We start from the raw sequence: 68764 nt of genomic DNA, 5'->3' as shown, positions 1-68764 counted from the left end.
TAAAATAAAAAAAAATTTTTTTTAAAGATTTTATTTATTTATTTGACAGACAGAGATCTCAAGTAGGCAGAGAGGCAGGCAGAGAGAGGAGGAAGCAGGCTCCCCGCGGAGCAGAGAGCCCGATGTGGGGCTCGATCCCAGGACCCTGGGATCATGACCTGAGCCGAAGGCAGAGGCTTAACCCACTGAGCCACCCAGGTGCCCCAAAATAAAAAATTTTTAATTTAGAACTTTCTGTATCACACAGATTGATCTGCGAATGTCAAACCAGACTTGCATCCCAGGGATAAACCCACCTGGTCAGGGTAGAGAATCTTTTTTTTTTTTTTAAAGATTTTATTTATTTTACAGAGAGAGAGATCACAAGTAAGCAGAGAGGCAGGCAGAGAGGAGGGGAAGCAGGCTCCCCGCTGAGCAGAGAGCCCGACTCGGGACTCGATCCCAGGACCCCGGGACCATGACCTGAGCCTAAGGCAGAGGCCCCAACCCACCGAGCCACCCAGGCGCCCCGTGGATAATCTTTTTAATGTCCTGTTGGATCCTATCAGCTAAGATCTTGTTAAGAATATTGGCATCCATATTCATCAGGGATATCGGCCTGAAATTCTCCTTTAATTAAAAAAAAAAAGCATCCCCTTCAGGGGGATTAGCTACCTAATTCCTCATCTTGAGCTGATGCCCCGGGGCCCTCACCTGGGCCAACGTGGGGACAGGGAAGGCCCACCCTCTACCCCCCTGCACAGAGGGGCCCCTGGAGAACGATTAGCTGAGGACACGGCACCAGGGGGTGGGGGTCGGGGGCAGGGCCCATGGAGGAGCAGGAAGCAGAAGAGTCCGGTGGATCCCCCCACTGGCACCCCTCAAGGTCGCCCATCCTGGGACCACCCATGGCCTCAGTCTCCAAAGAGAGGAGTCTACACTGAAGTGTGGAGGAGACGGCAAGGTCACTTCCAAGTCAGCGGCTGGTGGCCCGCCGTGGTTTCTGGCCGTGCTGATCCCCATCCACGTGGCCTTGAGGGGTCACGCAGGGTCTCTGGGCCCTGGTGCCACAGAATATAAAGTTACAGGGCCTTTGCCTCCCTCCCTCCCTCCCTGCCCTGCCCCAGGCCGGCTTCCCCCTGCAGGGGACACCCGGGGTCTATGTCACTATGAGATCCAGGGCGACTCGCCATAATGACATGAAGTATTTCTAATGTCCTCACCCCTCTAGCAAAGCCACGAGCAGATGTCACATAGACACTTCAATTCACTGTCTAGAAAATAACTTCACGAAAGCACAGACTTCAGAGCGTCGTTAGCTATGGAGGACGGAGTGTACACGTCAGACAGAGAGTATACGGGACCCCCACTGGGGGGACACGGCCCCTCAGCCCACTGAGCCGGTCTTGGCCGGCACCTGTGGGCACAGCTCTGCTCTGGGCGCTGGGTTACCATGGAGAGTGAGCACTCACCAGAACCCCTGGGCACGGCTTTTGTCGGTTCTGCCTGGCCTGTGTGTGCAGTGGAAAGGGGGCGACGGTCATGTCTGCTGCGTGTGGGGACGACAGTAACAGCGGCATCTCCTGAGCACTCGCTCCCATCAGACCCTGTGCTGAGTACTTTGGCCGCACTGAGTCATGCACCCTCACGGCTCATGACACGACAGTCAGTCTCTGCTCGTAGATGAAGAGCCAGATGTCAGAGTCCTCCGACTTGCCCAAGCCATGCTGGCAGAGGCTTGGAGCCCAAGTAACGATGGGCTGTGGGGCCAGACCAGGCCTCTCACAGAGGTTCTGGACCCGGAGGACGTCACGAGACTACACACTCAGAGGCCGAACCGAGCCCCGCTCCCTCCCTGTGACACCTGTGCCCCCCACAGTGCAGACCCCAGCAGGAGCCCTGGTGGGCATGCTCGGAGACAAAGCCACACACTGACTCCAGGTGGCTCTCAAAGGTTGCCAGGTTCCCGCAGCATCTCTCTGGATTCTCTGCAAGGTCAAACGTCCCCCACCACCAAGGAGGAAACACTCAGGACACCACAGGTGCTGGCAGTGGGGGGAAACTCCACCCCTCACTAACAAGACAGCTGTCAGCCCCCAAGACCCAGACCAGGCTGGGGGCCCACGGGCTGGTCTGGTGCCCAGTACCTGCTGGGCGGTGACTAATGGCAACTTCATGCAGCGATTCTTCTGGGCGGTTCGTCCCCACTGCTCTTCCAGAATCTGGGTTTGGAACTCCAGGGGCTGAGCACCCCCAGGCAAGGCCTGTGAGAGGGGTGGGAACCCGGTGAGGCCAGGATGGGATGGGGGGCCCTCCACACTGCCAAGCACCCAGCCCAAAGCCCCCTGCCACCCCAGAGCCCCTCACCACCCTGTGATATCAGGGTGCCGTTCTCAGTCCGGACAGAGACGATGATGCTGAGAAATGGCTCCCACACAGGGGATGGCCAGATGGCCCGGTCCTGCCTGTGGGTCTCCCAGGGGCTCACTTCCCCTGCACCCACCTCCACAGAGCCTCCTTGACGTCCTTGTTCCTCAGGGTGTAAATGAAGGGGTTCAGCACCGGGGTGACCACAGTGTTGAGCACGGTGACCACCTTGGTCAGGTCCAGGGAGCTCTCCACCGTGGTCCTCACATGCAGGAAGATGGTGGAGCCGTACCAGAGGAGGACCACAGCCAGGTGGGAGGAGCAGGTGGAGAAGGCTCGGCGCCGCCCGGCTGCGGAGGGGATCCCGACGATGGTGACGATGATGCAGGCGTAGGAGACCAGCGTGATGAAGCAGGAGCCCAGGATAACGCAGAAGGCGATCCCGAAGGACACCAGCTCCACGACGCGCGTGTCGCCGCAGGCCAGCACGATCCAGGGCGCGATGTCGCAGAAGAAGTGGTTGATGACGCGGGAGCCGCAGAAGGAGAGGCGCGCGATGAGGGCGGCCGGCACGCCGATGGCGGAGAAGCCGCCCAGCCAGGAGCCCAGGGCCAGGCGCGCGCAGCGGCCGGGCGTCATGAGGCTGCGGTAGCGCAGCGGCCGGCAGATGGCCAGCGCGCGGTCGTAGGCCATGGCGGCCAGCAGGAAGTACTCGGTGCAGCCCAGCGCGAAGACGAAGTACATCTGCGCCGCGCAGCCGCCCAGGGAGATGGCTGAGCCGCGCCGGGCCAGCGTGGCCAGGGTCTTGGGCGCGCAGGCCGTGGTGAACCAGATCTCCAGGAAGGAGAGGTTGCACAGGAAGAAGTACATGGGCGTCTGCAGGCGCCGGTGCGCGCCGACCAGCGCGATGATGGCCAGGTTCCCGGCCACCGTGAGCGCGTAGGCGACCAGGAAGAGCGCAAAGAGCCCCGCGCGCAGGCCCTGCGGCCCCGGGAAGCCCAGCAGGATGAACGGCCCCTGCGCGGAGAGGTTCCGGCCGCCGCCCCAGGCCATGAGCCGCTGTTGGGACACAGGCCGCCACGGGCCAGTGAGAGGGACCTCCCACCCCAGGCCCCCACCCGAGGCCCAGGAACGGAGGGGCCGCCCTGTCCCCCCTCTCTGGGTCTCCTCACCTTGTCTATGTCCCGGGACTCCAGCCAGGCCTAGGGTCCCAGTGGGTGCCAGCGAGTGGACTGGGGACCTCGCCCTCTTGGGGGAAGTGGCTCAGGACACTGGACCCAGGTTATCAGTTGCTGGCCACCTGGGGAGGGGGGGACATCTCCTCATTCTAGACTCCGTCACCTGGGGGTGGGGGTGGTCCTTATTCTAGACTCTGTCATGGGGGGGCACTTCCTCATTCTAGACTCCTTGTCACCTGGGGGGGGCCCTTACTCTAGACTCTGTCATGGGGGGGCACTTCCTCATTCTAGACTCCTTGTCACCTGGGGAGGGGCCCTTACTCTAGACTCTGTCATGGGGGGGCACTTCCTCATTCTAGACTCCTTGTCACCTGGGGAGGGGCCCTTACTCTAGACTCTGTCATGGGGGGGCACTTCCTCATTCTAGACTCCGTCACCTGGGGGGGGGCCCTTACTCTAGACTCTGTCATGGGGGGGCACTTCCTCATTCTAGACTCCGTCACCTGGGGGGGGGCCCTTACTCTAGACTCTGTCATGGGGGGGGCACTTCCTCATTCTAGACTCCTTGTCACCTGGGGAGGGGCCCTTACTCTAGACTCAAGAAGACTGGGAAAGGACAAGGATTGTCAAATTTTCACAAATGAAATCATGTACGGCCCAATTTTTAGCATTTTCTTCCAACAAACCAGATTGACTCCTAGTGAAACACGCTTACCTATCCACCCCTCACCACACACCCAACACAACTGAGGCAGGGAACCCATGGGGGGCCCTGCTCCCCTTGCCTGGGGCTGTCTCCCTGGGTTGTTAGCTGGAAACCAGGCAGCCCGCGGGCCCTGAAGTGTGAAATTGCCAGCAGTCACATGAGCAGTGCCCCCTCCTGGCTGGAAGCTGGGGATGGCACTGTTGCGGGGCGGGGTGGGGGGGGGACCTCCTGGAGGGGAGGGGCGCTGGAGGGTGGCTGTCTATAGAGGAGGGGAGGGGCTGTGGCACCAGTGAGGATGGGGGTTAGTGGGAACTGAGCTCGGTTCCCTAGAGCCCAATCCCTCCCAACCAGGGCTGGACCCTGCCCGCTGGCCACTCTGGGCCAACAGGCACCCGAGGAGGGTCTGAGGGGTAGCTGGACAGAGGCTGGCAGTGACCCCACGAGCGTGGAGCCCAGAGCTCGCAGCAAGGCAGGAGGGGCCCCACCGGTGACAGCTTCTCCCAGACAGTGTCCAGATGCTGGACCCAGTCCAGGAGGGTTGCCCTCAGGATCCGCGGAACCCTGTGCACTTTTCTGCCTGCACCCATCCTCCCCCATGCCAAGCACAGGTGCACACATCACACACAGTCACACGCTGGTCACACACCACACACGGAGTCATACACCGGTGCACACACCACACAGAGTCACATACTGGTACACATGCCACACATGGAGTCACGTGCCAGTCACACACACCACACACAGTCACACGCCAGTCACATGCCACACACATGGAGTCACATGCCAGTGCACACACCACACACAGAGTCACACACCTGTCACACGCCACACATGGAGTCACACACCAGTCACACACCACACACACACACACACATATGCCTGCCACACAACACACACGGAGTCACACACTGGTGCACACACCACATACATACATGGGCACAGCGTGTACACTCATGGGCCTGGACTCACCTATGTGTGCACACTCACTACCTGAATGAGCCCCAGGAACACTCATCCTGGTTCCTGATGGGCTGGGGGTCCCTTGGCTGAGTCCCTTCCCACAGTGCAGTCAGCAAAGCTACCCTTAACAGTGCCGGCCGGTAACAAAATAAGCCACGCTCTAGCCACACCTGCTCTGAGCCCCGGCCTTGTGTGGCCATGCGCCATGAGCATTCAGAAGGAAAGCAAAGCCCCAGCAGGGGAGACAGACCAGTCCCCTGCCTGTCCCAGGTCCTAGGAGTGGGGCCGCTGTGAGCCATGGCTGGCCTGGAAGAAGAAGGCTTTTGAGCAGGGTCCCCATGACTCTGCTTCCGGGGGGCAGAATGCCCTTCAGCTGCAGCCTTCAGATTTACCAGGACACAGACCGCTGCCCGGGCTGCACTGGGACCTGAGTCCACGGCACCGCCCACGAGCACTGGCCCCTGCCAGCCTAGTGCTCTGCCTGGGGTGTTGGGTCCTGACCCAGGGAACTGGGGCTCTTTTTCTTAGCCTTGACTCCAGGATGAGCCTCATTTAGAAAACCATTTCACTGTTGAAGATGACTGTTACAAAGACGAAAAAGAGGCCTCCACAAGCCCTGCCCTGTCCAGCTTTCTCACAGTTCTGCAGTCCTGACTTTCCCCTTCCTCCCATGTGCCTGGAGATGAGGACGGCTGGCCTGCTTCCCCTGTGCCTGGTGTGCAGGAACAGCAGACCCCAGCTATGCAGGGTGAGGACCGCCCAGATCCTACGGAATCCTGCACACCTTGCAAGGGGTCCTGTAATGAGGCCATGTTGAGGCCTCACCAGGTGGTCCGACTCCTCGTGGGGGACAACAGGGGTGGGGGAATCAACCTGTCTCGAGAGAATCCACTTGCCCAGGTCAGCTTGGGGGGACATAGCATGGTTGGGTTCACTCACCAAAGGGGTATGAGCAGGTTCCAGGATGCCCCGCTAAAGCAGCCAGGAGACCAGGAGGGTGAACGTGGGATGAGCCCAAGGACCCTCCAGGTGGGGCTGTGTCACTGGGAGGGGCCACTCCCTGTGGCCAGCTGACCCTGTGACTTGCCAGTGAGGGACTCCTGTGGGCCGAACTGCTTGTTCCCACTGCCTAGCACCTGGAGACACAACAGCAGGAGTGGGGGTCATGAGCCACGGGGGACCTGCTAGAGCACTCATGTGGCTCCAGCACGTCCATGGCACTGGCCAGGAGGCAGGTTTTGGCTGGCCCAGGAAGATGGCTTGGTCATCCACCAGCACGAGACCCGAATGCAATCCCCCAGCCCCAAGTGCACAAGACTGTTCTGCCCAGGTGACCTGGACTCTGGTCATTCAGAGTGGCCAGCACTGGCCAGTCCAGCACAGACCCCAGAGCACAGGCATGGATGCTGCCCCAGCCCCCCTACCATGAGAAGGAGCTCAGCGGCACCTTTGCCGTTGTCCTGCGCCCTTGCCTCCGCCTATGGCCAGGCAGTGCCCTCTACCTCCTCTCTCCCAGGACAGTGTTCCACCAAGCCCTGCTGGCCATGAGCTAGCGTGCAGCCCCTGGCACTCCAGCTCACAACCCAGGCAGCAGGTGCCCCTGGGCAGCGAGGGGGGTCCGGCACCCTTGATAGCTCCCCCTCCCCCACCTGCCCACCCACCAGGGAGGAGAGCAGACGGTGAGCCCTTGGCCCCGCAGGCAGCCCTCTGACACGCAGGTTCCTTCTGCCCTCACACAGTCTCCCTCGGGCTCAGGCCTGCAAGGACCCTCTTGTTAATTATGTAGCTGGCGTGAGACTGGCTCTAGGGGCTGGTGAGGGCCCCCAGGGTGGTCCTGGGCAGCGACCAGCACCCTAAGTGGGTCCTCTTGCCCTTAGGCTGTGCCTGGCAGCTGTTTCTCACCCACAGCTCAAGGGCATCTTCTCCAGGGCCCAGCCCCCCGCCAGCCTGTCTCCTGGGGCCATGCCTGACACAGAGTGCCCGCCCCGCGAGAGCACCTGGGGCAGTGGCGCCCGTGCACCCCAGGGCAGGTTCCGGCGGCGCACTGGGTTTTCTTGGCAGGCGCCCTGTGCCTCAGTTCCCCCTCTGTAAACAGGGGGTTTGCTACAGGTCAATAGGCAAAGTGCAGGCTGCCCCACTCCCCACCCCCACCAAGCTTTCTGGAAATAGCCCAGCTGGGGCCATTTGCTGCCGCTGCTTCCCTAGCTGGGGCCTCCAGCTGGTGAGGACAGGAGGAAGATGTGCCACAGGGGGAAGAGCAGCAGTCGGCAAGGCGGCTTTGAGCAGAACCCCAACCTCCGGACTCTGCCAGCATCAACCTCGGGGACCTCGAGACCTGTGGGGTGCATCCGGGGTTTGTGGAATTGGGCTCCTGGCCACGGGCCGGGCTGCATGCCGGTGGTCCCTCAGGGCCTGGGCCTCCATGGCAGGGACTCAACTGCCCGGGGCTAGCATCCCGGGAGGCGGAGGGAGTGTGCTCCCCACAATCCTCAGCCTGTTTCCCTCATTGGCATTAGCCAGAGCGGATCCTGCCAAGGCCCCAGGGACAAGGGGCACCGTGGCGGGCACACGGCGTGCGGACCCCCGCGGGCCTGCTCCAGCCTCGAGTGCTACCCTGCCCTGAGGCTCCAGCACCACCGTGGGGCCACTGCCACACGGGTGTCTGGGCTGGGCTGCCCCTAATTGGGAGCTCGTTAAAAGTTGGTGGAGGGTCTCCCCTGAGGCAGGACTGTTGCCTCATCAATTAACTCCCCAATCAGGGGCTGCTATGGATCTGGGAAAACACGGGCATCTGTTTGATTCCATAAACACTATTTTTCCAAATACAACTTCCAAACATCGGAATTTGGAAGATATAGAAGAAAGACTGTCAAAGCACGGATCCGCGTAGAGACCTGCTGTGCCCTCCACTCTCTGCGGCTGTGTCTCCCCTGGCACCCTTGTGAGCTCCTGTTTCTGTTTTCATCATCAAGGTGTGGCTGACATACAGCGTACACACACAGGACACACCTTCGTGTGTCTGAAGACGTGCGTACAGCCCTGCCACAGTCACCAGAAATGCCACCGTCACCTCTGAAAGCCGCCCTCCCACAGGAGACCCCCCGGCTGGCACCACACACCAATCTCGTATGGGAGTACGCAGGAGAAGCAGACCCCCCGCTTCTCTTACAAACCTACGCTGACCCAAAGCTTTTTCAAATTTCTGACGATTTCCTCATAGTAGAGGAAAGGGCGGTTCGAACATTACTCCCCAAGGACAAGACCACTCTAGAGGTGACAAGGCCCAGGGGCTTGTGCCCAGAAAGGCAGAACCAGACCGCAAGCTGGGGACCCTCTCTCGGACCCCTTTCTCCATGAAGGCGCGATGGTCTCCTCCAGCTTCCTCTGCCGGGATCAAATGGGATAATGGGTGCCACGGGCTCGTGAGAAGGGGTTGATTCTGGGTTCCTCAGGGGCAGACATGGATGCCCTCACAGACTGAAAACCTGAACATGGCATTAAAACGGGGCTTGTCCTGACTCCATTCCGACTGAGACAATGCAGGGACAGAAATCAGATACCAGACTGAAGGCCCAGAACGAATGCAGATTTCCAGCTGGTGCGGGGAACCCAGTCTGCTAACGGGCCTTCTGCCCAGCTGCAGGGTCAGTAAAGGGGAAGAAAGAGACTCCAGGGCAGAGTTTGTGCAGACATTTCTTTGAAGATGGAGGGGTCAGCCTCTAGTTGCTTCCTTTAAGCCAAGGGCTGCCATGGGCGTCCCGGAGTGGGGGCTTGGGGGACGCTGTGCCTTCTCCTGCGGGCCCCTGAGCAGCCTCTGGGTCAGGAAAGGGAGGGTGGCTGTCCAGGGGTCTGCCGGCCCCAAGTTCACCAGGGAGGGAAGGTGGCAGCCCCACCGGGCAGAGGCAGCAGCGGGAGCGCAAGGACCGTTGGGGCGGATGATGGCTGCAGTGCACTGGGGGCTCCCGCCGCTCCCACAGCCTTCCCCGACACCCCGCCTGAACCCAGAGCTCAAGGGGCCGCAGCAGGTCCTGAGTGGAGCAGGAGGAAGTCAGGCAGTGTAGGAGTCTGCTGCGGCTGCTGGAACAAATCTCCACAAATAGAGTGGGTGACTTAGAATGACACAAATGTATTATCTTCCATGTAGGTTAGAAGCTGGATATAGGGCTCTCTGAACTGAAGGCAAGGTGTGGGCAGGACTGGCTCCTCCCGGAGGCTCCAGGAGATGCTGTTTTCTTGCCTGTCCCAGTCTCTAGAGGCACCTGCCGTCCATGGCCCATGGGCCTTTCCTCCATCTCCAAAGCTAGCCATGCAGCATCTCCAGGACACTGCTCTTGGGTCACATCTCCTTTGAAAGACCCGCCTGCCTTCCCCTCCCACCTCCGAGGACCCTATGATGAACTGGACCCACCTGGGCAGCCTAGCTAGTCCCCCGACCTTGGCAGCCACCGGTGATGTAAATCCCCCTTGCCACGGAACACGGAACTTTTACGGGTCCCGAGGACTATGTCATGGATATATTCTGGGGAGGGGGTGTCCTTTTTTGCATACTACAGACGGGAAGTGGGCGGAGAGCCCCCGCACCACGCCCCACAGGGAGAAGGGCCCACCGGGCGGGGGTCTTCTCCCAACATGTTGATTCCCAAGATGGTCTGTGTTCTGTGGCTCGATTCTCTGAGAGTTGTCAGAAATGCCAACAACTTGAAAATAAGTTTCCTGGCCAAACACATTTTAAAGGAACAGTTAGAGACAAAACAGAGCCATGTTTCAACTATGGCAGGCAGTTGTGATGAAAACAATCTCTATTTTTAAGCAGTCATGCAAAAAATATTCCTCTCACAATCAGGAGCACGTGTCCAGGTCCTGCCCCTGGACTGCCTCGACCCACACCTGCTGCACCAAGACCACACCTGGATCCCACGGCAGAGGTGTGGGCTGCCTCTGACATGTCTGCCTGCAGACAGCGTTGCTCTGAGGATGCTGTACCTACCCCCTCAGGAAGCCACATAAGATGTGGAATTTGGGGGTCAGAATAATGATACCACCTCTTACCCTTTGAAAACTCTGCAACATAGTATTTCCTTCCAATTTTGACCTCTTAATAAGGTAGAGCAGTGAAGACCACACCCTTTTGTTCTCACGGTCAAATCCACAATCTTTCCAGAAGGACTAAGTACTGGGTGCAGGGAGCAGGCCAGGGTGTGCATCCGAAAGGCAAAGTCAGATGCAGCAGAACAGGGAGCGAGGCGAGGGGCTGTGTGTCTGCAAACACTGCAGCCGCCCGTGAGAAGTACAGAGGTTGGCAGAGAGCGCCAAGTCCTCAAAGTACTGGAGAGCGGGCAAATCGGGAATAGCTACCAGTAAGACGCTGGCGACCCCCAGCTCGCGGGCACCACTGACCCACAAGACACACACCCTTCAGGCAAATATAAGTAGATTAACCCTTAAGATCCCTGAAGCAGGCAAAATAGCGGGAGAACACTTAAGACACTTGCTGAAACTCCATCTCTACTGAAATGATGCATAACTTGAGACAGTGTCACCCAGGTTGTCACTCGTGGGTATGCTGATTGCAAGACTATCTAGTATCAATCTTGTTTGGACAAATATAATTTAGGTGAGTTTGCTTGTGTGTGTATGTATTTCAGCTTTAGTTTATTATAGGGAAATTCTTTTTTCTTTTCTTTTTTTTTTTTAAGAGAGAGAGTGTACAAGCAGGGGAGGAGCAGAGGGAGAGACAGACCCCACCCTGAGCACAGAGCCTGACGAGGGCTGGGTTTCATGACCTTGAGATCATGACCTGAGCTGAAAAGTGGGACACTTAAGCCCCTGAGCCACCCAGGTGCCCCAGGTGCCCCAGAAGGAAATTCATTTTAAGTGAAGTGACGTGTAGCTAATGCAGCGCCGTCAGGGCTTGTGAGGTTGCTTCTCCATAACGGTGTCTTGGCCCAGCCCCTCGTGGTTCCGTAGATGGCTGTGTGTCTGTCTCCAAGTCTGTACTTACAGGTCTCGGCATCAGACCCAGGCGTGGTAGCGGGTGACAGAGGGCAGGGCCGTCTTAAAGAATCCGTTCTTGCTGGCCCTGCAGCCCAGCGCCCTGTCAGGACAAGCCATAGCCATAGTGCGGGGTGACACTGACCAGGGTGCTGGGCTGCTACTGACCACACTCCGCAGAGCCCACCTTCAAGACCCACCCCCAAGACACTGAGGACTGGGCTCCTGTGGCCTGGCTCACAGCAGGGACCAGGATCAAGGGTGCCCCAAACCTAGCTTCCTTCTCAGCTTCTGAGCCTGGTCCTGACAGAGCCCCCTTCTGGCCCAGCCCACCTTCTCTGTGAACCTCCTGCCTGAGAACCTCACCCTGTGTCACCCACTGCCTGCACCAAGATGTCCCCCCTGAGAAGCTGCGTGGTTGACAGAGTGACACCGGGAGACCTGGTTCCTTCCAGGCTGGATGGTCCCGGGCCTCCCTCCCCAGCACCCAGCAAAGAAGGACAGGAGTGCCCTGCTGCCAGCACATCTTTGCGAACCATCATATAGTAAAGACAAAATCTGGGATCGGGCAGGGGTCTGACGGATGGAGAAGATGGGGAATCGTATCATTGAGAAGCCTCAACCTGGGAAAACCACAAGTTTTACAAAGAAGTAAAAAGCTGAAGACAAAACCTGACTACAATTTGTGACTAAAAGTGTGCCTGGGAGTAATGAGAGTCCATTCCTCACAAGCACCATCTCTAAAACACAATTCCCAGAAACAGCGAACTCTACGATGGATGACAGAGGGTCGCAGCAGACGCAGAAAGACCAGTGCACGGAGGGAAACATAAGTGTTCACACCTACATTTGTAAAAGAAGGAAAATCTCAAGCCAATAAAGTAAAAACACCTTTAGGAATTTGGAAAATAAGAGCAAACTCAACTCAAAGCCAGTGGAAAAGAGGAAGTATTGAAACTGGATACAGAAAAGAACTCCGTCAACATGATTAAAGGCGATTTTTAAAAACTGACAGTTGCCATCATTCTCCACAGTGAGGCACTGACAGCTTCCCTGCTGGGAACAGAACAAGGATAGTGACTTTCAGGTGTTATTCAACATCACACTGGAAGTTCTAGCCAGAGCAATTAGGGAAGAAAAAAATAATGAAGGCATCCAGATGGAAAGGGTGAAATAAAATTATCTCTATTTCCAAATGGCATGATCCTTTATACAGAAAATCCTGAAGAATCTATACCCAAAAAATAACTAGAATTAATAAGTGCCTTCAGCAAAGTTCCAGAGTACAAGGTCAACACGCGAAATCAGTTGTGTTTCTGAACTGTGCTAGCAATGAACAATTCAAAATGTAAGTTAAGAAAACGATTCCATTTACAAAAGTACCATAAAATAATAAAATATATAGGGATAAATTTAACCAAGGAGGGGAAAGACTTCTACACTAAGAACTACAAAACATTGTGGCAAAAAATTAATAAAGGCCTAAATACAAGGGTGCCTGGGTGAAGCATCGGAGTTTTGGTTTCAGGTCAAGTTGTGCTCTTAGGGTCGTGGGGTCAAGCCCCTCACAGGCTCCATGCTCAGCATGGGGTCTGCTGGGGCTTCTCTAAGCCTCTCCTGCTCCTTCCCCTGCAGGCTCTATCTCTAAAATAAATAAATACATCCTTAAAAATTGCATGGAATACTGGGTGTAGTACATAAACAATGAATTCTGGTACACTGAAAAGAAATTAAAAAAAAAAAAAGACCTAAATACATGGAAGGAAAACCATATTCCTGGATCAGATGAGTTGAGATTGTCAAGTGAGTAATGCCGCCCAATGACCTACTGACTCCGTGCAATCCCCTCAAAAGAACATCTTCACGTTTATCCATTTCGAGTTTATCTTTGTGGACAGTGTAAGAGAATGGTCGAGTTTCATTACCTCACCTCAACGTGAGACAGGAATCCATCAGAATCCTAGAGGAGAACATAGGCAGTAACCTCTTTGATATCAGCCACAGCAACTTCTTTCAAGATATGTCTCCAAAGGCAAAGGAAACAAAAGCAAAAATGAACTTTGGGGACTTCATCAAGATCAAAAGCTTCTGCACAGCAAAGGAAACAGTCAACAAAAAAGAGGCAACCCACGGAATGGGAGAAGATATTCGCAAATGACAGTACAGACAAAAGGTTGATATCCAGGATCTATAAAGAACTCCTCAAACTCAGCACACACAAAACAGACAATCATATCAAAAAATGGGCAGAAGATATGAACAGACACGTCTTCAATGAAGACGTACAAATGGCTATCAGATACATGAAAGAATGTTCATCATCACTAGCCATCAGGGAGATTCAAATCAAAACCACCTTGAGATACCACCTTACACCAGTTAGAATGGCCAAAATTAGCAAGACAGGAAACAACGTGTGTTGGAGAGGATGTGGAGAAAGGGGAACCCTCTTACATTGTTGGTGGGAATGCAAGTTGGTGCAGCCACTTTGGAGAACGGTGTGGAGATTCCTCAAGAAATTAAAAATAGAGCTTCCCTATGACCCTGCAATTGCACTACTGGGTATTTACCCCAAAGATACAGATGTAGTGAAAAGAAGGGCCATCTGTACCCCAATGTTTATAGCAGCAATGGCCATGGTCGCCAAACTGTGGAAAGAACCAAGATGCCCTTCAACAGACGAATGGATAAGGAAGATGTGGTCCATATACACTATGGAGTATTATGCCTCCATCAGAAAGGATGAATACCCAACTTTTGTAGCAACATGGACGGGACTGGAAGAAATGATGCTGAGTGAAATAAGTCAAGCAGAGAGAGTCAGTTATCATATGGTTTCACTTATTTGTGGAGCATAACAAATAACATGGAGGACAAGGGGAGATGGAGAGGAGAAGGGAGTTGAGGGAAATTGGAAGGGGAGGTGAACCATGAGAGACTATGGACTCTGAAAAACAACCTGAGGGTCTTGAAGGGGTGGGGGTGGGAGGTTGGGGGAACAGGTGGTGGGTATTAAGTAGGGCACGTATTGCATGGAGCACTGGGTGTGGTGCAAAAACAATGAATACTGTTACGCTGAAAAGAAATTTTAAAAATTAAAAAAAAAAAAAACATCTTCACTTTTGTTTCCCTTGCCTTTGGAGACGGGTCTAACAAGAAGTTTCTGCAGCCTCGATCAAAAGGGCTGCTGCCTGTGCTCTCCTCTAGGGAAGATGTAAAATAGTAGCCCAAGGGTCACTTGTTTTCTGATTGCTGAGGCCAGGACTTCCAGTGCTATGTTGAACAATGGTGGTGAGAGTGGACATCCCTGTCATGCCTGACCTCAGAGGGAAAGCACTCAGTGCTTCCCCATTTAGGATGATATTGCTATGGGTTTTTTGTATATGACTTCTATGATATTGAGGTATGTTCCCTCTCTCCCTACACTGCAGAGAGTTTTATCAAGAAAGGATGCTGTACTTTGTCAAATGCTTTTCCTGCATCTATTGAGAGTATCATATGGTTCTTGTTCTTTCTTTTATTAATGTGTTGTATCACACTGATTGATTTGTGGATGTTGAACCAACCTTGTAGCCCTGGAGTAAATCCCATTTGGTTGTGGTAAATAATCCTTTTAGTGGACTGTTGGATCCTATTGGCTAGTATCTTGTTGAGTATTTTGTTGTCCATGTTCATCAGGGATATTGATCTATAACATTCTTTTTTAGTGGAGTCTTTGTCTGGTTTTGGAACTTCATCAAGATAAACAGCTTTTAATCAATGAAATAGGAGCTGGTTCTTTGAAAGAACTAATAAGATTGACAAACCCCTGGCCAGACTTATCAAAAAGAAAAGAGAAAGGGCCCAAATAAATAAAATCATGAATGAAAGAGGAGAATTCACAACCAACACCAAAGAAATACAAACAATTATAAGAACATACTATGAGCAACTCTATGCCAACAAATTCGACAATCTGGAAGAAATGAATACATTTCTAGAGACATATAAACTACCACAACTGAACCAGGAAGAAATAGAAAATCTGAACAGACCCATAACCAGTAAGGAGATTGAAACAGTCATCAAAAATCTCCAAACAAACAAAAGCCCAGGGCCAGACAGCTTCCCAGGGGATTTCTACCAAACATTCTTCTTAAAGAAGAACTAATTCCTATTCTCCTGAAACTGTTCCAAAAAAATAGAAACGGAAGGAAAACTTCCAAACTCATTTTATGAGGCCAGCATCACCTTGATCCCAAAACCAGACAAGGATCCCATCAAAAAAGAGAACTACAGACCAATAGCCTTGATGAACACAGATGCGAAAATTCTCACCAAAATACCGGCCAATAGGATCCAACAGTCCACTAAAAGGATTATTCACCACGACCAAATGGGATTTACTCTAGGGCTGCAAGGTTGGTTCAACATCCACAAATCAATCAATGTGATACAACACATTAATAAAAGAAAGAACAAGAACCATATGATACTCTCCATAGATGCTGAAAAAGCATTTGACAAAGTACAGCATCCCTTCCTGATCAAAACTCTTCAAAGTGTAGGGATAGAGGGCACATACTCAATATTATCAAAGCCATCTATGAAAAACCCACCGCAAATATCATTCTCAATGAAGAAAAACTGAAAGCTTTTCCGCTAAGGTCAGGAACACGGCAGGGATGTCCGTTATCACCACTGCTATTCAACATAGTACTAGAAGTCCTAGCCTCAGCAATCAGACAACAAAAGGAAATTAAAGGCATCCAAATCAGCAAAGAAGAAGTCGAACTATCACTCTTTGCAGATGATATGATACTATATGTGGAAAACCCAAAAGACTCCACTCCAAAACTGCTAGAACTTGTACAGGAATTCAGTAAAGTGTCAGGATATAAAATCAATGCACAGAAATCAGTTGCATTTTTTACACTAACAACAAGACAGAAGAAAGAGAAATTAAGGAATCAATCCCATTTACAATTGCACCCAAAACCATAAGATACCTAGGAATAAACCTAACCAAAGAGACAAAGAATCTATACTCAGAAAACTACAAAGTACTCATGAAAGAAATTGAGGAAGACACAAATAAATGGAAAAATGTTCCATGCTCATGGGTTGGAAGAACAAATATTGTGAAAATGTCTATTCTACCTAAAGCAATCTACACATTTAATGCAATCCCTATCAAAATCCCATCCATTTTTTTCAAAGAAATAGAACAAATAATCCTAAAATTTATATGGAACCAGAAAAGACCTTGAATAGCCAAAGGATTATTGAAAAAGAAAGCCAAAGTTGGTGGCATGACAATTCCGGACTTCAAGCTCTATTACAAAGCTGTCATCATCAAGACAGCATGGTACTGGCCCAAAAACAGACACATAGATCAATGGAACAGAATAGAGAGCCCAGAAATGGACTCTCAACTCTATGGTCAACTCATCTTCGACAAAGCAGGAAAGAATGTCCAATGGAACAAAGACAGCCTCTTCAACAAATGGTGTTGGGAAAATTGGGCAGCCACATGCAGAAAAATGAAATTGGACCATTTCCTTACACCACACACAAAAATAGACTCAAATGGATGAAGGACTTCAATGTGAGAAAGAAATCCATTAAAATCCTTGAGGAGAACAGGCCGCAACCTCTTCGACCTCAGTCGCAGCAACATCTTCCTAGGAACATTACCAAAGGCAAGGGAAGCAAGGGCAAAAATGAATTACTGGAATTTCATCAAGATCAAAAGCTTTTGCACAGCAAAGGAAACAGTTAACAAAACCAAAAGACAACGGACAGAATGGGAGAAGATATTTGCAAATGACATATCAGATAAAGGGCTAGTGTCCAAAATCTATAAAGAGCTTAGCAAACTCAACACCCAAAGAACAAATAATCCAATCAAAAAATGGGCAGAAGACATGAACAGATATTTCTGCAAAGAAGACATCCAGATGGCCAACAGACACGTGAAAAAATGCTCCACATCACTCGGCATCAGGGAAATACAAATCAAAACCACAGTGAGATCCCACCTCACACCAGTCAGAATGCCTAAAATTAACAAGTCAAGAAATGACAGATGCTGGCGAGGATGCGGAGAAAGGGGAACCCTCCTACACTGTTGGTGGGAATGCAAGATGGTGCAGCCGCTCTGGAAAAATGTGTGGAGGTTCCTCAAAAAACTGAAAATAGAACTACCCTATGACCCAGCAATTGCACTGCTGGGTATTTACCCTAACGATACAAAGGTAGTGATCTGAAGGGGCACGTGCACCTGAATGTTTATAGCAGCAATGTCCACAATAGCCAAACTATGGAAAGAACCTAGATGTCCATCGACAGATGAATGGATAAAGAAGATGTGGTATATATATACAATAGAATACTATGCAGCCATCAAAAGAAATGAAATCTTGCCATTTGCGACGACGTAGATGGAACTAGAGGGTATTATGCTTAGCAAAATAAGTCAATCAGAGAAAGACAATTATCATATGATCTCATATGAGGAAGTGGAGATGCAATGTGGAGGGTTTAGGGGGTAGGAAAAGAAAAAATGAAAGAAGATGGGATTGGGAGAGAGACAAACCATAAAAGACTCAATCTCAAAAAAACAATTTGAGGATTGCTGGGGGGAGGGGAGATGGGAGAGGGTGGTGGAGATATGGACTTTGGGGAGGGTGTGTGCTATGATAAGTGCTGTGAAGTGTGTAAACCTGGTGATTCACAGACCTGTACCCCTGGGGATAAAAATACATTATATGTTTATTTAAAATTTTTAAAATTAAATTTAAAAAAAAGATAAACAGCTTTTGCAAAGGAAAGGAAACATTCAACAAAACTAAATGGCATCCTATAGAATGGGAGATGATATTTACAAATCTCTTATCAGATGAAGTTAGTATCCAAAATCTATAAAGAACTTATCAAACTCAGCACTCAAATAATCCAGTCAAGGGGCGCCTGAGTGGCTCAGCAGGTTAAGCCTCTCCCTTCAGCTCAGGTCATGATCTCAGGGTCCTGGGATCAAGCCCCACATCGGGCTCTCTGCTCAGCAGGGAGCCTGCTTCCCCCTCTCCACCTGCCTCTCTGCCTACTTGTGATCTCTCTCTCTCTGTCAAATAAATAAATAAAATCTTTAAAAAAAAAAAAAAACCCAAGGGCACCTGGGTGGCTCAGTGGGTTAAAGCCTCTGCCTTCAGCTCAGGTCATGATCTCAGGGTCCTAGGATCAAACCCCACAACGGGCTCCCTGCTCAGCAGGGAGCCTGCTTCCCCCTCTCCATCTGCCTGCCTCTCTGCCTACTTGTGATCTCTGTCAAATAAATAAATAAAATCTTAAAAAAAAAATCCTGTCAAGGAATGGGCAGAAGACATGAACAGATATTTCTCCAAAAAAGACATAGAAATGGCCAAGAAACACATGAAAAAATGCTCTACATCACTCAGTATCAGGGAAATACAAACCAAAACCACAATGAGATCCCACCTCACACTAGTCAGAATGGCTAAAATTGGGTGCCTAGGTAGCTCAACCGGTTAAGCATTTGCCTTCAGCCCTGGTCATGATCTCAGAGTCCTGGCATCGAGCCCCACATTGGGCTCCCTGCTCAGTGCTGAGTCTGCTTCTCCCTCTGCCTCTGTGATCCCTCTCCCTCTCCCTCTGTGATCTCCTTTGCTCTCTCTCTCAAATAGATAAATAAAATCTTAAAGAAAAAAGAATGGCTAAAATTAACAACACAAGAAAACAGGTGAGGATGTGGAGGAAGGGGAGCCCTCTTACACTGTTGGTGAGAACGCAAGCTGGTGCAGCCACTCTGGAAAACAGTATGGAGGTTCCTCTAAAAGTTAAAAGTAGAGCTACCCTACAACCCAGCACTTGCACTACTAAGTATTTACCCGAAGGATACAAACATAATGACTCAAAGGGTCATATTCACCCCAGTGTTTAAAGCAGCAATGTCCACAATAGCCAAACTATGGAAAGAGCCTAGATGCCCATCAACTGATGAATGGATAAAGAAGACGTGGTATGGGGCTCCTGAGTGGCGCAGTAGGTTAAGCCTCTGCCTTCTGCTCAGGTCATGATCTCAGGGTTCTGGGATGGAGCCCCACATCGGGCTCCCTGCTCAGCGGGGAGTCTGCTTCCTCCCCATCTGCCTGCCTCTCTGCCTATGTGTGATCTCTGTCTGTCAATCTCTGTCAAATAAATCAATAAAATCTTTTAAAAAGAAGAAGAAGAAGACATGGTGTGTGTGTGTGTGTGTGTGTGTAATGTATATACATATATATATAATGGAATATTACCCAGGCATCAAAAAGAATGAAATCTTGCCATTTGCAATGAGTTGGGTAGAACTACAGGGTATTATCTAAGCGAAATAAGTCAGAGAAAGACAAATGCCGTACGATTTTATTCATGTGGAATTTAAGAAACAAAACAGATGAATATAGTGGAAAATAAGAAAAAATAAAATAGGATGAAAATAAAGAGGAAGACAAACCACAAGAGACTGAGGGTTGCTGGACAGGAGGGGTAGAGGGACGGGGTACCTGGGTGACGGGCATTAAGGAGGGCACGCGATGGAACGAGCACTGGGTGTTACATGCAACTGATGAATCACTAAATTCTACCCCTGAAACTAATAATACAGTATATTTGAACTAAACTGAATTTAAATAAAGAATTTTTTAAAAGAATAACAATGTGTCTGTTAGCCATTTGTATGTTTTCTTTGGAAAAGCGTCTGTTCATGTCTTCTGTCCATTTTTTGACACAATTATCTGGTTTTGGGGTGTTGAGCTTGAGGAATTCTTTACAGCTCTGAGAAACAAACTGAAGGTTTTGGAGGGGAGGGGATGGGTGGATGGGGGAGCCTGGTGGTGAGTATTAAGTAGGGCATGTATTGCATGGAACACTGGTTGTGGTGCATAAACAATGAATCTTGGAACACTCAAAAAATAAAATAAAATTTTAAAAAATAAATAAAGTAAAAGAATAATAATGACATTTTTCCTTTTCTTGCAAAATTGAGAAAAATGATTCTCAAATCAATATAGATTAGCAATGAGCCCAGAATAACCAAAACAATCTTGAAAAAGAGCAAAATTGTAGGACTCACACCTATTGATTTCAAAACTTACTACAAAGCTATAGTAATCAAAAGAGTGTGGTACTGGCATAAGGATAGACCTACAAACCATTGGAATAGATTCGAGAGTCAACAAATTAGCCCATATCTAGGATGAACTACTTTTTGACCAAAGTACCAAGACCATTCTGTAGGGAAAGAACAGTCTCTCCAACAAATGGGCTGGCATGACTGGACAGCCATCTGCAGAAAATGAGGCTGGGGCTCTACCTCATGCCATATGCCAAAATTAACTCAAAATGGATCAACAGTGAAAATATATTAGTTGAAACTATAAAACTCATTAAAGAAAATATAAGATCAAATCTTTATGACCTTGGATTTGGGAAAGGATCCTTGGATATGACACCAAGAGCTACAAAATGAAGAAGAGATGAATCAGCATTCATAAAAATTTAAAACTTTTGTGCATCAGAGAAATTAAAATGATAACTCACAAAATGGGGTAAAATATTTGCAAATCTTATGTTAATAAGGGTCTAGTATCCAGAACATTTTTTTTAAGATTTTATTTATTTATTTGACAGAGAGAGATCACAAGTAGATGGAGAGGCAGGCAGTGAGAGAGAGAGGGAAGCAGGATCTCTGCTGAGCAGAGAACCCGATGTGGGACTCGATCCCAGGACCCTGAGATCATGACCTTAGCCGAAGGCTGCGGCTCAGAACATATTTTTTTTAAAAACACATCCCAACAACTAAAAGACAAACAATCTAACTTTAAAATGGGCAAAGGACTCGAATAAATATTTCTCCAAAGAAGACATACAAATGGCCAACAAGAACATGAAAAGATGTTCAGTGCCATTAGTCATCAGGGAGATGAGAATCAAAACCATGAGATACCACTTCACACCCACCATAATGCCTACAATTTCTTTAATGGAAAAGGACAAATGTTGGTGAGAATGTACAGAAATTGAAATCCTTGTATACTGCTGGTGGGAATGTAAAATAGTGCAGCCTCTGTGAAAAACTGCAATAACTCCTCAAAAAGTTAAACATAGAATTATTATATGACCCAGAAATTCCACTCATAGATATATATCCAAGAGAAATGAAAACCAATGTGCAAACAAATACTGGTACATAAATGTTCAGAGCAGTACCACTCACCGTGACCCAAAGTAGAAACAACCCTAACGTCCATCAACAGATGAGTGGAGAGGTAAAATGTGGTAAATCCTTACAATGGAATTTATTCAGTCATAAAAAGGAATGACGTCCTGGCCATGCTGCAACATGGATGAACCTTGAAAACGTGGTTAATGGAAAGAAGCTAGACACAAAACACTCCATAGTGTATGATCCCACTACAATAGGTATTTCACAGACAGAAAGCAAACCGGTGACTGCCAGTGCTTGGAGAGGGAGGAATAAAGAATGGGACACAGAGCTTCCTTTTGAAGTGATGAGAACACGCTGAACCCAGACCAAGACCACAAGGGCACAACATCACTAAATCCCGCTGAAAAGCACGCTCTCACTAGTTCGTGTTATGTTGTGTGAATTTCACTTCAGAAAAAAAAAAGGAAAATGAAAATATGCCTAAAAGAAGGAAATCTTAAAACATATCCATGAATATATAGATGAATATTATTCTGACCTCAGAGTAGCCAAGAATTTCCTTTAGAAAATGTGAATCATAAAAGAAAATTTTTAAATTTCTGAAAATTTGTTAAAATTAAGACCTTTAAGGGGCACCTGAGTGGCTCACTTGGCTAAGTGTCTGACTCTTTTTTTTTTTTAAGATTTTATTTATTTATTTGACAGAGAGAAATCACAAGTAGGCAGAGAAGCAGGCAAAGAGAGAGAGAGGGAAGCAGGCTCCCCGCTGAGCAGAGAGCCCGATGCGGGGCTTGATCCCAGGACCCTGAGATCATGACCTGAGCCGAAGGCAGTGGCTTAACCCACTGAGCCACCCAGGCGCCCAAAGTGTCTGACTTTTGATATTGGCTCAGGTCATGATCTCAGGGTCTTGAGATCAAGCCCAGTGTCAGGTTCTGTGCTGGGCATGGAGTCTGCTTAAGATTTTCTCCCTCTCCCTCTCCCTCTCCCTCTGCCCCTCCTCTCCATGCTCTCACTCTCTTCTGTCTACTCCACCAAAAAAAACACCTCTAACATCTGACCAAAGAAGATGTACAGATGGAAAATAAGCATATAAAATGAAAAGTTGTCAACAAAATATGTTACTAGAAAGTTGCAAATTAACACGAGATACTACTACTTGCCTATAAGAATGGCTAAATCTCGAAAACCCGACAATGCAAAATGGTGGTTTGGGTGCGGAGCAACATTGCTAGTCAGAAAGTGAAACGACAACTTCACTCTGGAGGATAGCTTGGTGGCTTCTCATACAGCTAAACATACTCTTGGACGTGATCCAACAATCATACTCTAAGGTATTTACCCAACTGATCTGAACACTTACGACCACACAAGAAAAGTGCACAGGAATGTTGTTAGCAGCTTTACCCAAAGTGACTCAAAACTAGAAGCAACCAATATGTCCTTTAATAGGTGAATGGATAAAGTCTGAAAAGCCTGCATACAGTATGATTCCAATTATATGACATTCTGGGAAAGTCAAAACTACAAAGATAGTAAAATGATCAGTTCAGAGGAAAGGAGAGTGTTTAGAAGTAAATCTCAGAGGACTTTTAGGGCAGGGAAACTATTCTGTATGATCGTGTAATGATGGAGACATGATACTTGTTGAAACCCACTAAACTTTACCACACAAGAAGTGAATTCCAATGTGTGCAAATTTTTAAAAAGTCGCTCAGAACATTTGGGGATCCAGGATGGAATGCAGAAAGTGGCAAACAATCTGACTGTAGGAGTGGGGTGTAAGGGTGCTGATCTGAATAACCTTGGAAATGAGTGGAGTCTGTAAGACCCACAGCAAGAGAAACCACGCGAGCATTGCACCCCAGCTGACAAGTCAACTGTCCTGTTGCCACCAGGCATGTACACTGGAATCAAAGTGTCAAGTAGGCAGATGTTGGATGTACAGACCAGTAAGGGCAAGAGGCTGGAATGACCACACAGTGGTGGATTAGAGGTGGATTAGAGGAGATGTCGGTAAGATCTTGTGCTCAATGTAACATGGGTACAGATGGCTCCGTACAGAAGTGGCTGTAGATGTGTGCAGTGACTGGACAAATATTCACACATAACCCTCTCTTCTCTGTCTGCTGGGAAGGCCTGGAAGACACAACACTCAGGAGCAACAAGCTTGCCTAGTGGGGGCCCAGGTGTCCGTGTCTAATACAAAGCACCGGATATCTTTGGGGAAACAGCTGAATCTACAGCTGGGGAAGGAAGAGTGCAGGATGAGCCTGGCACATCACCTCGTGCCAGAAATGTAATAAGTGTTCGGAAAGACAAAAACACAACGGTGGGGTATGTCAAAGGGGCCCGGGAAACAGCTGAGTGCTCTCACCAGCCAAAGCTAGGCCAACAAAAGAAGCACAGTAGTACTGGAACATAACCCAAGGTATGAGACAGCTATCCATGAGTCTCTAATGATATAAACGGATATAAATGGAAAGAACAGACAAACGTCCCATGAGGAAGAATTCCAAATAATCTGTGTACATGTTCCTCTCTCCAGGAGGGAGAACATGACTTCCCACCCCTTCAATATGGGCTGTGCACAGCGAGCGACCTCCTTCCAAAGAGGGCAGTATGGAGGGGGTGTGGGTAACCTGACAGTGAAGCAACCCAACACACGGCCTCAGCCAGGGACCAGCCATGGCCATCCATGCAGATAACATGTGCCCTTGATGTGGTGTACTGGGAATGGCACTTCTCGTCTATGGTCTTCCTCTGAAGATCCACAATCCCTGTCTAGTCATGTGAAAAACATGAGACACATCTCAGGTGAGGGACATTGTACAAAACAGATGACCAGAATGCCTCAAAATTGTCAAGTTCATAAAAAATAAAAATAAGGGAAGTTTGAGAAACCCACAGCCAAGAGGAGCCTAAGGAGATATGACAACTGAATGTAATGTGGGATCCTCTATTGGATCCTGAGACAAAAAAAAAAAAAAAAAGGACATTGGATAGAAACTAAGGCAATCCAAACAAAAAGGAGGGCATCTGTGATGAGCCCCGGGTGTTGTATGTAAGTAATGAATCACTGAATTCTACTCCTGAAACCAACATTGCACTGTATGTCAAGTAACTAGAGCTTAAATAAAAATTTAAAAAAGTAAAATAAAAATGGGAAATGGAAATTAATACCTAACCCGAAAAGGAAATCCAAATAAAGTATAAATTTTAATTGATAAGAACATATCAATATCAGTTCGTTAATTCAAGAAATGTACCATGCTAATTAATGTAAGTTACTAGCACTGGAGGAAACTGGTTACTGCATGTATGGGAACTGTCTGTAATACCTTTGCAACTTTTTCATAAATCTAAAACTGTCCTAAAGTAATTTTGAAAACTGTTCATCAAAACACATCCTAAAGGAACTGAAAAAGAGTTCCTATAACCTAAAGAAAGATACTTGCAAAAGATGCTAAAACTTACAAACCACTCATGAAAGGAATCAAAGATACCATGATTACATAGAGAAATGTACCATGTTCATGGATTGGAGAATATTGTAAAGACGCTAATGCTCCCAACCTAACCTATAGATTCAAAAAAATTCTCGCAGAATTTTTTTAAGATATTATTTATTTTAATCTCAAATAGGTGGAGGGGCAGGCAGAGAGAAAGAGAGAGAGAGGAGGAAGCAGGCTCCCTACTGAGCAGAGAGCCCGATTCGGGGCTCGATCCCAGGACCCTGAGATCATGACCTGAGCCGAAGGCAGAGGTTTAACCCACTGAGCCACCCAGGTGCACCTCTCGCAGAATTTTTATAGAAAAAACAAGCTGAGTCTAAAATTCATGGAAGAGAAAAGGAGCTAAAAGAGCCAAAGCTATTTGGAAAAAAGAACAAAGTCAGAGAAGCCACAGTACCTCAACCCGGTTGCGAGGCCCATGAAGCTGTAGTGATCAGTGTGGTATTGGGGAAAGATAAACATGTAGAAGTGGAATGGGCTAGAGAATCCAGAAATGACACCCACACAAAGATGAAAGGTAATTCAATTTTCAACACACAGTGCCAGAACAAATCAGCTATCCATATGCAAAAAATGAACTTCTCTCTGTAATCCACACTCAAAATGGACCAATGACCTAAGTATGAAACCTTAGACATATGGAGAAAATGTTCATGCAGCAAAAACTTCTTCACTACAACATTAAAAACACAATCTATAGAAGAAAAAAGTACAACCGGATTTCATCAACTGCAGAACTTCTGATCTTTGAAAGACTATTGGTCAAGTCGAAATACAAACCATGATTGGGGGTGGGGGAGCATTTACAAATCAAATCCCTGATGGAATATCTGTGCTCAGAATTTAAAATTCTCAAACTTGAAAGGTAAAGAAACTACCAACTGAATAAGTGAGTGGGTGTAAGAGTTGAATGGGCATTTCACCGAATGCCGCACCCGCACCAGCGACTGTGCAGCATGGCAAGCAAATCGCTTCAATGGCTGCTAGTCCAGGGGTACGTGCCTGAAGTGGCTAAGCCCTCTGGTATTGGGTCGCAGAAGCTCCCAAGAAGCTGTGTTCCACTCCTGGGGACCTGCTGGGCCGCATTCAGCACCTGGGTGTTTCTTATCACCATTGCTTTAGGCTTATTGTTTCTTGGCAATCGCTCTCAAACAACAGAACTGTTACAAATAAAGACTCTGATCTAGGTCAAGCTTTAATCATTATGCTTAAGAATTCTTCGGGGTCTTTTGGGGAGATTTTAGACGCCTTACAAAAGTTAGAACTAGGAAGACTTACAAGAAATAGGAATAAGAGATCCACACAAAGTGAGACTAAAAGTAAACACGATAAGGATGAAGATTATTATAAACATTTAGGATTAACAGTACGTCGGGGAAATCACACATTGCAAGTAAAGATTGAGGGAAAATGGTGGACGCCTGGCACGTATAAAGGTCCTTATAAATTGCAACCCACTGATGCACTACTTCCTTACACAGGAATATATGATTCAAGCCTCACGCGGTGGGTTACTCATAAGGGAAGGAAAGTAAAATATAGTTCCCTAAATAGATGGGAGCAACTCAGGAGAAGTCGACCCCCATGGTGTGTGTTAAGTGACGAAGAAAGGTGGCAATTGCGTTGGTGGATGTATCAATACCTTGCTGTAGGACCAGTTGACCAAGATTATAAATATCATATACAATGGGAAAAATGGAACAAAGATACAATTAAGCAATATCTGTTAGCAAGGTTCGGCGCACCCACTGAAGGGACTAAATAGACAATAGGAAACTAGTCAGAACCGCATGTCTAGCAAGTATAACCTCAGGCTAAAAGGTCATTACGCAGTTCTGTTGAATGGCTATTGTTTAGGCTAACTTTAAGCTAATACGTAACCAAATGTTAGGCTATTCTGAGTAAGATACACATCATATTTGATCCTGTACCAATGTTCCATGTACAATGCATATAAAAACTGATACTCACCGCAATAAAACACAGCAGCTGATACACACCTTGAGTGTGCCTCTCTGTCTGTCGCGCCGAATCCACCCCATACCTGCTTATCCAAGGACCCCCCCGCAGACTCACCGCTGACAGTCCGTGGCAACCGAAGACTGGGTAGTGAGCACACAGTCAACATCAGCGGTCAGTGGGAAATGCTGGTAAAAACCGTTAGGAGGGGCACCTGGCTGGCTCAGTCCATAGCTCGTGCAATCCTTGATCTCTGGGTTGTGAGTTCGAGCTCCACGCTGTTTTAAAAGATTTTTTTAAATCTTTTTTAAAAACCCAACACCACAAGGAGATACCCCTACAAACTTTTTAGAATGACAGTTTTTCAAACTCTATACCAAAGGCAAAGTGGCATAGCCACTCTGGACAACAGGTCAGCAGCTCCCTCCACAGTGATACTGTATGTGTTTAACAGCTGTTTCTGGATGTTGGACAAGAGGCAGTGCAGGACCGTGTCCCTACAGGGCAGGTAAAGGGACAGGAGTTCTGGGTGTCATGCCTGGTTTGGGAGCCAAAGGGAGGAGACACACACCAGAGCTCGGGGACACTGAGGCAGGTGTGAGTGTGAGGGAGGACTGGACTTGGACTCCCACTTCTAGCCAAGATGGAATACAGAAATTGGATTTACCGTCCTACCTGGAAGGAAACAGACAAAATTGTGAAAGAAAAAAAAAGTGGTTTTCAAGACCCTGAAGTGAGGCAATGAAAAGACAGTGACCGTGAGAGAAGGGAAGCAAAGAGACGGTTTCAGCTTTCCTGGCTCACTGCGAGGTTTTCAAGCCAGCAGACAGGGAGGGGGACCAGGCAGAAGGAGCCAGAGCCCCCAGCTGCCCCGACCGGTGGACCTCAAGCAAATGCAGCTGCCCAGAAGAGCAAGGATCTCAGTGACAGGAAGAGGCAAGACCTGAAGGACAACATAGAGCAGGACACCCTTCCGTACAGTCTGAACACAGGAGGCACTAAAAGATCTTGTCCTAATTAGAACACTTGAAGCAGCAGGGGAACCCCAGAGAGTGGGCCCTGGGAGAGGGGAGCCCAGGGTCGGGGAGGAAAGGAGCTGAGGTTTACGGTGGTCGGTTAGCTGAGTTACTTTGTAACCAGATGAGTAAAGGGCGCGCCTGGAGAAGAAGAAACTGAACGTCCGTCCGCGGAAGGGCCCTGAGACTGGGGGCGGGTCTGCGGACTGGCCTCCCCCGCGCCTGGCCGCCTGGTGGGCAGGCGACCTGCAAAGACCTATTTGTCGCTGAGGAGAAAGGGGGCAGGTCGGACCCATCCCTCCGGGGACCCCGCCGCGCCCTTCACAAATTGCTCGGAGAGTCCGAGAGTCCCGCTCCCGCGCAGGTGGGAATTTGCAGTTAGAGTCCTCCCGACCTGGACCCGCACACCTGGGAGGGAGGCAAGGCCGCGAGCGGGCCTGGTAGAAGCCGCCTGGGTCCAGAGGCAGCGGGGCGAGGGAGATGCGGCGAACCTTCCCACAGACCCTCGGAGACCTGCGGAGACCCGGCGGAGGCCGCGCATCTTGTGCGGGGGCGAGGTTGTTCTTGAGGCAGGGGCTTGGGGAAGGCGAGGCGGCCGGTTCCGGGAGGGTCTCCAACACCCTCCGTCAGCCTGGGCCGCACAGAGCGCGGGGCAGGAGCTCCTGGACCCCAGTCCCCGGCCTCAGCCCGCGGGTCCAAGAGCGTCCCACCGACCGAGGCCCCACCCTCTGTCCTGCAGACACTTCGCCAAGAATTTTGGGGGGCGGTCCTCATCTCTCCGCACCCGGGCCTGTGCCCCCACCAGCTCAGAGCGGCCTGCGCAGCCCACCCTCCGTCAGTCCGCTCCCCGCAGGGCTGAGCGGGTCGCGGGGGGGCAGCTCCACCAGCGCGGTCCCCTCCCCGGATGAGCAGGAGCTTCCGGCTCCCCCTCCCCCCAGAGGGGCGGGAAAGCCTGGAGGAGCCCCTGGGCCGCCGGTGGGGACAACCACCCTCTCCCTGAGATATGGCCATCATTCAGACACCTAACTTCAGGGGTGTCCTACCAAAGTCCCGAACAGCACAGCCCCTTAGCGGCTCTGAGTGGACCGCTCTGTCCATCCCCAAACAGCCATTTTGCTGCTCAGAAAACACAGGTTAAAGACCTCAGGCTGGCTCAGGCATGGTCTACTTGAGGACATCAGACCTGGGGATGAGCCTCCCTTCCTTCTGCAAACCCCCTGGCAGCTTGGCTCAGCCCTAGAGAGCTCACTGGCGGTCAGACGGAAGTGGTGTCCTTCCCCAGGCAGGAACAACAGGAAGGAGAGTTCTTCTGGAAGGAGACCTGGATGAGGCCAGGAAAGTGCCCAGGGACACAGACCGAGAAGACACAGTGGGCAGAATGGGTCTCGTCTCTTGCTGTGTGTGTTGTGCACACCTAGGGGTGTGTGTGTGGAAGTATGTATGCACCTGCAGAGGAGATGTGGAGGGGGTGCACACCTGGGAGTGTGTAAGAAATGCACACCCGGGGGGTGTGAGTGCACCTGGAAGGATGGGCATTTGTGCATAAGTGCACACGTGCATGCACACACACCTGGCCCTGTACTGGGGGGGGGCGGCAGGAAGAGCCTACGCCTGCGGGCTTCTATAGGAAATCGGGAGTAAGAGTATCTGTACCCAAGGCCCCTCTGCCGGGTGCTAGATCTGGGAAACTGCATGTTGGACTGGGGGTGGGGGGGGTGACAGGTCAGTAGGGCAGCACCTTGGAGAGCGGACATAGCACACCTGCATCTCTCTGCTGTTCCAGGGTGCTCAGAAGAGACCTCCCCACCAGGGAGGGCGATGAACCACTCCACTGAGACCCTGGTAACAGAATTCATCTTGCTGGGCTTCCCAGAGCTGTGCCACCTTCAGGGGCTGCTTTCCGGCTTATTCCTCACGATCTACTTGGTGACCATCCTGGAGAACCTGGTCATCGTGCTGACCATCCGAGCCAGCCAGCAACTGCACACACCCATGTACTTCTTCCTGGCCAACCTGTCCATGCTGGAGACCCTCTACACCTCGGTCACCATCCCCAAACTGCTGGCTGGCCTCCTAGCACAGGTGAGGACCATCTCCTTCTCAGGATGCCTCACCCAGCTGTTTCTCTTCCTCTCGCTCAGCTCCTCTGAGTGCTTCCTCCTGGCCACCATGGCCTGTGACTGGTACCTGGCCATCTGTCGTCCGCTGCACTACCCAGCCACCATGAACTGGCAGCTCTGTCTGTGCCTGGCCCTCAGCGCCTGGCTGGGCAGCTTCCTGGCCTCTTTCGTGTCCATGGCTCTCATCTCCCGCCTCAGGTTCTGTGGCCCCAATGTCCTCAACCACTTCTTCTGCGACATCTCACCCCTGCTGCAGCTCTCCTGCTCTGACACCACTACCATCGAAATTCTGGACTTCGTGGCAGCCCTGGCTGTGCTCGCAGCCTCCCTGCTGGTGACCATGGTCTCCTATGCACACATCCTGGTCACAGTGCTGAGGATCCCGGGATGGGCCGGGCACCAGAAAGCCTTCTCCACCTGTGCCTCCCACCTGGTGGTGGTGGCCACCTTCTACACCACCACCATTTTCATGTACGCCCGGCCTCACGCTGCCAGCTCCTTCGACATCAACAAGCTGGTGTCCGTGATCTATTCAGTTGTGACACCACTGCTCAACCCCATCATCTACTGCTTGCGGAATCTAGACGTCAGGGAGGCTCTGACCAAACTCCTCTGAGCCCCTGGTCGCTCCTGAGCACCATCTGCAGGAGGCAGAGCTCCCTAATGCCTCTCCTCTCATCTGCTCACAGCCTCCGGCCTGCCACCAGGCAGCCCACAGCTCTCTCACTCTGAGCCAGAGCTGCCAGGAGCCCAGGGTGCCCATGAGAGCATCTGGACAAGTGGGGTAAAGCCAAAGCTTCCTGCCACCTCTCCCATCAGCACATGAGGGGGAACAGCTCCCCAGCAGGACCCTGAGCCCTGGAGGAGCACAGACCCCAGCTCCATTGTCATTCCCTTCACCACCTGGGACAGGGCCAGTTTCCATGGTGGCCAGCCCCACTTCCCGGGCCTCCTGGGTCCTACCTGCCCTGTTCCTGAGCCCACGTGGATGGCCTCCATTGCCTAAGCAACCAACTTCGGCTGGCGGGACAGTGAATGAAGTGTCTGGGCAAGGCCAGATGGTGCCTTGCCACACACTTGCCACCTTTCCTCAGAAACAGGAATGTCATTTGACTTAAAACTTGATGGGTCTAGTGAGTAGGTGGCATGCCCATACTTGGCTTTTCTGCCTTTTCTTTGTTCTCTGGCACTTAGTGGCAGAAATTGGGTTGATCCAGCACCTTCCTTCTTACTGGGCTGCTGTCCCTGGTCAGGGAGAGTGGTTCTGACTCGAACCCATTGCTTCCCACACTCCAAGCCCTCCCCTGCCATGGCCCCGGGCGCGACGTGTTTGGTGTGCACCCTGGGATAGTACGCGTGTATCTGCAGGCGTGCCGGCTTGCTTGGCATTGAGAGTTTTGAATTCATGGGAATGGTTTGGTTTGGTGCTGTAAATATTCTCTTACTGTGCTGCTTTATTATTTTGAGGTTATGTCATTAAGTACATGAAATTTAGAACTGTGTTGTCATCTTCCTAAATTTAACCTTTTGTCATTAAGAAGTGTTACTCTTTGTCTCCAGTGACACTTCTGCCTTCCTTCGTCAAGCTTCAAGTCCACTCGGTCTGATGGCAGCAGAGCTGTGTCAGCCTCCCTTCCATTCATGGCTGCTTGTGTGACACTTTCTGCGCCTCTTGGCTTCTGACCAGTGCTGCCATCAGCTCTGTAAACCACACTTCTGGGTTGTCAGCTGCTCCCTACATCTGTGGAGAAATCAGCTTGTTTTTACTCCTTTTAGGTAATTGGGTTTCCCCCACTTCTGGAAGCTTTCAAGGTCTTCCGACAAGAAGGGTGGTGCCTGGTCCCCAGGGTGTGCTTTTCTCTGTCTTTATCGCATCTGGAGTGTGTGATGTTTCCAGAATTGTGCCTTGCCTCATCAGTTTTGAAAATGTCCGGCTTGTGCCCCTCAACACTGCCTCTGCCCCAGCCCTCCGCTGCTCTCCTTTGGTTCCCCACGTCCACATGGGGTCCCCATGGGTCCACGTGGGGCGGGCCTGCGGCAGCCTCCCCTGTATGCCAGCAGCCTGTTGTCTTGCTTTCTCCCCGGGCTTTCTTCTGGGTGTCTCCTCATCTTCCGGGTCACTAACCCTCCCTGACCAAATCTAAGCTGCGCTTTTAAGTGTATCTTTTCAGTTCTAGAATTTCCATTTGGTTCTTTCCGTTTCCCACTCTCTGTCCCCTTCTCCGTGTTGTTCTATTCCTGTAGGCACATGTGCATTCCTCCGTGAGTCTGTTAGTGATCCTGGTTTGCCTGCGCGGCTGTTTCTTGCCCAGACTAGTAGTCTTATTGCCGTGACCTTTTATAGCGTCTTAATATCTGACACGGTGTCCTTCTTCTTTGATCTTGATTTTCAAAATGACTTATATGAGTACTTCTTTTACTTTTCCATATGGACTTTAGAAACCCTCGGGTTCTCTATGACTTTCCTCAGGCCGCCATAACAGAGTGCCATGTTGGGATGGCTTAACACTAGAAACTCATTTTCTCATGGTTCTGGAGGCTGGAAGTCTGGGACAGCGTGTGCACAGGGCTGGTTCCTTCTGAGGCCTGTCACCTTGGCTCCCAGATGGCTGCCTTCTGTGTCCTCACGTGGCTGTCCCTGTGCTTGTCTGTTTCCTGATGTCCTCTTCTTGTAAGGACAGCAGTCAGATTAGATCAGGGCCTGCCTCCTAATCTCACTCTACTTTAATTACCTCTGTAAAGACCCCGTGTCCAAATATAGTCACATTCTGAGGTCCTGGGGGTCAGGCCTTCAATACAGGAATTGGGGGGCCAGGACTGTGCGTGAAGCAGCAGTTCGGAGCCTCCGGGAATCGAGAGGGTCTGATGGAAGCTAAGAGAGGTCACGTCACACCAACAAACTTCACGGTTGAAGAGGTCCTGCAGTCCACCCCTAGAGCCATCGGGAGAGCTGGGTGTCCCCAGGCGGAGTGGCTGGGTGGGGTATCCACAAAGATGGAGAGCAAGATGGAGCCACGTCAAGGAGTCCCAGGGTCATATCCAGCAGGGACTGGGAAGGCTGGCTGGCTGGGGCACCTTGCTGTGCAGTGGCCACCGGGAGGGCTCCCTGAGGGATCTGAGCAGTGGCACTGCAGGATGGTTAGAAGGTCACCCATTATCTCCTTTTTGGATACCCCATGGCCCTGGATAACCATCCTCTCCTCCAGGCACCTCCCAGTGAAGAGCACTGGACACCAGGATCTAGGGCTCTGGGGCTGCCCTAGCCTTTTGTGGCCCTTGTCTGAGACACTTCGCCTGGGGCAGGGATGAAGATGGGGAACCAGAAAGGGTGAGGAGGGTGGGAGAGGGGTGGAGTGTGCGAGAGAGGGGGGAGGAGGGGTGGAGTGAGGATGGAGGGGGTGGGGTGGGGTGCTGGGTGCAGGAGAAACGGGATGGGGTTGTGTGCCCACTGGGTGGTGGGGACAGAGTGGCGTGGACGCGAGTGGAATCAGGAGATGGGGTGGGGGGCCGGCGGGGTGGGGGTAGGAGTTAGGACGGGGTGCGGCGAGGATGAGGTGCTGGGAAGGGAGAGGGGCTGCGCGCTCCTCTCAGCCGGCCTCTGTCTCCTCCCTTCGCGTCTCCCGGGGGATGAGCCTCCGCGTCTGCCCGCCCCCAATCCTAGGGCGGAGGCCTCGCGCACAACCCAGGCTCCGCTCTCGGGTGCAGGGTCTCCGCCGCAACCCGCTCCCTCCCGCCCTGCCGCGGCCCCTGGAGCAGCCGCTCCGGCCCGCGGTTCCGACAGAAGCCCGCGGCGGGTAAGGCCGGGCAACGGGATCCGGGCGCACCGGAAGGCTGGGGCGGGCACCCGCGGGGCTGGGGATGGAGGCGCCGCGTGACGATCGGAGGCCCCGGGAGGAGGGTCGAGCCGCTACCCGGATCCCCCGCGCCCGAATTCGGCCCTGCGTCGCGTCCCAGTCCCCCACCCCAGCTGCTCGGCCGAGCGGTCGGGGGTGGGGGGTGGAGCGTGGTGCGGGGGTGGGGCGGGAGGGAACTGTGCCCCGGGTCCCGGCCTGCGGGGGCGGGGTCTGCACTGTGTCGCGGCCGCGAGTCCCTGCGCCGGCCTGCGCCCGCGGTGAGGCCAGGACCCCCCGCTCTGGGTCTGCGCGCTGTGCACGCCGCCCCCAAGGGCCGGAAGAGCCTGACACAGACACACGCTTCGTCCTTTCTCCAGACGGTGATCTGGGTCCTTGGGGACCCTCGGTCCCTGAGACTGTGTCCTTCAAGTACATCCCCCACCCCCGTGTGGCCTCTTGTCCCAAGCCGTGGAGGTTATCCCACGGCAGCCCAGGATATGGGGCCCCCTCCCCCAGGCCTCAGCTCCCGACCGCAGGGAGTTCACCACCCTCCTTTCTTTGCACCCACTCCAACCCCAGGCACAGAATAACCCCGAGGTGCTCAACCCTCTCACCCTCCAGGTCACCCTTTCCTGGTTCCTGAACAAGACTCCCACCCTCTGTCTAGGCCTGAACGCTGCCTCTCCCCGCCCACCCCAGCCCTGAGCCAGTCGTCCGCCAGATGCTGAGGGCTCCCTGTACTGCCAAATGCCGAGTCTCCTGTCCCCAAGCCCTGAGCCCGCTGGTCCCCCAGCCCGTGTCCAGGCCCTGAGCCCTTGTCCCCAGGCCCTGAGTCCCCTGGTCCCTAAGCCTCTGGCCCCAAGGCCCCTGGTCCCCTGATGCTCGCAGAAGCTGAGGTCCTTTCCCCGTTCTACCGCAGGTTTGCTCCACAAAGATGAACTGGACGGCAGCGACGTGCTGGGCTCTGCTGCTAGCCGCCACCTTCCTCTGCGACAGCGGTGCGGCCAAGGGTGGCCGTGGAGGGGCTCGCGGCAGCGCCAGGGGAGGGTTGCGCGGAAGCGCGCGCGGGGCCCCGAGGGTGCGCGTGAGGCCGGTGCCCCGCTACGGAGGCTCCTCCCTGCGCGTGGCGGCAGCGGGGGCGGCGGCCGGGGTGGCCGGGGCGGCTGCGGGCCTGGCAGCGGGCTCCAGCTGGAGAAGGGCCCCGGGCCCGGGGGAACACGACCTGGAGGACGAGGACGCGGGACCAGGTGGCAACCGGACGGGCCAAGGCGTCTACAGCTACCGGGCATGGACTTCGGGCGCAGGGCCCACCAGCAGCCCCCACCTCTGCCTGCTGCTGGGTGGCGCTCTTGGCGCCCTGGGGCTGCTGCGGCCCTAGGCCCTGCCGGGCTAGGGCAAGATCTGGCCCCCAGCCAGTGCCCTGGGGCAGGTCTCTCCAGCCTGCCCCAGAGACCTCCAGCCACTGAGCACCCGCTTCCCACCGCTGCCCACTGCCTCTGAACCAGGGAGCCCAGCTCCACCTCTCACCCAGAGGCAGCCTCCTACTCACAGCCCTGCTCAAGTCCCTCCCCAGCCTCCCCATTTCTCACCCTACCAGAGGCCCAGGGCCCATCAGCTCCAGGATGCCCCACCTACAGCCAAGTCAGGGTCCTCCCCCGCCGGAAAGACGGTGCCTGTGCTGCCATCGCGACCAGCAGTCCAGCATCTCTCCCCAGCTGCCCAGAGAGATGTGCCAAACCAGGATGTTCAAGCCATCCCGGCTCCCCTGACTGCATCCTGGACCCTGGCCGGGTGTGGACGTGCTGACCACCGAGCTAAGGGGTGGCCCTGAGGACACCGTGGCCCTCCCCCACAGCAGCAGCCAGTAGGGACCAAAGGCCTAGTGGCTCTGGGGAAGAAGAAGTTTCTCTCACAGGTTCTCGTGTGCCTACCACCTGTCCACAACAGGCAGTCTGGGGATTTCGGGGCCCACACGTGCCCATCATGGGTCTCTGGGTAATTCCCAGGGCACCCCTGCCACAGCTGCCGCCCCAGAGCCTTGCCAGCCCACCTTTGGGCCCAGAGGCTTGCCCCCTCCCTGGACACTCTCAAGACCACGGACCCCTTGGGGTCACTTTGCTCCCACTTGAAACAAGTCACTCAACTCTTCTTGGGACCTATTTTGGGGGGAAAAAACCACATTGTTTAACTTTCAAGAGCTTTTCCTTTCCTTTAAGGTTTAGGTTCACATTCTGGAATCAGTGCTCGCTGGTCCTCAGGGACCGCACAGCCGCTCCCACTGAAGAGCCCTCCCGGGACAGCCAGCCATGTTTCGGGCAGATCAGCAGCAGGCGGCCCCCCGGGGAAGGGGGGGGTGTGAATGCGGCCGGCCCAATCTCAAATCGGAACCAGCAACCAGCACAGCCACGAGGCAGGTCCCTGGAGGCAGACGGCAGCCAGGCCCAGCACCCGGCAGGCACAGCCAGACGCGAGAGTGCTCGGGCTCAGCAAAGCAAGGCCCCCGGAAGCTGAACCCCCACCAACACCTGTCTGAGCATCTGAGGCTGTGCTGGGGACAGGACAGACCCCCAGAGAGGCCTCTAAGGAAGTGCCAGGTGGGCCTGGCAAGGGTTTGCCTCTGGCACCCAAGTACCCTCAGCAGAAAGCCAGTCCTTTGCTTCTCAGGCACCCAGAGGCCCGTTTCCCTCAAGCTTCAGGCCTGGGTCACGGGCCACAAGCCCTGGGGGCCTTGGCTCTTTACCACTTCCTCCACCCCATATCCCACAGCAGGACAACCTCCCAGGCCCAGATCCTCTGGATCTCCCCGTCCTTCGGTGCTCACTGAAAGCCTCACCTGCCGCTGGGCTGCCTCCCAGAATATGCCCTCACACCCGCCCCTGGACCATGGGGCCTTCGGACTCAGCTGACCAATGCCAGCACCTCCCATGGGGGAGGGGGCGGGAGGGCCTGCCCGCTCTGCTTTCCCACAGCTGACACACAGGTCTGGTTAGGGTGAGGGTCTCCGAGCTACCAGCAGAACCCTGGACCAAGCATCGCTCTCCAAAGGCCAGGACACAGAGCTGCAGGACACAGCTCTGCCTGTACCCACAGTGCCAGCCTTCTCGGGGCACAGCAGGCCCAGATGCCACTCCATCCATTCCAGATCACACCTGATGCGACCAAAGACCAGCATGGCGGAGCCCTGCCTGGGGCCTCAGGAGCCGTGCGACCAGCCTGCCGCTGCACCCACGGGCAGGACAGCCTTGCACAGGGACTCGGCTCTGTCTGAGGGGCCAGGAGCGGGGACCCAGCCTGCCCGGCACCACGTGGTGGAGGTGGCGGAAACAGGACGCCCGAGTCAAGAGCTTCCATCACACACCAGCCTGATTCCGGGAATGTGTCCAGCATTCGGCACCGCCGCACGCTCGCGTACTTCCCGCTCTACTGGTCAGGGTTTCAGAGGGAAGCAGACGGTGCCCGGGGCCGGTCCCCTCGGGAGAGGCCAGTGTGTGCACTCCGGGAGTGGGCACCTGCAGGAGGGGAGGTGCCCCACGGAGACTCTGGTGCTTCCAGGAAGGCCACGCCCCCACAGGACACCAGGTCCACCCCACCCCCTCCTTCCTCTGCCCTTTGCTGGAATGCAGGCTGGTAGGTCAAGGTCCCTGGGGAAGAGTCCCACCAACCTGTAAGCTTGAAGGTGCTCGGAGGTAGCAGGAAAGCTCTCGAGTCTCCACTGACCACACCAGCGACCATCGCAGCCCATGCGCAGCTGGGGACAGAAAGTCCGTGGGTTCTGCCACGGCTCCTGGAACCTCTGTCCGTTTTGTGTGCACATTTTAGTCGTGTCGTGAAATAAACACTCTGTTGGCAAACAGATCCGTCTTTATTGCAGGACCCAGGGCGTTAGGAGGACCTAACACGAGAGCCCCGACAACACGGCTCACATCCTGACTGTTCTGGCTGACACACGGGCCTTAACACGTGGGCCCACATGCTACTGTGCACAACAAATAAGCCTCCAGCAGAGACAGGCCTTCTACAGCACTTCAACTACAGACTGCACTGCCAGCTCCAGAGAAAAGGTCAGCTTCTCCCTAAGAGATACTCAGCAGGTGTGAGCCGCACAGGGACAGCTCCAACATGTCAGCAGTCCCAATGTCCAGACCCCGGGCACCGTGCCCTGTGACCAGCAGCTGGCCAGGCTATGGGGTGGCGGCAGGTACAGGCTCCTTCCTAGAGACGAGACCTGAGTACCGTACGGGGACCAGCATGGAGATTCTGGGAAAGGGAGTCCCAGCGTCAACTTCTTGGGTGTGAGGGCCTGGGATATCCCAATCTCTGGTGTCAAGGGCCAGGCTGGGGTGAGGCCCCTGCCAGCTGGACTCACTCAGGGGTCTGCCAAGGGGAGGCTCTGCAGGACATCCCTGTCCAGCATCACTGGGCCGAGCAGCCCGCTGCGGAAGGTCCGGAGGAAGTCTCGGGCTGCCGCGGGGTAGTTGGGCTGGATGACGTTCACGTCCCCTGGGAGAAACAAGACGGTCTGGGGAGGAAGGTCCCTCTGTGCAGGGCAGGCCCGGGATTCAGACGCTCCCCTCCCTCCCATCCTCAGGGACTGGCGGTGGGAACCAGTGAAGCTTGGGCCCTCGGGCATATTCAGAAAGAAACTGGAGTCTGGGCCGTGGCACCCAGACCTCAGGAGGCTCCCAAGGGGTAGGACACAGGGTGTACCCAGCGCAAGGAAGGGCCACTGTGCCCTCCTCCTCTCCAGGCTGGACCCTGAGTCCCGTCCTCTGCAGCACTTCAGTTTCCAAAACAGCCACGTGTGCCCACCATGCCCTCCCCGACAGCGGCAGCCACTCCACAGGCTGGTTCTCCACGACCAGCCCGGGGATGAGGCCTCCGCGTCTCACCTGTGCCTGTGAGCACCTTCACCTTCTGCGTCTTCCCCAGCCTCACAGCCACCCGCTTCAGCACACTGGCGACGTCATCACAGGCCCCGTCCAGGCCATAGTGCTGCACGTACCTACACACACACCCACAGTCAGGGACAGCCAGAGCTGACCTGTGCTGGGCCATGCCCAGCTCTAGCAAGGACCCCTCCCGTGGTCCCCGCCCTTGGCCGGCCATGGCCAGGTGCCCTAAGGCCAGCTTCCCCGCAGGAGCCCATGGCTGCAACATCCACCCCACTCCTGAGCAGACCGGTGGCCTGGAGCCCTGGGTCACACGGCCAGCCACCAGAGGCAGCCGCACGAGGTCAGGAGCCCCAGGATCACCAGCACTCTCTCCAGTGGAGAAGGAAGAGGTGTGCCTGGCGTTTTCGACAGCCCTCGGACCAGCAGACAGCGCCCACCACTGCTGAGAACCGCCCAGTGGCCCCCGTGAGCTCCCTGTCCCACACAACTCCGACTCTGGGCCCGATGAGGGAGGCCAGCACTGGGCCGGCACGGCCTACCCTGAAGGGCTGAAGGAGAAAAACCTCACCCACAGCAAGCACCTGCCGAACCCCAAGGCCCGGGAAACTCTAGCCTGGACCGCCCCACAGGCAGAGGACACAGTGGATCTGCCCCACGGTCCGCAGTGGGGAGCGGGGCTCAGGCACAAGCAAAGTAAGACACGGACCCAGCCCCCACGTGGGCATCAGAGTGCCCATCTCAGAGGGGTCTGAACCCTGAGGACGCAGGTCCCAAGTCCAGCTTCCGAGGGCGGCAGCCCCACAAGGCTTCTGTCCTGATGATCTTGAGAGCTGTCCCCGGAGAGCTCTCTCACTAACACAGTGGGAGTGGCCGCCCGCAGGGACTCTGGAAATTCTCTAGAAACGCTGCAGGACTGCAGATGCCCAAACAGAGTCCCACACAAATGAGGCAAAAAAATTAATTTGAAATTCTACCTCCATGCAAAAGAGAATAACAGGAACTGAATTTACCTCCCCTCAAACAACCAAAGACACACAAAACAGTTTTCAAGGCACCAGGCATCAAGCTATGAAGAATGTAAACAGGGACCCGGCACTGTCCTGCTCGGCACCTCAGGACCCCACAGGGCCCAGAGGGCTGCTGGAGCGGAGACACCGGCAGCTGAACCAGAGAGAGCAGAGCTGCCCGCAGAGAGAATGCTGCAACTCTGCTAGCCTCCGTGTTTAGCAGATGAGGGCTCAGCACACGTGAGAAACGGGATCCTCCGAAGCCAGAGGCCGGGCGAGACCGCCAGCAGGGCAGAGGGACACTGACCCACGCTCACACAGAGCCGGGAGCAGGTGGATGGGACACAGGGCAGGGGAGGGCGTCGTCCCATGCGGGGCAATGGCTCCAGACCCACAGGCCTGGAAGGAACTGGTTCCAAACAATCGTCCCAAGCGAAGCTCAAGGATTTGTGCAGGAACTGGAAGACACCCGTCACCCAAAGAGAGATAAGTCCAAATGCCCAGCAGCCAGGCGTCCACCACGATGCACGGACGGTGGGGAACAGACTCATCATGAGGAGGAAAGCCATTCGCCAAAACCGCCCCAGACGTCAGAGCGGTTTGTATGACCACGGTCCACGTGTTACGAACTCAAGAAACACAGACCACGTGACACGCACTGTGAGACTCACACTGGGGGGCACGAGCAGCGGGTCAGACATGCAGGGGTGCAGGTGTGTGGCCAACACGCGGGCCTCAAGTCCTGAGGACAGGAGAAGGCAGCCGCTGAAAACACAGGAAGAAACTGTGGTCGAAAATCCGAGAAAAGCTACAAAGCGACAGATCCGAGCGCACAACAAACTCCAGCTCAAGAAACGAGAAGCCGCGGTCATAAAACCAGCTGGAAGAACAGACAGACATGACCCCTACTCATCAGAAACGGGGAGAACAGGGTGGGCCAACCTCTTTCCAGTCCTGGAAACAGCTGTCCATCGAGCTTTCACGCTCAGTGCAAGTATCTTTCCAAAATGAATGTGAAAGAAAGACGTCTCTGAACAACCCAAATCTGACCGTTCAGCAGCACACGCGCTGCAAGAGGCGTGACGGGAAACCCCCCACCAGAGGACAGCGCACGGAGCCCGGACGCACGCCAGGGAGCGCGCAGCACCCACGAAACACCAAGCATCGGATCAACAGCTAGGGTCTGTTTCTTACGCTTGAAGTCTCCGTAAACGCCAAACGCTGAAGCTCAGGCTTACAAGATGCTCCCAGGAAGACACAGAAGAGCAAGAGCCCACAGATGCAGCGAGGAATGGAGACGCACCGGCGTACGGAGCCTGCACTCGAGACACGCTCTGCTGTCACTCAGAGCTGCTCCTCAAACACCCAGGCAACCCCGCTAGGAGTTACAGACGACAGGCTGACAGAGGGGACAGAGGGACATCGTAACGTCCAATTCATCCAGGAGAGGGACGGAGGGAGGGGCAGAGGCAGGCGGATGCTGAGCAAGAGGAAAGGGAACAACGGACGGAGCAGACGGCGAGACAACAAATTTGGGTGTTTTTAAGATTTTATTTATTTGAGGGGCACTTGGGTGGCTCAGTCATCGGGAGTCTGCCTTCGGCTCAGGTCATGATCCCAGGTTCTGGGACCGAGCCCCGCTCTTGGCGGGGGCCTGCTTCTCCCTCTCACTCTGCCCGTTTGTGTTCCCTCTCTCGCGGTCTCCGTCATAAATAAATAAAATCTTTAAAAAAAAAAAAAGGTTTTATTTATTTGAGAGAGTGTGAAAGAGAGAGCAAAGCAGGGGAGCAGCAGAGGGAGAGGGGGAAGCAGGCCTCCCGCCGTGCAGGGAGCCCCATGCAGAGCTCGATCCCAGGACTCCGGGATCATGACCTGAGCCGAAGGCAGATGCTTAACAACTGAGCCACCCAGGCGCCCCCATAAGATGACAAGTTTAACCTGACAACAATAATCACATTTCATGTAAATAGTGCAAAGACTTAAAAAACAGAAATGGTCAGACTGGATAAGAAACAAGACCTCACGTAAGCAGCCTGCGAGAAACACATTTTTAACATAGAGACACAATTAAAGCACAAAGTGAAAGGAGAAGCAAAGGGTCACCGCGTTAACTCGAAGAGCTGGTCACCGCGTCCCTGCCAGACGAAGCAGATGTCCGAGCAGAGAGAACTGCCTGGACCAAGACGGCATCAAATCAGAGGGACATGAGGACCCACAGACTGTCCCCTGCACCTCCCAGCACAGCTTCGGAGTGCGTGCAGCAGACACACAGAACCGCAAGGACAGACAGACCAGCCACAGGCAGAGACTTCAGTACCTTCTCTCAGCACCTGGTGGCAAACAGAAGGAAAGCCGGCAAAGCAGAAAAGGAAACAGGAACGATCGAACAGTAACCAATGAACTAAAAGACAGAAAGTCACTGTGACCGAAAGCTCTTGGTAGAAATCAGTAAAACTGACGAGCGTCCGGGGCACTGAGTCCTCAACGCGACACAGGACGTCCAGGGAACTCCCAGCTCCCCGCACACTCCCCGGCAAGAACAAAGGGGTACATCGGTCTGTACCACAGAACACGGTGCGGCAGCCGCCAGGAAGGAGCGACACGCGGCGCGACACGGGCCACGACACGCGGCACGACACGGAGCAGTCTGGGAGCTGTCTTGTCGAGCGCAGGGAACCACACCGTGGGACTCCATTCCTAGGACGTTCGAGGATAGGACAGAAGGCAGACGGCCGCCAGCTGTGGCACGTGGGGTCAGGAGACCGTCTATAAAATGGGAGCAGGAGGGTAGGGAGGAGCCGTCCCCAAAGAGCGCGAAAATTGGGGGTTTTCTTGACTGTGTAAGAGTCAAGGGTGTCACACTTGCACAGAACGTGCAGTTTATCTAAGAACACGTGAATGCTGCTGTTTTCCTTAATGATGTCCGTCCAGGATGAGAGAGGACGGCCCGCCCAGCCCCCGACCCTCCACTCACCCAAAGAGCTGGTGCCTGTTGAGGGTGTAGAGAAGGTAGTCGGCCAGGGTCTCCTCCCCAACCAGGTGGTCCAGCACGGTTCCTGGAAGCAGGAGGCCAGGCTGAGCCCCGCAGATCCGCCCGGGCTTGGCACTCAAGCGACCCCTCCCTGCTCAGCCTGAGACGCTGCGGCTCCTGGCAGCCCTGCCTCCAGGCCTCGGTCTGCGGTCTGCGGGGTGAGAGCAGGGGCTGGCCCGCGTCAGCCGGCCCACTTAGAGCAGGCACAACCCGTCAGGCCCAGCGGCAGGAGGGGGCGCTAAGGGGGCCCTGACTCACCGCACAGGGCCAGCTTCAGGCCCATCTCCACACTTTCAATCCGAGGGGACAGCACCCCAGGAGTGTCCAGGAGGAACATCAGTGGCCGGTCACACACCTGTAGACACAGAGGGCAGTCGGGCCAGCCGCCCCCTCCAGGTGCTCTGCTGGGTGCCCCCAGAGCCAGGCTGCTAGGTTCTGAGGCTCTGAGGTGCCGTCCCAAAGGGTTCATCCTTTTCAGGAAGCTCTCGGCTTCCTCACACCATCAGTTCCCACTGAGTTTGGAGAATAAATCCGGGCAATAGGTTCTCCTCCCAGGGCGTAAAGGGCGCGTGTAGACAGGCTGAGCTAAGCCTGGGAGAACAGGCCACCGTGTGACCCTGGGCAGGTGCTCCATAAAACAGAGGTGGAAGCGCACTGTCCCCTGGGTTTGATGTAAGGGCCTCAGTGTGTGGCGCATGGCTAGCACTCGGGGGGAGCAGAGTGGAGAAGACAGGCCGCCCCACAGCCCTTGGGAAGCACCAGGCGTGTGTGCACGGCACTCGAGACCCGGCAGCCGAGCCCCCTACCTGAATTCTGGACATCACAGCTCTGGTGATCCCGGGCTCGCCGCCGACCCTGGTAGCTTTTCCTGCAGGATGGAAACGGGCCGTCAAAGGTAGTCACACACAAAGCCCGGCACACAGGCTACAGGGTAAGAAATGATACACACGGAACCCTACGAAGGCCCACAGGGGCTTGGGCTCGAGTCAACTCCAAACCAGCTCACAGCAGTGACTCTTCCACCAAAACCTCTTCCAAACACCTAGAAAGGTGCTCCAAGACCTACCCAGGGACCAGCAGACAAGCACCTGACCGTGAAGGTCCCAGCAGAGCTCTCATGTCAGCACGCCAGCTGCTGCCTCCAGGACCTGCCCCCATGCCCGGCGCCAACCCTGCACACGCTGCAAGTCCGTCCCCACAGCGCTGCCCGCGACAGGCCTGTGAGCTGAGTTCCTGTCCAAGGGGCCCAGTCAGCTCCGGAGTAAAGAGATCCACGTGTCTGCCAGGCGTGCGTGGAAAAGCAAATTGTGGTCCAGAAACCCAACAGAGTATTACTCGGCCTTGGAAAGAAGGAAATCCTGCGGCAGCCACAGGACGGACCCGAGGACATTACGCTGACCACTAGTGCGGTCAGAAGGTCCAGACAGAAAGCACATTACTGGTGCCCAGGGCTGGTTAGGGTTTGTTTAAAGACTTCCCGCTGGAGACAATGGAAAAGTCTAGAATAGTGGGATGGATGGACAGCACTGAATATACTTCATGCCACAGCGTTTTTAAAAGCTGTAATTTTAAAAAATGAACTTAAAAGAACAGACGGTTTGGTGAGTCTGCAATGAGTACCGAAAACACCAGCTGCAGACTAGCGGCTCAGCTCACCCGGCTGGGGTCCGCGCACGGGCAGCGCGCTCCTCACGGCTCTGGAGAACAAGGCTAGCACGGCTCCGGCGCTAACCCTGAAAACCCTGAGCACGACAGAAGCACAGCGAGCGGGCGAGCGTAACAGGCGCGTCTGCGCAACCCTAACACCGGGCGGGCACAGTCCGGAGGCGCCCGGGAGCTCCCGGAGGCCATTCCCGAGCCGGGAGGAGGCAGATTTCCAGCTGGAGAGGGGCCCTCACCAAATGTCTCCTGCCTGACATCAGGTCCCACGTGTGCAGTGGCGGCCTGAGACCTCGGTGAGGACAAGACCACCGGAGAGTAGAGAGGTCATCCCGCGTTAAACACCAACATCTCACGTTCAGGAAAGAAAGTACATTCAGTATAAAACGGGTAACAGGATGACTCTGTGTCACCACTTAACCTCACATCGGACACTTCACTGGGTCCTTTCAGGGCAGAGACAACCCCGAGGGGCCGTGAGGCTCTGGCTATGGCAGTGTTCTCTGTTGTCGGGACTAGACAACTGCTCGCCGGGGAGATGAAGGGCAGCAGCAGCAAAGGCAGGACCTTTCCCGAGGTGCTGTCTCCTGAGTGCGTTGATGAGTGAGGACTTGCCCACGTTGGGGATCCCAATCACCACGGCGCAGTACTCCAGGTTCTGCCAAGGTACAAGAGCAGGGAGTCAGGGTTCACCCAGACCACCCATGGCCTCCTGTGGCCCATGCTGGGTTTGCGTTCGGGGGAGGAAGACCAGGGTGGAGGCCCCGCCCGCCTCAGCAGGGCCACCCACCCTTCCTGCTGCGAGAAAAAGAACACGCAGGGCAGCCGCCCCCGTCCCCCCAGGCGCCTGCAGCAGCGGAGAGAGAACCCCGAGGGGTCATGGCCCAGCACAAGGACTGCTCAGCCACTGCTAGCCACTGAGCCTTGACCCCTCAGCAGGAGGCTCCAGCCCACGGCCGGCCCCGGGCGCCACAACCAACCTCTCCTCGATGATAGCGATAGCTGCCCTCAACCAGTCCTCTGACCAGCGGCATGACCTGCAAAGCACAAACACCCAGACACTGGCTTTTTCTGGACTTCCGGGGCGGCGTCCGCCCAGGTCCAGCATCGGGGAAGCAGGGCTGTCCACATCAGGATTTAGAGTGTGCTGGGGCCCAGGGATGGCGGGAGGCAGTGACCTGTGCCCCATCCCGTCCCTCCACCATCAGTGAGTGGGTCAGTCCCCCAGCGGGCGACAGCTCTGACTGCAGCCGCTCCAGCCAAGCTGCCTATCAGCCAGTGAAGTGATCCTCCAAATACGGCTGCAGACACGAGGCCCCAGACCCGCCAGAAGCCTGTGGGAGCCACGGCCCCGAGCGCACGCGGCAGCCGCGCTGCACCCCTCAGACCGTCACAGGCTGCCCAGAGCCCACTTGCTCTCGCCCAGAGAGGAGCATGCCCCCGGGCCCCCAGCAAACCCTGGACTGTCTCGAAACTCTGCTTCTCATAATAACACGAGATAACCTGTGGGATTTCTTAAGTGTATTTAAGTGAAAGCACTGGAGAGTGAAAGAGAGGACGCCTACCTGCTTGATATTCTCGTCCTTTACACAGTTGGTGAAAACAACATTTTTCAGGCCTTCTCCTTCTAAATGTTGTATAATTTTCTGAAAGAGAGTATTTCCATCTTATACAGTAAATGCAAATACGGGTGGTATACTCTGCTAAAATCCAAGGATCTGAGACTGACCCCACCCCCACCCCCGCCACAGGCCAGGCCGTTCCCTGGCTTGGAGCCACCGCAGCAGGGTCTGGAGACGAGTCAGGCTGTGGGGGGGTGAGGGGGCAGGTGGTGCAGGCGCGGGAGCCCCTGGGAGGGTGAGGGTTAGGAGGCCCTGGGAGGGCGGGAGGGAGGTGTCCCAGTCAGGGGCCCTTGTACTCCGGGCTCCAGCAGGGACGAGGGTTCAGCACAGACATCACCTGCCTCTCGGGACTCAGGACCTTCGTGTGCAAGGGGCCACTTCCAGCAGCAAACAGCCCGTTACACCTGAGTGTTCTGCCCAGCCCCCCTGTAAACTGAGGCATGACCCAAATCCAATCACAGAACATAGCTGATGTTCTAAAAGCCCAAAGGCAACCTAAGGTTAATACGAAGTTACCGGTCTCAGCATTAAGCAAAAGCAGTGTAGGAACCCTGTTTTTTAAACCAGTACGATGACGTTCGGCTAAACACATGGTTGATGCCTAAATGAACAGAAGGTCACTCACTAGTTCAGGTTTGTATTTTATTTGCTGGGCGATGCAGGATAAGACACAGGCCACAGCAGACACATTTGAAGCCACGCTTTGAAGTACATAAATTCACAATGGTGTGCTGACCCAGCACTCGAGGTAGACACGGGGGGCGTCCACCCGGGGCTCCACCCCTCCTCTCCAGGACCTCTGCCACAGCAGCACCTGAGAACAGCTCCCAGCCCAGGGAGACCCCACTGTGGTCCTACGGTAGGTCACATCAGTGCCCAGCACTCTACAGAAATCAGCATTTAAGGGCAGAAGCAATCACTGATTAAGACTCAAATCTCAACCAATAAAAGCAAAGCTTGTGATTAAATGACTACATGTGCACATGCACGGAGACCCACAGACACCCAGCTCCTGGAGGGCCTGAGCTGCCTGATCTGCACAGCGGGAAGGCTTGAAATGACCCCAGGTGCCTGCACCTGGGTGAGGGGTCGCTGCTGCTTGGATTCTCAATGAACAGAACTCTGATGCTTCCGTGCTGGGTGTCTCCCTGGAAACCTTGAGACAGAGGCTTGTGGCTCAAACATGCCACGATCAACAAGGAAACCTGAACCCAGGGGCGCCTGGGGGTCTCGGTCTGTTGAGCGTCTGACTCTTGGTTTTGGCTCAGGTCATGATCTCAGGGTCCTGGGATCGAGTCCCTCATCAGCTCCCTCCTCAATGGGAAACCTGCTTCTCCCTCTGCTTCTCCACCCCCAATTCCACTTGTGATCTCTGTCTCTCTCAAATAAGTAAACAAAAGGAAAGAAAAAGGAAATAATGGTTTTTAAAAACAAGAAAAGAAACCTAAACAACATTCTGGAAACAAAGAGCAAACTGCACCACTGACACCCTGACAGCAGCCGGGCTGCAACCCACAAGGCTTTGGTGCCAGCCTTTGGGCAGGAAGAGCAGAGGAGAGTGCTTGCAAACAACATGTCCAGACCTCCATGCTTCTCGAACTTCTGCAACACATGGGAAAGCCCTGCCCTCGGTCACCTGGTGCCTCGTGTCCCCGATCCCGCCTGCTTTGAAGAAGTCCCTTTGGGCCTCCCCACCCTTCTAGTTTCCAGCTCAGTGGCTATGCGGGGCTGGCCAGCTGGTGTGGGCGCCTGGGGCAAGCGCGGCCGTCACGGGAGACCTCCAGGTCAGTACCTGTGGCCTGAGCCTGTGGCCACTGGCCTTACACAGCCACTGAAATGCAGCTCATCAAAATGATGTAAACTGTGAACGTGCGGCAGCAACAGGAGCCACATGTCAAGTGCTCCCTGCCAGATGGGCCAGAGGCCACACAGTGGGGCATGGGACTCCGGCCCCACAGCCTGGCCACATCCCATGGGAGAGGCGCACCTTGGTCTTTTGGACCGTAGACACAGAGGGAGGCTTGTCATTCTGAGAAACCGCGTGGAACAGCTTTGCAAACAAAGTGCTGTTTGCCGAAGCAAGCCTGTCCCGCGAACCAGCCCCGCATGCCTGCCATCCCAGACGCGGGAGCCCTGACGTGGACCGCGCCCGGACGGGCACCTTCACCTGCTGCTCCTTCAGATCCGCCAAGTCCATTTTGTTGAGGACCAGCACGTGCGGCTTAAGCCCAAGAGTTTCCTGAAACAGAGGATTGCGGCCGGAAAGTGGAATGTGGTAAAATTAAGGAAAATCCCGTCAGTGCTTTCCCAGCCCATTAATTCATCTCATGCACCTTGCTACCCGGACTGACACCACCTTCAGAAGGAAATCTATAGAAGGGACTGAGCAGAGCAGGAAGCCCAGTCTCAGCCCGGCCAGCCCAGCCCCACACTCCTCAACTCCCCGCCGGCTGGGGAGAAGGACACCTCGTCGCCGCCACGTTCCCACCACAGACATGCAGGACAGCGGCTCCCGCGTGCCTTCCCAAACGGGAACGACGGGGCAGACAGAAGGCGAAGCTCCGTGAGAGGCTTCATAACTGGCTCTTTGTTCAGCTGTCAAGGTGCAGAAGTCCAAAATGAATGATGTGACCACCCTACGGTGCAGCCAGTACTGCCCTAACCAGTTGACCTCCCACCGCTGCCGCCCTCTGGTGACTGCCAAGGAGATGAGGGTCCCCCGTGGAAACCACCCCTTCTGCCCTCAGCCAGGGACCCTTAGGGAATCAGGACAGGTCCCACCTCATAGGACCCAAACACGGGCAGAAGGACGGCCCCTAGTTATCCTCTGAACACTCAGCCGCTACCGCTGCTCCGTCTCCTACTGAGTCCAGGTGTGAGATCCCCAAGGCCTCCAGCACACCCTGGGTCTGGACACCTGTTAAGCGCTGTGCCTCACCCACACAAAAGGACTTTCCACAAATCTCACTCTCTGCTCAAGGGTTAAGCAATATCAAAAGCCCAGACTCCATCCCAGGGTCCCTAACGCAGCCTAGGTCTCCTTGCCATGTCCTGGGGGAAAAGACAAAGGTCTAGAAACCAAAAGGACAGATATCCACTCACTGCACAGTAACAACTATAGCTTTGTTGTTTCTGCTAATCAAACACAGGACTGCCAGCAAACACTTCTGCCCAGCATGGGATATCCTGTAAACCGACATATTTAGCCTACAGTAAATAAACCTGACATCTCATTACAAAAGTTCCAGAGTCTGAAATAGTGAAAACGGTCCCTCGTCTGACATCCCTGAGCTGGTAACAACTCTCACAGCAACACCTTCATCACGTAAAGAGAACCCAAACATACTCAAATACAATAAAAACAAGGTCTGAAAAGTGCATTCGTTACTGAACAAGATCACCGGGTCTTGCCAATGCCCGCCTCAGGCCCGGAGGAAAATCCCACTGGCCGGCACGCTTACGTGAAGCTTGCATACGTCACCTAGAGAACCCACTGCTGGACTGGACTGGAAGGTCTGGGTGTGCCAGGCAGAGGTCAGAGCAAAGATGCTGCCCTACGCACCAATGCAGAGTGTCAAAAGACACAGGCCTGGACCCCACGCCAGAGATGCTGGATAACTGGTCTGGGAAGGGGCCCAGACCAGGATTTTTTAAAGCCTGCTGGAGAGACCCTAGCGTGTAATGAGAGCTGAGAACCACTGCTTCAAGTGCCAGTAACTGAGAGGCGAGGGCACCAGCCTGGTACAGCAGACCAGAGCAGAGACCGGAAGGAGGCAGACGCAGACCAGGTAACACCAGGAATGCCTCCTGCTGCCTGAGTGCCACGCGACCCAGGACGAAGGGCCTCCTCTTCCCACTAGGGTGCTGCACCCAGTTCTGGGAGAGTTGGGAGCAAGGGGGCTCACGACATAAGCAACTCCGTGACACCAGCTGCATGTCCTATAATTCAACTCAACTCGAACACTATCTACATGGAGGAAGAGTCAGATCCCACAGGCTAAGGGCTCAGTCCCACACATGCCCTAAGGTGCCTATCACAGTCCAAGCCATCACCTGTGCTTCTGACCCACAAACCCTCCCTCGATTCAGTGAGTTTGCCAGAGTGGCTCACGGAACTCAGAGAAAACTTTACTTACGAGATTACTGGCTCATTATAAAATGACGACTCAGGAATAGCCAGATTCGGCCACATACGTACAAGGCCGTGTTATGCAGGATGGAGCACAGAGCCTCCATGCTCTACCTGTGCCACTCGGGCCACCCGGGTGGCTCAGCCAGTTAAGCATCCAACTGTCCATTTCAGCTCCGGTCGTGAGATCAAGCCCCGTATCAGGCTCAGCACTCAGTGCAGAGTCAGCCTGAAATCCCCTCTCCCTCTCCCCCTCCCAGCCCATACTTGCCTGTGTGCCACACCCCCTTCTAAATAAAATCTTTTTTTTTTTTTTTAAATAATAAACATGCCCCTCTCCCTCTATATCCATGTTTGCGAACCCAGAAGATCTCCAAAGCTTGTCTTTTTAGGTCTTAATTGAGGCTTCATTATGCAGGGCTGATTAATTAAATCATTGGCCATCGGCAATCAATCCAACCTCCAGCCCCACACCCTCCCAAAGGTCAGGGGGTCCAGGGGGTGGAACCAAAAGCTCCACTCCTCCAACAGCAGGACTGTTTCACTGGCAACCAACCCTCAAACCTAGGTGACTTAGTGGCTTTCCAAAAGTCACCCCATCGACAGACACCTTTATCCCTCTCATCACTTGGGAAATACCCAGGGCCTTAAGAGCTCTGTGCCAGAAACAGGGACAAAGACACAACATACACATATTTCTCTTTACACGTCACAGGATCACAACCACGGAAGGATATCCGGGCGTCATGGACCTCGATGATACAGTCCACCAGCTTCAGGCTGCTCTGCATCTTCTTCAGCCCTGGAAAACAGAAGAAGGTGCCTAATGGGTTTAAACAGGACAGGTTTAAGGGGCACCTGGGTGGCTCAGTTGGTTGAGCAACTGCCTTCAGCTCAGGTCATGATCCCGGAGTCCCCAGGATCCAGTCCCGCATGGGGCTCCCAGCTCCATGGGGAGTCTGCTTCTCCTTCTGACCTCCTCCCTCTCATGCTCTCTCTCACTCTCTCAAATAAATAAACAAAATCTTTAAAAAATAATAATAAATAGGATAGCTTTAAACCCAGCGGTCACGAATGACACGCCACCACAAACCACCTAGAAAAGAATCCATCTGAGGGACGTGTCCTGAGTCGCCTGACGGACGAGTGCCCGCTGAGTGCCTCCTTCCGGTTCAACAGCGGGGCCTCCGGGCCTCCGGAAAGGGACAAGGCCCTGCCTGAGGGGCAGCAGCACGTCTGGGCCGCACCCCCTGGGGTAGTTAACCTCTGCGGGTGTGGGTCTCAGCTACAGAAGCAGCACCCCGGCCTCCGCGACGCGAGGGGCCCTCCACGCTGCACGGAGGTGCTGCTGCCCAGGGATCCCCTCCGCCACTCCCGCGGCCCCCACCGCCCCCGCCCAGGAACCGCACAAGGAAAGGAGCAGCGACGGCACAGCTCAGCGAAGGCGCCCTGGAGCACCGCACAGCCCCACCGCGCGCACCGCGGGAGCGGAGCCGACCTCGGGACACGGACTGCGCGGCCTCCGGCCCCGTGCACCGCGGGCGCCGGAGCGCGCCAAGGGAGCGGCGCAGGAGCGGCCACCGCGGCCGGAGGCCCAGGGCTCCCCGACGGGCCGTTCGGCCAGGAAGGGCCTCCTAGGGCGGTCTGGTGGGACAGCGAGGCCCCTGCGCGGTAAACGTGCTGCGGTGACCACGCGGCTCGGAGAGGACCCGCCGCGGCCACTGCGCTTCGTCCCCAACGTCCGAGCCGGAACGCGTCCCCGTGTGGCGACGGGGCGACGGAGGCTTCGGGAAATATGGCGGCGAAGGGACCTGCTGGGACCCAGGGCCACCCCAGGGCACCCCTGCCGTCCCCCGCCGCCGCCCGCCCCACGCGCGGTCAGCCTGCCGAGCCAACGGTGCTGGGGACGCGGGCGGGCGGGCGGGGACGCGGGGGGCGCACTCGCGGGCAGACGGACCCCCGCGCCGCTCCGCCTCACCCTTTGCCATGTGTCCCGGGAACCAGCGCGCCACGTCCCGACCGCCCAGCGGGAAGCTCTCTCGCCAGGCGGCCCCAGCGGCGCCGCAGAGCGCGTGCAAGGCCACCCGCATGGCGCCGTGTCCCAGCACAGCGCGGCGCAGGGGGACCGCTCCGGCGACGGACCTCCCCGCCCGCCCCAGGACCGGGCCCTGCAGTTCCGGTGCTTCAGGGGCCGCTGGGCAACTCGCGCCTGCGCACTAGGAAGCCTTCCGGGGGCGAGCGGAGCCGCAGGGGGGGCGAGCGGAGCCGCAGGGGGGGCGAGCGGAGCCGCAGGGGGGGCGAGCGGAGCCGCAGGGGGGGCGAGCGGAGCCGCAGGGGGGGCGAGCGGAGCCGCAGGGGGGGCGAGCGGAGCCGCAGGGGGGGCGAGCGGAGCCGCAGGGGGGGCGAGCGGAGCCGCAGGGGGGGCGGGGGCGGGGATACCAGCCAACCTGGGACTTTGTGCAGGCCAGGGACTTACCAGGGGTCCTCAGTTCATGGAATTTTTTTTTTTTTTTAAGATTTTATTTATTTGACAGACAGAGATTACAGGCAGGCAGAGAGGCAGGCAGAGAGAGAGGGGGAAGCAGGCTCCCCGCTGAGCAGAGAGCCCAATGCGGGGCTCGATCCCAGGACCCTGAGATCATGACCAGAGCCGAAGGCAGAGGCTTAACCCACTGAGCCACCCAGGCGCCCCCATGGAATTTTTTTTTTTAAGGAATTCATAGCTATATTAATGTTAACTACATTTTAAAATTTCTAGCTCTGGGACGCCTGGGTGGCTCAGTTGGTTAAGCAGCTGCCTTCGGCTCAGGTCCTGATCCCGGCGTCCTGGGATCGAGTCCCGCATCGGGCTCCTTGCTCAGCAGGAACCTGCTTCTCCCTCTGCCTCCGCCTGCCATTCTGTCTGCCTGTGCTCGCTCTCTCTCCCTCTCTCTCTGACAAATAAATAAAAATCTTAAAAAAAAAAAAATTTCTAGCTCCTCAACTCAGCAGTCCCCTTTTTACAAATTGGTTAAAATATTCAAATACTTTAAATGTAGTCTATATATGTAATATCCCCCTTTTCTTTTCCAAATACGCCTCATTTTAAACAAAGCCTTTGGAAACGCTGACGGCAGTCCTGCTCCACTGTCAACACACGGATCCAGGATTCCTGCGGTCCGTACTCTGTGTAGCGTCAGGTTTTAGCTTTAGTTCTGAATCCCAGCAACTACTCAGCACACGGTGAGTACAAGAGTGTTACTCTAATGGAATTTCTGGAACAAGCTGCTAAAACCCCAAACACGCTTGAATTCTCAGCACAAAAATGTCACTACTGTGACCGTCTCAGCACTAAACATTCCCAGGACTGCGGGAGGTAAGCCCTCCCAGGCGGCTCCCAGACGGAGATGATGGACTCAAGGGAGGAGTCAGACACCAGAGGAGAATGAGGACGAGGTCGCAGCCCCCGGCCCCGCCTCACAGGGCAGCCCTCCCACCAAGAGGGGAGCAGGTGCCCTGCTCACCTTTGTCACCTGGGGTACAAGAAATGTCTCCCCAAGGCAAGCAGCTTGAAGAAACCTTGGAGGTCAACAACACAGATGGCCGAGGGAAGCGGCATCTCTCAGAGCCCTGGGACCACAAACCTGAAACAAAACCCTGTCACCTTCCAGATTTCCCACAACTGACTGGCAGGTGTCCCACACAAAACACTAGAGTGACAGAGCATGGGACACACATACAGAACTCTGGGACAGCAGCAGGGAAGACCCCTTGGAGGGGCCATCTGACCCGGGAGGGAAGAACGAGATGGGTCCATGCAGGGCATGCTGGGGCCAACTTGGGACTGGAGAAGAGCCTAGGCAGGTGTGGCCCCAAGACCCCTCCCCCAAACACACAAACACGCTTGCTGGTGCCTGCAGCCAGGGTCCTCCCCGCCGCCCCCACCAGAGCCCATCACTGGCTGCAGCCTGAGGCACGAGGGGAGGCAGGAGCCACTGGCTTCAGGGTGGGTGCAAGGCTATGAGCCCCATCGCCTGCACCTTCCTCCCAAGTGCCACTGACCACAGCACCAGCCTCCCTGGGCCTGTCCTTGGAAGAAGACCAAGCTCTGCGGGGGCAGCCTTGAGGCTGACCTTGACCTCCATATTATGTCCCCTCAATTGGGAAGTGGCAGCGCTGTGACCCATTCCTGGGACACGTTGAGAATGCAGCCAGGTAGGATGGGGTCAGCTGAGCTGAGCACCCAGGCATCCCGACACACTTACCCCAACACTGCCCACTGCACTAACATGCCCCCCACTCCCCCTGACTCCCCAACCATCCCACCCCCCTGCACTCTGGAGGGATTTTTTATTCACATCCTCTGGAAAGCCTCTGGCCCCAGGTCAGGATGGGGCGCCCTGTGTACTCTTGTGTCCGCGCTCTCTGGCCCTCCACCAGCGCCACACAGCTGGTGTCCACTAAATATCTGTCACCGTGGTCCTGGGACCGGCAGTGAGAGCTCAGGAATGTCTGAAGGCGCCAGGGACAAGGGGCAACCACAGCACCCAATGTCTAGGGAACTCACGGGAGGGGCACCTGGCCCAGCGATGGCCCAGGCCTGGTGAACACAGGTGTGACGGGCGCCGCAGGCCTGAGCCGCAAGAACGAGGAGACACGGAGGCGTTAACAGACTTTATGTGCCTGCCCCAGCAGCAGTGGTGGCCTCCCATGTCTCATTTCTCCAAGAAGACTTCGCACTCAGCTCTAGCTAGACCCTGGCCAGACTCAGGACATGAAAGATGAGAGCTTCCTCCAGTCACCAGAAAAGGCAGGCTGTCATTAACATCCCCAAATCTCAAGCCAGGACAGACACTGTCTGTCAGCCTCCCCGTGGCACTGGAGGGGCGGAGCTGGGCTCAGAAGGGGAGAAGCAGGACTCAGAGCCAGGGCCCAAGCAGCTGAGCCTGTGGGTCCCGCAGAGCGATGAGCCGGTCGGCCTCCCTCCAGCCAGACAGCAGAGCCCCGTGCGTGGTGGAGTAAAACGTGCGATGTGTGGCTTCCCCTGCAAACAGTATCTGGAGCTGCAAAGAAAGGCCGGGGCTAGCACAGGTTGCCAGGCATCAGGCCGCACGCCTCTCACTGCGGCTGCAGAGCTGATGGCAAGTGTGTGGCTTTATTGTTCACGAATCCCACTGAGCTCTGAGCCAGTCAGGAAGCGTGAGCAGGAACACAGACAGCAGCCACTCCCACAATCAAGAGAAATTGCAAAATGGAAACCCAACAGATGGTTTGGGATGCGATGTTAAGGACTTCACCCAAGACACAGAGTGAAAACCCAGAGACATGCAAGTTAGGAAGGAAAAAGATTAAAAAAAAAAAAAAAAATGAGGACCAGTCCCCCATCCAAACAACAAAATCCCACAAAAGAGGGAAGCAGCAGAGAAGAAGAACAGGGAGCTGAGATAATTCCAGGCTTCCTAAGAGGTAAGAAATGAAGGACGCTGAATGGCTTCGGACTTTCCGAGCAGCACTGAAGAACGTGTTCAGAACGCTGAGGGACGTGCTCCTCAGACTAGGGTTGGTGCCCCACGTGCAGCTCATATGGGGTTACGAGTTCCTGGACAGGCCTCCCGTAGAGAGGCAGGGTCTGTGTCCTGACCTTGAATCTGGGCAGGCTTGTGACCACGGTGCAGTGGGGTGTGGCAGAGTGGCACTTCCTGACATCCTAGCTGGGCCACAGGAGGCAACGCAGCAGCCTCCTCCACGGGAATGTCTGGGCCACCATGTGGGCAGCAGCAGCCGCGCTGTGAGGAAGCCCGAGCCACACTCAGAAGCCACAGGCAGGGGGTCCCATCAGTGTCCCAGCCCAGGGCAGCCGCGCAAGACGAGCAGCCTCAGACGACCCCCACCCCAACCCCGAGTGACCCCAGCACAGGTCAAGTCTTCCCCACTGAGTCCCCAGACATCATGGACAGAAACAGATGGTCCCACGTGCCCACCTACAGAGCCTGTCAGCATAACAAAGTGGTTGTTCCCACCCCTGGGTTTTAGGGTGGTTTGTTACATGCTGGCAGGACTGGAACATGCAGTCTAAGGGGAGAAGGACATTTCCACACAGGCAAACTTTCTCTAAAAACTCACCTCCCCTGTACCCCTCATCAGGGAGCTACTGGAATGTTCCAGAAAGTGCATGCATGGGGCAGGCGGGACACGGGGTGCATGGGACACGGGGCGCAGGACAGGCGAGGGCTGTGCGTCAGGTGCTGAAGCTGACTCGGGGGTAGGGGAGGAGGTGAGAGAGGACGGAAGGCGTTAGCAGAGTCCGGGCAAAGACGGGCACAGAAATCGGAGCCCTGCACACTCCCTCCCTCGTGCACGCAGTCACACTCACTTGCACATGCCACACCTCCACACACCTGCCCAGAGACTCACAGACACACACGCATAAAGTCTTGCACAGTTGCACACTCGCATCTACAGACAGGAAAGGAACCACAGTGTCCTTCAGGCCAGATGTGCGCAGAGCCTGGAGCAAAGCAGATGACGGAAACACTGAACAGTGGCCTCACCAAGAGCGCTGCGCCACACGTGGGGAGGCTGGGGCAGGGCTGAGTGCTGGGTGGGCAGAGGAGGGCAAGAGACCGAAAACCCTATCTGCCATAGGGAGAGTCAATCAGGGATGCCAAGAACTGAAAATCCGAGGAGCAACAGTGGAACAAGCAGACCGTGAAGAGATTATGAGGCACTTGGGAAACGGAGCCCTGAGTTTCAGATCATACACAGGAATTTTCATCATTTTTAACTGGGACAATGTTGCTATAGTTACACATCTTCCGAGGACGTCCTCTGTCTTTAGAGACCCACTCCCGGGTGTCTGCAGCAAAACGATGTCGTCATCCCATGGTGTGGGGGATGGGCCACGGCTGCCCCTGCAAAGCGTTGAAGCCGCAGGCGTGGCCCGGTCTGGCCGGCTCGTGCACAGACCCCAAGTTCTCCACGACCGAGTGTTGTGTAAAAAGAGGCAGATGCACGTGAGTCTTAGAGATGCGGTATGTTCGGAGCTGAGCCTTGGCTCCGAGGGCTGGGAGGGGGCTGGAGGCCCTTGACAGCCGCTGCGGGTTGTAAGTTTGTTATTCGTACCAGCACTGCAGGGTTTTCTGATGCTTTAGGGTACGTGCATGTAAAATTCTGATAAAATAATGCATATTTCACGATTCCTAATTTCAGAAAGCACAGAGACCCAGTGCAGGGGTCCCAGCCCCGCCCATGCCCGCCTCACCTGTGCCTCAGCTCCATCCCTGGGCAGGGGCTGCGCCAGCTGATCGATGTCGTCCCCGGTGCTGCCCACGGCCACGTAGCTGTAGGAGCCCCTGGTGTATGGGGCGCTGTGCCAGCGGGAGCGCAGCACGCTCCTGGGCGCAGGGAGCTGGGCGTTTCCTGCGCCCAGAGACGCCCGTCAGTGTGGCCCCACTGCCCCTGGCCCCATTCCAGCTTCCCTTTAAGACCCCGTGGTTTAAACCGAAGGAAACCACCCGGGAAGAAAACCTCACCACGAGTCTATTCCTCAGAAGCTCTCCCTGTCTTACCACTTTGCTTAACTCAGGACACCCAGAAATAGAAAAAGGCAATGGAAAGTGTTTGCAAAGCCGTTTCAGTTCCTCAGACATAAGGACCGAGTGACCCACTCACAGCAGGAGGACTGTCCCTGGAGGGTCAGAGCACCAAGCTCGTTCTTGCAAAGCTGGGCTCCTGTCCAGAGATGGCCAGCGAGGAGCCCCCGCGGTGCCCGGCCACACATGCTCCGTACCTGTCACCCTGCGAAGCACTTGGGTCAGAGACAGAAGCACGTCCTCATCGGACAGCGTCTCCATGAACTCAGACTCCAGCCCGGCGATGAAGCCGCAGAGGACGTGGACAGACCTGCTGGGGAGACACACGCTGAGACGACTTGCAGCCAGCTCACCTGTGCTCAGCCCCTGCAGTACCCCGACAGCAGGTGCGGCCCACAGCCCACCCTCTGGGGTTCCAGCCCCCAGGGACTGTGAGGCCACAACCCTTTCCACAATGCTGAGACAGTGTTTGCTTTTCCTACTCTGTCAACATCCACACTGGTTTGCAAGGCCCACAGGAGTTAACGGTGTCCCTTCGCAGAAATGGGACCAGCACATGGTGTTCTGCTGTGACACGTGCCCCATGAAAAATAAATAGATGAACAAAAACACCAAATTCACTTGGGAACATCCTAGATGAAGCCGCGCACGCCATTAACTGTGTCAAACCTCAAGTCCTGACTGCACGCCGCTCACATTCTTCGTGACAAAACGAGATCCGGCACTTCTGCTGCACGCTGGTGTGGCACCATCTTCAGGACAGCCCTGGGCGGTGGCTGGAGTTGCCAACTGCGTAGCTCCTCTCACAAACACTGTTTCTACTTGAGAGAACGCGGCCAGTATTCAAGCTTGGGTGTGTGGCAGGCAGGTTCTTGAAAACGAGCAGTGTGTCCATCACGAGGAAAACAACTGCAAGCATTTACTGCCAATGAAGAAATTTAAGCGCTCAAGCAAAAATTACAATTTTAGAAAACTTGTATCTGCCACCAACAGCTTGATAGGTTCCCAATACCAAGAGACTTTCCTGAGATCTGTGGTGATATTAATAAACGTAATCCTTTGAGGTCGTACATGAAACAGATCAGTGTCTGGAATGCCCAAGCTAGGGACGTGTGCAAGACCCATTCAACGTGCAGCGCAGGAAGCAGAGTTCAGAGCACAGACGTCCAGGACGAGCTTCCAGACTCCAGATGGTGCCTGACCCAGGAGGAGCGACTGCGTCTTCGGTTTCGGTGCCATTTCACAGAACACCCACAACCATCTGAAGACTAAGCACAACCCCTTCTCCAGACTGCGTGTCTGAGTCGAGATGTTTCATCTGCTTCAAGTGGAACAAGACACGGCCCCACCGCCTTCCGACAGCCTTGAGAGCCGAGCTGTCCAGGATCACACCAGCGGTAGGGGTGAGGAGAAAAGGCAAAGCATCGCTACTCTCCTCGCTCAACTTTGTTTTAGAAATATAGTTATTTTTCTTTAATAAACGTTAACATGATTTCATTTAAAAGTATAATGGGGCCCTGGACGGCTCAGTCAGGCGACCGACTCTGGATTTCAGTTCTGGTCGTGCTCTCAGGGTCTTGAGACCAGGCCCCATGCCAGGCTCTGTGCAGAGCGTGGAGTCTGCTTGGGATTCTCTCTCATCCTCTGCCCCTCCCCTCCCTCAAAAAAGATGCTATCTATGCTAACATGGTATAGATTTACTCAGTTTAAAGAATAAACATTTGGGGTGCCTGGGTGGCTCAGTCGTTAAGCATCTGCCTTTGATCCTGGGGTCCTGGGATCCAGCCCTGAGTCGGGCTCCCTGCTCAGCAGGGAATGTGCTTCTCTCTCTTCCTCTGCTCCTCCCCTGCTGTGTGCTCGCTCTCTCTCGCTCGCTCTCTCTCGCTCTCTCTCTCTCTCTCTCTGTCTCAAATAAATAAAATCTTTTTAAAAATTTTTTTAAATTTAACAGTTTTCATTTCTAGTGTGGTAAATGTACAGACACGACCCATCTAACGGATACTCTTTGGAACCCTCAATATTTTTAGAGTATGAACCGGGGTCCAGAGACCACAAAGTGTGAGGGCCACTGTCCTGGACCACAGAGCGTCCTGAGGACCGTCGTCTCCACCAGTGTCCTGAGCACAGGCCACAGAGCCAGGGATGGGGCAGCTGGCCGAGCACGCCAGCCACCGCTCCACTACGTATGCACAGCCCTGGGTACCTTTCCAAGCCCCTGGATGTCTGCTTTATCTTCAGTGCAAAGGACACATGCAGGTCCCCTCCTAGGTGGGAGGGCCCCATGCACCCAGCTCCTTTGGCTGTTGGGGATGAGCTTTGCTGGAAGGCATCCCTGCGTTTTGTCCTCCAGGCCCAGAATATGGTCCCCAACCCTGCCACGTCTCTGTGTGGAAACTTGGACTCACATCTGCCAATCAACTACCACACACTGGCTACGTCTTTGGCTCTTGCGGGAAAAATCGTCCCTCTGTCCCTAAGTGACTCGTGGTCTTGTTTTCTGAGTCGGCACCAAGCCCACGCAGACTGCTTGATCCATGCGTCAGAGCCACCCAACTTAGCCATGGATGGTCTTTGATTCCTGAGTTATAAGGAAACACAAGGGCGTCTCCTCAATTACTGCATCAGGTTGAAATACTGTCTCCCAGTTACAGACCCTTCCATGTTTCAAATTCCTTCTGTAACCTACACACCCCGGCTTCCTGGGGATTTCAGCAAACACTTCTTACTGAGTGAACACGCCCTCCCGGCCACAGGCTCATTCTAGCACCTAAGACACGCCAACAGGCTGCCTACAAGAGGCTTCCATCCAGCCCTGCAGTGGTTAGAGCCCAGTGTCTGTCATCAGTGCTCTCGGGCGCCTTGGAATCCCACCCAGAAATCCCCCAGAAATGTCTCCCAGTGAATCAACAGCCAAACTCAGGCCAACGGACCAGCTCCTCCACGCTCGCCCCTGACGGGTCCTCAGAGAGATTCAAGCAGCGTACGTACTCAAAGGAAGGCAGGACCAAAAAGCCAATGAGCTTCTTGAACCAGACGTGCCGCAGCTCAGACGCGACGTCCTCCAGGGGTGACGTGTCCTCCCATACCACCTGGATGTACTGGCAGTCTGGCTCCCAGAAGGGCTCCTCAAACTCCAGGAAGATTTTATTATTGGTCCCAAAGCCCATTTTCCTGATCGCTTCTGCCTTCTCAGTGGGCAGTGGTGGTTCAAAGAAGGTGTCCAGATGTTCTTTAAGAAAACCTGGAATCCACAAGTGGACTCAACTTACACCACGTGAATCTCATAAACTGGAATTGACAGCCACAGGAACCCACCCGGATGCCCATCAGAGAAGTCAGCGAAAGGAGGCATCCAGAGCCCATGTCCACTCGGGACCCACACCAGCCCCGGCTCAGCTGGGCTCCCAGAAATCGGGCTGGCTCTGGCCACTGGGACTCGGCCTCAGTGATCAACACCGCAGTAGAGGGACATGAAAGGCCCCATGGCCACCTGCTCAGGCAGGCAGAGTTGTCATGCCCCACCCAAACTGTTCTGTAGGACACTGTCTCACTTCAAAACCCATCTGCCTCTCCATGTCTGCAGACCCCACTGCTCCAGGATAGTGTGGAGAAGCACCACGACACACGGGCTCTCTCCAGAAGCCACAGGAAAAATAACCTGCATGCCAAAAAATTTAATTCTGGGCCAGAGTCAGACAACAAGATGGACTGTTTGCAGCACAAGCCAGTCTCCTTACAACACAGATAACTTGCAAGCCAGTAAGTAAAGGACAAACAGCCCATGAGGAAACAGACCCACAGAGGCTGCAAGGACCCACAGAGGGGTCCCACGCCACCCCCCACAGTCCCATTTGCCCAGACCCTCAGCCCAGCAGCTCCCACCACCGTGATTTATGCCACAGATACATTCACACAAGTGTTTGTGTTTCCATCACACAGATGGAAAATGCTTTGTGAAACAAAAAAAGTGAAAATAGGCTGAATTTCCATCAACTAAGGAATATTCAGCAACGACCCTCACGTACAAGGAAATACTATGTGCCTATAAAGAACCAGTGTGACCGGTGTCCCTGCTCCCGGTGAGCAACCCCAGCAGACACAGTGACGGATCCACTGGTGAGAGCAGGGGCTCCGCAGGCAGCCCTGCAACTGTGCATGAACACAGACACCGGTGGGAGCGGGGGGGAGGTGGCTGACTAGGGCACATTGACAGAAGTCGTATGAACCGAGAAAGCAGGGGGCGGCAAACAGCAGCAGGAGACGATGCTAGTACGTCCAGTGTGGTTGCACGTGTGGGAGAGAAGAGCTGGGTGCTGAGCTAGCTAACCACAGCCCACATCCCATCCCGAAGGAACCCCAGGAACCCACACCTTCCCTCAGCTCGGGCCCTGCCAGCTTTGTGAACCTGCCCAACTAACTGCTGTCATTCTATCCGCCTCTGTCCAAGAGGACAGGGACATACACGTCCCCAGCTGCCTGTGGGGTAAGTGAGACGGCACAGGCACAGCTCGGCTCAGCTGCCTCCACCTTTTGTCAAGTTGCCAAAAGAGCTTCTGTCTCGGGCGTCAGATCTAGAATCAAACAGAACCATATGCTTGATCCATTCCTTGATTACACCAGGACGGAACCTGAGAGCTGGCTCTCACACCCACTTCCGTCTCCAAGAAAGCCCATCTGGATGAACTGGAGGCCGTCCCAGCCTTCCCATAAACGTCCTTGGAAGGAGCAAGACACACGTTTTCTCTCATTGTGAAACTCAATGCCAAAGCACGCAACTGCTACAAACACGAGAGAATAACCCTGTTGGGAGCTAGACTGAAAACGGGAGCTACAACCGGACCCGGCCCTGGGGGTGGGGGACCAAAGGGAACCCTGACGGGGAAAACGGCTTTACCTAAGGGCACAGTGACGATGACGTGGTGTGCAGGGAAGCAGGCTCCATCCTCGCACTCCACCAACACTGGAAACGTCTCCCCAAGAGACAAGGCTTCCTGGAAGGACCCGTTCCAGTGAATGGTCTTCACAGGCTTGTTAAAAACAATCACGTCCTCTGGCAAGGAGGCCATTATGTGGTTTGTGAGCCCCTGGTAGCCCCTAGGAGACACAGAGGTGTGGGCGTTTTCAGAGGAAGCTGCCATCGGGGGAGGCCCTGTAGGGAAGGTGGGAGGAGGGCAGGATCTCCTCGGGAACACAGACACCACTGCCCAGGCTAACAAGGGGATCAGGTGAGCATGAGCGAATGGAGGTAATTGTGGGAGGACAAGGCCTCCTCCCAACCCACCTGGAACCCTACTTCTGATCACAAATGCCCTCCCCTGCCGGGAGACTTGGGGTGGTAATGCCAGAGAGCCCAGCGGGACAGTCCTGTGAGGGCCTCTTGAGTGCTCGGTGGGGGGACAGCCACCTGCCACAGGGGTGGGCTATCTGTCCATCACAGAGGCTGGAGCCTTACGCAGCACTTAGCACATGAGAGGCCTCATAAACACGGGAGGAAGAAAGTGCGATGAGAGGTACGGCCTTCTTTTAATCATCTTTTCTTGAAAATAATTCTTTTTCCCAAGTGAGCAAAACTAGAGAAACAAACAGGCAATCTCTCTAAAATGAGGAAGACAAATGGCCTCCTGATCCTCTCACCCTTCCCCTACTTCCCAAAGCTCAACCGGTAAATGGAAAGGGTCCCAGGGTGCATGGAGGGGAACCAGAGTACCTGGAGAGGGACCAGGGTCCATAAAGGGGGGGGAGGCTCAGAGGGGACCTGGGTGCATGGAGGGGGTCCCAAGGTACATGAAGAGAGGCCCAGGGTACATGAAGGGGGACAAGGGTGCATGGAGAGGCCTGGGGTGCATGGAGGGGGCCCAGGGTGCCTGGAGGCGGCACACGGAGGGCTGACTCGGTGGGTGGGGCATGCACATACCCAGGAAAGGTGCAGTCCAGCCCAGGCAGCACGGTGTACTCCCCGAAGGGCACGAGGGCCACCAGGTCCATGCTGTGGGTCCCGCTCACACAGCACTCCACGTTGAAGAAGCTGTTGAGGACGGCCAGCTTGAGCTTCCTGGTCTCCTCATCCTCTGTCCAGCCAGCCGCGCGCTGACGGATCTCCTTCTTGAGGTACTCCCCAACACTGGGCACTGGGGCGTCAGGCGTGTGTAGGAACTCCCGAGTCTGGTCTATGAGACCATAGAACAGACTCGCCATCTCCACTACCAGCTTACGGCTCACACTTACCCCAGAGCTGGCATAGGACACGGAGGGCAGGCCCACATGACCCCCAGTTTCGATCAGCTGATTCTCCTCTGACAAGTCCTTCTCCCTCAGCAGCTGGTACTTGGCAGCCAGCTGAAAGACCGGGTTGCCCTGTGAGGGCCCATGGATCCAGTGGGCACCCAGCTCTACCACACCACCTGGCAGGAGCAGCAGAGAAGACTTGGAGGTTGTCTCCCCACAAAGGCCAACCCTGAGCCCTTCTCCCAGACCGCACCAGCCCCGCCCTCCCCAGACATGCTCTGAAAGGCCCACCCGAGGACACAGGGTCCCTGAAGACTACAGTCCTAGGGCCTGCTCAGACCTAGTTTAAGGGCAACATTTGGCCTGCGCCCGCCTTCAGAGGACATTTAGAGAGCCGCCACGGGGGCAGAAGGGGTGCCTGGGGGTGACCCGGAGGCTGGAGGGGGAGCTCCTCGAGGGACACAACCAGAAGGACTGCAGAGACACAGGCTACCCTCCCCGGCAGGGACCGGCCTTGCCAACGGGACGGCTGAGTTTCGGGCACCAGTGAACTCGGCCTCATTAAGGCGGGGGGGGGGGGGGGGGGGGCAGGCAAGGCTTCCGGTCGGCCAACCCCGGGTGCAGGGCTGACCGAGCGGCAGAGCCCGGGCCGCACCCGTTGAGTTCCGGAAATGGGCTCGGGGAAGGGGTTCCGGGAGAGGCCGTTACCGAAGCCGCGCTCCGAGCGGATGCGGCCGCCGGCGCGGGCAGTGGCCTCCAGGACCCGCAGCTGCGGGAAGGCCGGGTGGCGGCAGAGCCTCTGCGCGGCGCCCAGCCCCGCGATACCGCTGCCCACCACCAGCACCCGCGGGCCGCGGCCCGAGCCCTCCGCGCGGCCTCCGCTCGACTCCATCGCGCCGTCCGGGGCAGTCCCCGTGCGCCCCCGCCGCCCCGAAGCGCCGAGAGCTCCGAGGATACCCGGCAGGGGCGGGAGGTGGGGCGCGGGGCGGGGCTGGAGGCGGGGCGATGGGGAGGGGCGGGACCGGGTGCGGGCACCGGGCGTCCGGCGACGGGACTGGGGGCGCACGGCGAGCGGGGACTGGAGCGACGGGGAGGGGCGGGGCGAGGGCTCGAGGCGGACGGGAGGGGAGGAGTTGGAGGCGGGGCGATGGGGGCGGGGCGAGGGCTGAAGGTGGGAGAGGCGGGGCTGGAGGCGGGGCGATGGGGAGGGGCGGGGCGAGGGCTCAAGGCGGACGGAGGGGGCGGGGCGGGGCTGGAGGTGGTTGAGCGGGCGAGGAGGGGCGGAGCGATAGCGAGGGGCGGGGCGGGTAGGTGGAGCGAGGAGCGAGGTGTGAGGCCTCGCCGGGGCGGCTGCCGCACCACGTGACCCTATGGGCTGGGTTTGGGGCTTCCGCGAGAAATGCAGCCCACGTTTCGGCTGCAGGGCGGAGTGTGGGCGAGCGCCGCTGGGTGGGAGTGTGCCCGCCCTCGGCCTGTGCGCGGGGCGCGGGCCTGCTGCTGGCCGATGTGGGCGCGTGTCCCCACGGAGGGAGGATAGCGCCGGCCGGCCGGGCGGCTCGTGTCTCCTTCCGAAGGAGACGTGGGAAAGGCGACCAGAAGGTGGAGGAGGTGCCTCTCTCCCGCCGCGGAAAAGCGTCATGAGCGCCTTCGCCCTGGGACCCCGGGGAGCCTATGGATGAAAGTCCGAGGGAGACTGTGGTGTCAGGGTGGGGCGGGGAGAGCTGAGCACGTCCGAAGTGGGGCTCTTCTGAGTGTGTGTGGTCACAGGAGTTTATACATATGAGGTACAAAGTTCAAGAGAAAGGGTAAGTGAAGAACTTTCTCGCACGTGCCCCTTCCCCGCCACCCACCCCAGGAGACATTTCGTGCATGTTCAAGCACGCAGGCCTTTCTAGAGAACTGCCCTAATTCAGGAAGGTCCGTTCTCTACTGTCTTGTGAGGGTTAGAAAGCTTCTGCCCTCTGCCCAAAGGCTTTCCTGTAACAGGGTGTTAGGGCACGTCATTCCTTCTTAGTCATGCGCTAGATCCTGCCGTCCTAACCCACCGGGAGGCTTCTATGGACTTTCTGTGGCCCCCTGTTCCAGCCAGTGGGGGTGGCCGGGATGGGAGGCTCTGCAGCCTTCAGCTACCACTCCTAAGTCAGCTCCAGACTGGGTAGATGGTCTTTCTGTCTGGGTTTTCCCCTCTCCATGTCCCAGAGGATTCCCTCCTGTCCCCCTGTGCAGGCCCTCCTTGGCCATCTATTCTTGTTTCTTAATTCACTCACCTGTTTGGGTGAAACTGAGAAGAGGTGTCTGGGAGATCATTTTTTTAACAATACTGCAAACCTGAAAATGTCTTGGTTTCGCCCTCACACTTGATTTGTAGTTTGCCTAAGCATAGAACTCTAGGTTAGAGACCTCCTCCTTCAGGCTGTGAAGGCATTGTCTCATCCCTTCTAGGAGTGCAGTTAGGAAACTCACAGGCAAGGGCACCTGGGTGGCTCAGTGGGTCAAGCATCTGACTTTCAGCTCAGGTAATGATCTCAGGGTCATGGAGTTGAGCCCTGCATTGGGCTCTCTGTTCAGTAGGGAGTCTGTTTGTCCCTCTTCCGCTCTCCATCCCCCCATTCGTGCTCTCTCTCACTCTCTCTCAAATAAATAAAATCTTAAAAAAAAAATTCACAGGCACTCAAATTTGTAATCCTTTACCACAGTGAAGGCTTGTTCCGCCCTGCAAATATTTAGGATCATTTGCTGAAATTTCACAGGGTGGTGCCTCCATGTGTCTGGACTTTCACTATGTTGGGAACTCAAAGTCTGTCCATGGGAACTTGTCCATCAGTTTCAGATGGAAACTCTGTCCATCAGTCCTGGGAACTTCTTTCATAGGTTATTTCACTAATCAGTTGTTTCCACCAATGATTTATCCCCCATGTGCTGTTACCCTTTCTAAAATTCCTACTTTAGGGGCACCTGGGGGGCTTAGTCATTACGTGTCTGCCTTCGGCTCAGGTCATGATTCCAGGATTCTGGGATTGAGCCCCAAGTAGGCTCCCTGCTCAGCAGGGAGTCTGCTTCTCTCTCTCTCCCACACCCCCTGCTTGTGCTTCCTCTCTCACTGACTGTCTCTCTGTGTCAAATAAATAAATAAAATCTTAAAAAAATAAAAATAAAATGAAATTCCTACTTTAGGACGTCAGAGGTTTCAGACTGAACCTTGGATGCTCAGTGTATTCTCTCCTGTTTTCCATCTTTACCTGTTGCTCTGCTTTCTGCAGGATTTCTCCCCATGAGGCTTTTGTTTTTGCTGTCACAGAGTTTAATTTCCAAGAGCTCTTCTTCCACACATGTCTGTTCTTAGAGAAATGTGCTGTTCTTCAAGGAGGCGATGTCTGAGGATATAAAAAGAAACTCTGAAATGGCATTCTCTTGCTTTGGGAGGTTTACTCCAAATTGTTTCTTCTGTTTCTTTCTTCCAGGAAGACACTTTACATGCTGGCAGATAGTGTTTATTTGCTCATGAGGAGGAACAGGCCAAAGGGCTGTTTGGAAATAGGTTTGTAAGTGGGGCTCATTGAATTTGAGCTTGACTCTGCACTGCTCAGGGTGGGGAGCTGTTAAATGGAGAACCCCCCACCGGTATCTCTAAGTCCTTCCTTTGGGCTGGCCAGGATCCCCAGTAAGTGTCTTCCAGTGTCCTTCCTGCAGCATATAGGTCTGGCTGCTAGTATTTTTGAAGCCAAAGAATGGACAGGAGTGGGGAGGGTCAGCATTCTGGGTGCTGGAGACCCACCTCCAACTGTGCCTCCTTCTAGAATCCCTCTGTGCAAAGACAGATGTCCAGGCTGCTGCCAGAATGGCCCAGGGCCAGTACTGGTAATCGAACAGCTTCTTAAACATAAGGGAACCTGTTCAACAAATTCAAGGTGCTCAGAACTCACCCCAGAATAAAGACAAATCCCAGCCCTTAGGCATTCAGAAAATGGACATAGAAATATACATAAATATGTGATTCACAATGAAACATACATGCAAGGGCTACATGGGTTTTTGAAGAATGATGTTGGGAGAGGTGTTGCCATCGGCAGAAAGTGGTGTCTGAAAATCCTTGCAGAGTGCCCAGACCAAGGCTGACCCCTCTCCTGATACTGAACAGTTTCTGTGGCTGGTCATGTAAGAAGCCAAGCAGGTCAAGGCGCCCATGAGTGACTGTCAGGAACAGCCTGCTGTCATTCTGCACCCATCCCAGCTCCCCGACAGGGTCCTTGACAGCTGGCTATGCACTGCTCCCCCCCAACCCAGGGCTTGCATCACTGTCACACAGGAAAAGCTCCTAGACGACAACACCCGCCAGACTGTGATGGTCCTGCGAGGTGCACCCTGAGTCCGAAGGCTTGCTCCAGACCTCTGCACAGCCCCCAGGTGGGGACACAAAGCCCTGGGCGGAAACCGGAGGTCATGGGGACCCAGAAGTGGGCTGTGGCACTGGGCCTCGAACCAGTTCACAGAGCTAACTGCCTGACCCCTGGCCCTGTCACTCAGCCGGACATCTCAAGCAATCTGACTGAGTCCGCATATGTTTGGGTGCAGTCACCCTGCCCCCAGTGTCACCTATTTGCTGAGAGGAACAGCTCTCTCTTTGGGGGAAAATTTACTCCCTGCCAGTACCCGAAGCAAAGCTGCTGGCCCAGGGGGCTTCCTTCTCAGAGGTTCCCCCACATGCCTTCTGGTCCCCCCCAGGGTTCAACTCAACAGTGTCACTGTGCTGCGGCCAGTGTCCCAGACGTCTGGTCTACGACTGGGGACACTTCAGCG

General features: G+C 54.6%; 5 protein-coding genes across 17 annotated transcripts; 2 read left to right on the top strand and 3 right to left on the bottom strand.

Annotated features, from left to right (window-relative positions):
• Window positions 1-2444: 2444 nt before the first annotated feature.
• Window positions 2445-3614, bottom strand: LOC125085189 (olfactory receptor 287-like). Its single transcript, XM_047703451.1, has 2 exons — window positions 3519-3614; window positions 2445-3405 (listed from the first exon to the last, which is right to left on the bottom strand). Exon 2 carries the CDS (start codon window positions 3397-3399, stop codon window positions 2464-2466), a length of 936 nt encoding a protein of 311 aa, XP_047559407.1. The 5' UTR covers window positions 3400-3405; window positions 3519-3614; the 3' UTR covers window positions 2445-2463.
• Window positions 3615-28328: 24714 nt separating this feature from the next.
• Window positions 28329-31522, top strand: LOC125084549 (olfactory receptor 226-like). Its single transcript, XM_047702010.1, has 3 exons — window positions 28329-28435; window positions 29662-30647; window positions 30927-31522. Exon 2 carries the CDS (start codon window positions 29697-29699, stop codon window positions 30612-30614), a length of 918 nt encoding a protein of 305 aa, XP_047557966.1. The 5' UTR covers window positions 28329-28435; window positions 29662-29696; the 3' UTR covers window positions 30615-30647; window positions 30927-31522.
• MTG1 (mitochondrial ribosome associated GTPase 1) lies at window positions 30726-52370 on the bottom strand. 9 transcript variants are annotated; one of them, XM_047702006.1, is made up of 12 exons: window positions 52150-52368; window positions 50909-50973; window positions 48210-48314; window positions 45986-46066; window positions 45401-45457; window positions 44988-45078; window positions 43568-43629; window positions 43020-43116; window positions 42705-42786; window positions 42294-42496; window positions 42048-42131; window positions 41409-41453 (listed from the first exon to the last, which is right to left on the bottom strand). In XM_047702006.1, exons 1-12 carry the CDS (start codon window positions 52259-52261, stop codon window positions 41437-41439), a joined length of 1056 nt encoding a protein of 351 aa, XP_047557962.1. In that variant the 5' UTR covers window positions 52262-52368; the 3' UTR covers window positions 41409-41436. The 9 variants fall into 9 exon arrangements, with proteins under 9 accessions (XP_047557957.1, XP_047557963.1, XP_047557964.1 ...); XM_047702001.1 differs by lacking the exon at window positions 41409-41453 and adding an exon at window positions 30726-30737 and having other exon boundaries at window positions 41916-42496; window positions 52150-52370; XM_047702007.1 differs by lacking the exons at window positions 41409-41453; window positions 42048-42131; window positions 42294-42496 and adding exons at window positions 37675-38331; window positions 38721-38833 and having other exon boundaries at window positions 52150-52360.
• SPRN (shadow of prion protein) lies at window positions 33547-37682 on the top strand. Its single transcript, XM_047702011.1, has 2 exons — window positions 33547-33792; window positions 34751-37682. The coding sequence occupies exon 2, from the start codon at window positions 34766-34768 to the stop codon at window positions 35207-35209; it is 444 nt and encodes a 147-aa protein (XP_047557967.1). The 5' UTR covers window positions 33547-33792; window positions 34751-34765; the 3' UTR covers window positions 35210-37682.
• An 870-nt stretch (window positions 52371-53240) lies between the features above and the next one.
• PAOX (polyamine oxidase) lies at window positions 53241-65014 on the bottom strand. 5 transcript variants are annotated; one of them, XM_047702105.1, is made up of 8 exons: window positions 64676-65014; window positions 63657-64143; window positions 62637-62836; window positions 60731-60983; window positions 57940-58055; window positions 57412-57569; window positions 56549-56658; window positions 53241-55213 (listed from the first exon to the last, which is right to left on the bottom strand). In XM_047702105.1, exons 1-8 carry the CDS (start codon window positions 64857-64859, stop codon window positions 55012-55014), a joined length of 1710 nt encoding a protein of 569 aa, XP_047558061.1. In that variant the 5' UTR covers window positions 64860-65014; the 3' UTR covers window positions 53241-55011. The 5 variants fall into 5 exon arrangements, with proteins under 5 accessions (XP_047558061.1, XP_047558058.1, XP_047558059.1 ...); XM_047702102.1 differs by having other exon boundaries at window positions 56565-56658; XM_047702103.1 differs by having other exon boundaries at window positions 56565-56658; window positions 57940-58052; window positions 64676-65012.
• Between the last annotated feature and the right edge of the window lie 3750 nt (window positions 65015-68764).

This window comes from Lutra lutra, chromosome 14 (assembly GCF_902655055.1).
Source record: "Lutra lutra chromosome 14, mLutLut1.2, whole genome shotgun sequence".
Classification (NCBI taxonomy): Eukaryota; Metazoa; Chordata; class Mammalia; order Carnivora; family Mustelidae; genus Lutra; species Lutra lutra.
This window is presented reverse-complemented; position numbering and strand designations above follow the sequence as displayed.

Excerpts from the sequence above, each read along its gene's own strand:
- LOC125085189 (XM_047703451.1), bottom strand. The coding sequence starts at position 3,399 with ATGGCCTGGGGCGGCGGCCGGAACCTCTCCGCGCAGGGGCCGTTCATC.
- LOC125084549 (XM_047702010.1), top strand. The coding sequence starts at position 29,697 with ATGAACCACTCCACTGAGACCCTGGTAACAGAATTCATCTTGCTGGGC.
- SPRN (XM_047702011.1), top strand. The coding sequence starts at position 34,766 with ATGAACTGGACGGCAGCGACGTGCTGGGCTCTGCTGCTAGCCGCCACC.
- MTG1 (XM_047702001.1), bottom strand. The coding sequence starts at position 52,261 with ATGCGGGTGGCCTTGCACGCGCTCTGCGGCGCCGCTGGGGCCGCCTGG. Across the intron at positions 48,315-50,908 it reads TCGAGGTCCATGACGCCCGG|ATTCCACTTTCCGGCCGCAA; the intron begins ATATCCTTCCGT and ends TAATTTTACCAC. Across the intron at positions 45,079-45,400 it reads ATCGCTATCATCGAGGAGAG|AACCTGGAGTACTGCGCCGT; the intron begins GTTGGTTGTGGC and ends GTACCTTGGCAG.
- PAOX (XM_047702102.1), bottom strand. The coding sequence starts at position 64,859 with ATGGAGTCGAGCGGAGGCCGCGCGGAGGGCTCGGGCCGCGGCCCGCGG. Across the intron at positions 64,144-64,675 it reads CCGCTCGGAGCGCGGCTTCG|GTGGTGTGGTAGAGCTGGGT; the intron begins GTAACGGCCTCT and ends TGCTCCTGCCAG. Across the intron at positions 57,570-57,939 it reads AGTGCTTCGCAGGGTGACAG|GAAACGCCCAGCTCCCTGCG; the intron begins GTACGGAGCATG and ends CTCTGGGCGCAG.